The sequence below is a fragment of the Macrobrachium nipponense genome, chromosome 1, assembly GCF_015104395.2.
Source record: "Macrobrachium nipponense isolate FS-2020 chromosome 1, ASM1510439v2, whole genome shotgun sequence".
In the NCBI taxonomy this organism is placed as follows: Eukaryota; Metazoa; Arthropoda; class Malacostraca; order Decapoda; family Palaemonidae; genus Macrobrachium; species Macrobrachium nipponense.
The window spans coordinates 195,605,238-195,677,326 of record NC_087200.1 but is presented as its reverse complement, the minus strand read 5'-3'; the positions used below and the strand labels follow the sequence as shown (position 1 = coordinate 195,677,326).

At 39.8% G+C, this 72,089-nt stretch overlaps 1 protein-coding gene, 1 long non-coding RNA gene and 1 other non-coding gene across 5 annotated transcripts; 1 reads left to right on the top strand and 2 right to left on the bottom strand.

Annotated features, from left to right (window-relative positions):
* Positions 1-17,431: 17,431 nt before the first annotated feature.
* On the bottom strand, positions 17,432-17,503 carry Trnac-gca (transfer RNA cysteine (anticodon GCA)). Its single transcript has one exon. It is a non-coding gene; the product is annotated as a tRNA-Cys (tRNA).
* Positions 17,504-26,109: 8,606 nt separating this feature from the next.
* Positions 26,110-59,371, top strand: LOC135219986 (uncharacterized). 3 transcript variants are annotated; one of them, XR_010315542.1, is made up of 4 exons: positions 26,110-26,264; positions 28,268-28,579; positions 34,577-34,706; positions 58,431-59,371. It is a non-coding gene; the product is annotated as an uncharacterized LOC135219986 (long non-coding RNA). The 3 variants fall into 3 exon arrangements; XR_010315544.1 differs by lacking the exon at positions 58,431-59,371 and adding an exon at positions 51,492-51,878; XR_010315543.1 differs by lacking the exon at positions 34,577-34,706.
* On the bottom strand, positions 53,904-71,420 carry LOC135219985 (small nuclear ribonucleoprotein G-like). The gene is made up of 3 exons (XM_064257256.1): positions 71,266-71,420; positions 56,978-57,125; positions 53,904-54,073 (listed from the first exon to the last, which is right to left on the bottom strand). The coding sequence occupies exons 1-3, from the start codon at positions 71,295-71,297 to the stop codon at positions 54,020-54,022; spliced, it is 234 nt and encodes a 77-aa protein (XP_064113326.1). The 5' UTR covers positions 71,298-71,420; the 3' UTR covers positions 53,904-54,019.
* Between the last annotated feature and the right edge of the window lie 669 nt (positions 71,421-72,089).

Here is a 72,089-nt window from a genome sequence, read left to right as displayed (position 1 = left end):
TTTTCCCCTCTCTTTCTCTTCAACTCTGGTGTCCCACCCTGGTATTGCGACAATCAATGAGTGATACTTTCTTCTTCTTGACTTTGTCAATCAACGTCACGTCTGGTCTATTTGCACGTATCACCCTATCTGTTCTGATACCATAGTCCCAGAGGATCTTTGCCTGATCGTTTTCTATCACTCCCTCAGGTTGGTGCTCGTTCCACTTATTACTGCAAGGTAGCTGATGTTTCTTGCACTGGCTCCAGTGGAGGGCTTTGGCCACTGAATCATGTCTCTTTTTGTACTGGTTCTGTGGCAAGTGCGGTGGGCAATTTGCTTGCTATGTGTTTATGGTTTCATTTTTCGTATTGCACTTCCTACATATTGGAGAGATGTTATTTCCGTCAATCGTTCTTTGAACATATCTGGTTCTTAGGGCCTGATCTTGTGCCTGCTGTTATCATTCCTTCAGTTTCCTTCTTTAGCTCTTCCCTCTGTAGCCATTGCCACGTGTCATCGCTGGCAAGTTCTTTAGTCTGTCTCATGTATTTTCCGTGAATTGGTTTGTTGTGCCAGTCCTCTGTTCTGTCTGTCATTCTCCTGTCTCTGTATATTTCTGGGTCTTCGTCTACTTTTAGTAGTCCTTCTTCCATGCACTCTTTGAGTCCACTCGTCTTCACTGGTTTTCAGATATTGCCCCAGTGCTCTGTTCTCGATGCTGACGCAGTCCTCTAAGCATTGTAGTCCTCTCCCTCCTTCCTTTCGTGTTATGTATAGTCTGTCCGTATTTGCTCTTGGGTGTAGTGCTATGTGTATTGTCATATGTTTCCTGGTTTTTCTGATCTATGCTGCAGGAGTTCTGCCGCTTTGTCCATTCCACTATTCCTGCGCTGTATCTGATTACTCTGGCACTGCCCATGTGTTTATGGCTTCTATCATGTTTCCGGCGTTTGAGTTTTGACTTGAGTATCGCCTTGAGTCTCTGCATATATTCTTTTCCTGATCGTGTCCTTCATCTCTGCTTGGTTTTTTTTTTTATATCCCCTCCTTCCATTATTCCCAGGTATTTGTATCCTGTCTCATCTATGTGTTTGATGTTGCTCCCATCTGGTAGCTTTATCCCTTCAGTTCTCGTTACTTTGCCTTTTTGCATGTTGACTAAGGCGCATTTTTCTATTCCAAACTCCATCCTGATGTCCCCAGATACAATCCTTACAGTTTGGATTAGGGTATCTATTTCCTTGATGCTCTTACCATACAGCTTGATGTCGTCCATGAATATCAGATGGTTAATTCTGTTGCCTTTCTCTTTTCTTGAGTTGGTACCAGCATCCATCTTCTGTAGTACTTTTGTCATGGGAATCATGGCTACTACGAAGAGTAAAAGTGGGGACAGTGAGTCGCCCTGGAAGATCTCTCCTGATATTAACCTCTGCTAGTCTTATTCCAGAGCTTGTAAGTATTGTATTCAGTTGCACATTGTTATTTTTTTTCATTGAAAAGGAAAACTTTGATGGTGGGTTTTTTCCCCATCTGCCCCATATATTTTCAGGCATTCTATTAGCCATGTGTGTGGTATCATGTCGAAGGCTTTCATATAGTCTATCCATGCCATGCTTAGGTTGGTTTTCCTTCTCTTACTGTTCTTCATTACCATTTTGTCTATCAGGAGCTGGTCTTTTGTGCCCCTACACTTCCTTCTGCAGCCTTTCTGTTGGTGGGGGGGATGGTGTTTGTCTCCTCTAGGTAATTGTATAGCCTTTCACTGATGATACCTGTTAGTAACTTCCACATTATTGGTAGGCAGGTGATAGGCCTGTAGTTACTGGCTATATTTCCCTTACTCTTGTCTTTTTGTACTAAGGATGTTCTTCCTGTGGTCATCCATTTGGGTGCATGGTGATTTGAGATACAATGCTGGAGATGTTCTGCTATTCGTGGGTGTAGGGCCTTGAAGTTTTTGAGCCAGTATCCATGGACTTCATCGGGACCTGGGGCTTTCCAGTTTGGCATTTTCTTTAGTTGGTGTCTGACTGTGACTGTCGTGATCTCTGTGAATCTTTGTTTTATTTTCCCTGTTTCTTCTTCCTTTACTTCCTGGAGCCACGTTGCATGTTTGTTGTGTGATACCAGATTGCTCCATATGTTTTCCCAGAGTCTCTTACTTGGTTCGGCTTCAGGAATTTCTTGGTGGTTGTCCTCCCCTCTTAGTTGACTGTATAGTCTTTTCTGGTTGGTTCCGAATAGTTTGTTCTGTTGGTATCCCTTATTCCTGTTTATGTACTGTTGGATCTTATGTGCTTTGGCCTTAAGCCTCTGTTTTACATCTTCTATTGTGTTGTTTAGTCCCCTCTCTTGTACTTTGTATTTCTCGTTGAGTTCCTCCCTTGTTTTCTTGCTTCTTAGCCTTTTTTCTGCCATCTCTTTCAGTTTACTCCAGTCAGATCTCATCACCATGATTTGCTTTTCCAGGGGCCTTTTCCAAGGAGGTTGCTGTTTTGGTTTCTGTTGAGTTGGTTGTGCTGGTGGTGTTGGTGTTCGAATCCCCATCAGTTCTGCTACTAATCGTGCTCCTGCATATGCCAAGTTATTTGTTTCTGTGATACTGGTGGTGTGTATTATGCCCATTATTTCATTGACCTCACTTGTTTTCTCCCTTAATTTCTTGGTATTGTAGGCTTTCATGGAGGGGATCTTTGTTCTCTCTGTATCTAGCTCCATCCATTGTCTAATCTTTTCTACCCATTCCGTCCTCTCTGTTACTTCGTCGGTGTTTCTTCGTGTGTCGTTGTTTGATACTTCATCATCCCTGTCGTCTTCTGTGGCATCGTCTCTCAGTTCGTCTTCGTGTAATTCGTTGTCGTGTGACATTTCCCTTTCCAGTTCTTCTCTTTCTGTTGGGGAGAGCCAGTTCTTTTCCTTTATGTTCCTTACTTGGTCTGCCAGTCTCTGCTCTGTTTGGGGGGTGTTATGCCTCTCATTCCAGATGTTGACCAACCTTCTATATCCTCTCTTCGTCGGGTTGCTTCTAATGTAGCATTTCCATATTTCCTTATTTTCTTTTCTTGTCCATTTCTTCCTTTGCTTTGCTTCTGTAGCTCCAATCTCAGGCTGTTGGTTACTGTCGTTGTGGCGGTCAGTTGCTGGATGACGACCTCCAAGTACCTGACGGTCTTCCCCTTCAATTGGGTTGAATACGTCGTTGTCGTTTATTCCTTCTTTTCTTAACATCATTGCTGAGTTTTGCTATTTAACCCATAGCTGGACCCTACCCCATCAGGGATAGGTACTCATTTACAGCTGAGTAGACTGAGGAAATTATGGTAAAGATCCTTTCCCAAGGAATCAACGCCGAGGAGAGCGGTCACCCATCCAACGACTGACCAGCCCCAATATTGACGACCTAACCTATTATTATTATTATTATTATTATTATTATTATTATTATTATTATTATTATTATTATTATTATTATTATTCGTGTAAGCTGGAAGTAAACCCGCTTTTAAACAGGTTTTATTAAAAGTAATTGATGCCTCAGTTGCATTAATTTGATATAGGTTTGTATAGGAAAATAGAGAAGAACCTATATAAAATTAATGCAGCTGAGGCAGCATTGCTTTTAATAAAACAAAAATTATTATTATTATTATTATATTATTATTATTATTATTATTATATTATTATTATTTATTATTATTGATTATAAAATCTTTGTCCAATCACTTGAGAGATATTATTATTATTATTATTATTATTATTATTATTATTATTATTATTATTATTATTATTATTATTATTATTATTAGTCAGAAGATGAACCCTATTCATTTGTAACAGACCCAAGGGGCCACTTGACTTGAGATTCAAACTTCCAAAGAATATCGTGGTAATTTTAAAGGAGTAACAGAAAGGTATTGGGAAATAGGGGAGAAAATTAGTTATTAAAAAGGGAAAATATATATTAACAAATTAGTAAATAAATAGATGAAATGTGTGTAGATTTTGAAATACAATATTATTATTATTATTGTTATTCCAGAAGAAGTTCCTCTCAAACACACCTTATGATGATCTGCGGAGAATACTTCCGAAACGTCAAGGAATAAGTGAACTATGGACAGCTGAGATATATATATATATATATATATATATATATATATATACATATATATATATATATATATATATATATATAGTATATATATTATTTACCTGCTGCTACACAAACGGCTCATTCGAGATTTTTAAAAATGCAATAATAAAAAACTCATCAGCACCCAGACGGCCATTCTGTTTAATGAAGTATTATATTATATTATTATTATTATTATTATTATTATTATTATTATTATTATTACTGAAAATAATGGCTATTTCACCCGCGTTTGTTTTGTATAGAAGTTTCACTTTTCTTCTTATTACGGCCTTTTCTTCTGTACTCAATTTGAGTACAGAAGAAAAGTCAGTAATAAGAAGAATAGAGAAACTTCTATACGAAATAAACATGGCTGAAATAGCCATCATTTTCAATAGAACCTTTATTAATGAAGGTCTCCCAGCATATTATTATTTCATTGTTATATTATTATTATTATTCAGATGACCCCTATTCATATGTAACAAGCCCACCTAAGGGACTATTAGCTCGAAATTCAAGCTTCCAAAGAGTATGGTGTCCATTTGAAAGCAGGAGGAAATAGCATTTGCAGAACGAAGAGGTCACTTACTAAAAAAGAATAAATAGAAAAAAAAAGCCGATTAAACTACAAGACGAATAGCTTTAGGTTAGTAATGTCTTTCCTCATCTCTTGGCTGTCAAAGTCCCGGTTGCCACAACCTCCTCAGTAGGGCGGCTGTTCCACAGTTCAACGGTGTGAGGAATCAGAAAAAGGACCTCTCAAAAATAAGGGAGGAGTTACGTGTGAACACCATAAGCAGTAATATAAACACCGTCTCGTGTGCCTCATCTATTCATTTATCTTTTTAGAATATAATTTAAACATAGTTTCTTCTTGGGGGTAAATCGTCAATCAAGTGATAGTTTAAACTTGCAAAAGTTCCCAGGTTAAGAAAGAAGTCTCCGGTATCTGTAGGCTAGACTTTCTACATCCATATACCTCCGACTTCCAGCATCCTTATGAAGGACTCTCCTGTTGCCATCGTAGTTTCCTGCACGTATAGGGATGCTCTCAACTGGTGTCCCTGAGGAAGACAGGTTTCAGTGTATCCTAAATATATCCTGGGAATGATCATCCTACTCTTATCATTGACTTGGACGAGAAGGATCTCCGATCCTAACTACAGGGTATTACGCAGAATTCCCCACCTCTTTGGTCTTTGAGACATTCTCTCTCTCTCTCTCTCCTCTCTCTCTCTCTCTCTCTCTCTCTCTCTCTCTCGTCCTTCAATTCGAGTGGAAAGGGATTGAAGGATTTTCCTGTATTCCTAAGATCAGTTTAACCCAACCCACTAGGTCAAACAAACCCTTAATTAAACATGGCTTATGGCCGAACAGGAAAAAGGATGTCGTCAGCACGTGCGTCAACAGACTCTCTCTCTCTCTCTCTCTCTCTCTCTCTCTCTCTCTCTCTCTCTCTCTCTCTCTCTGTCTGCGTGTGTGTGGGTGTTGGGTTTTTTTTTGGGCTCTTGCCCCTGGAATTATTAAATTCCCTGAAACTCCACTTTAACCCCCTCCTTGATTCCCCTTTGAAGACCCGCCCTGAACGTCACGGTTCTTTTTTCCCTAATTTTTTAAATGCCTATAGGAAGGAAGGATGCCCTCTTTTACGTTGGTAAGACGCTCATCCCCATCTCCGAACGTTCATCCCGCCATCCTGGGAAAAGGAGCGGTCTTTAGATCCTGAAGAAATCTCCACCCAACATCAGGAATGCCTAGAATCCTGCACTGAGTGCCACCCCCGGCTGTCACCATTTGTGATAAATGGAGGCTTGTATACATGAAGTTCGACCTTCATTGCGTACAAAGCCCCGTAGGGGACGTCAGGCGTTGCTTAAGGTTCTTTGCTGCGACCCCTTCCATTCCTTTTACTGTGCCTCCGTTCTCCTGTTACACCTTCAACACCTTTTCACTTTCCATTTCAGCGTTGAGTGGCCACATATTATAAAAGGTCCCTCTGGCCGAAACCTTATGAGCCAATCCAGTGTTTACGAAGAAGGACACAGTCTCTCTCTCTCTCTCTCTCTCTCTCTCTCTCTCTCTCTCTCTCTCTCTCTCACCCCATTATCACCTGAGAGCTGGACCAACTGCCCTTATCAAGCCGTGGCACTGCAGAAGATGCCCTGTGCGATAGGGTATTTTGTGTTGGTGACGTGAAATTATGGTGGGTCCCTGAACATTTTGTTGTATCCAGTAGATTAGGACAACTACAAAAGAGGAGTTGCTACAGAATATACCATATTATATGTATGTATGTATATATGTATGTATGTATGTACATACGCATCGTACCTTTGAAAGTATTAATGTCACTGCACTGAATTGTACCTCTTGACAAAATCAAAACGAAGAATAAGAAGGTACAGAGTACTGAAGAGTATCGAAGCCCCCTCAAACCAACATTGAAATTGAAGGTCCACCTTCAATTCTAACTCAGGTGAGAACTGAGTATATTCTTCGTTTTGGTTCTCCCTTGTTTTAATAACTTTCCCACTTTCCTCTCCCACATTTTCCGATCCTCTTTTATAGGAATGAAGTCCCCCATCTCTCAGAGATCACTCTATCTATCCTGTCAGAGGTCACTCTATCCCCGAAGTAGCCCATCTGTCAAAGGTCGCTCTCTCCCCATCTCAAGGACCAGAAGAGAGGCTTCTGAAGGGATGCTGCAATCCCGGAGATGCAGGCGCCCTCTGGCGGGGCTAACCAGGAACTCGGCTGTGATGCTGATCTGTCTTTGTTGAGAAGAAAGGATGCTTCTCGTGATTCGGAGAATACCACGACCGGGAAACCCTTGTATAATAGTCGCTGTTGTGTTCGTGAGTGCGTGAATGAATGAGTGAGTGAGTGAGTCTGTAATCTCCAAGTCCTCGATACTGAAATATCAGAGGTCGTTGGTATTCGGGCGAGGTGTGAGTTTTCCTACTTTTTTTTTGTTCTCCAGCTAGAAATGAAAAAGGAAACAACATATCTGGCGCTCCCTTTGGGGAATTCTGTGTGATTTTTAAAATCTATTATAGTCCGTTGTACCTTTATCGTGAAAAATATCTCTTGTCGATTCTTAATCTGAACCTGGTTCGTTTTAAAATCCTACTCCATCTTCCGCTGACGAATTAATTCACTTCGGCAACAGTAGATTAAGTACCAGCAGTTCTTTGCTGAAGGTCAGCCTTAGACTTTAGAATGTCATTTTTTGGGAGGGGGGAGGGGCCGCGAAGGTTTTCTGATTCTGAAGATAGACATCTTTTAGGGGAATGTACGATAAGACTGTAGCTATAGGTAGGGGACTTTGCAGAAGGGTTGGAAGCGAGCAATCCTCATATAACCCCATTTTTTTTTCTTGGCGAAGATTTGCTTGTCATTGGTATTTGTTTCGCTAGATCGCAGTAGGATGAGGTTACTGGGTCACTGTCATTCATTATCACTGCCTTTCATTATTGTTAGAGGGGTACCTGATCACCATCTTTCATTCTCGTCTGAGAGTTACTCGGTCACAGTCTTTCGTTATCATCTGAGAGTTACCTGACTAATGTCATTCATTATTGTCAAAGGGTTACTTGGTCATTATCAGAGGGTTACCTGATAAATGTCTTGTCACTATTGTCTGGGAGTTCCTTGGTGGGTCTCTCTCTCTCTCTCTCTCTCTCTCTCTCTCTCTCTCTCTCTCTCTCTCTCTGGTTTGGTTCTTAAAATATCGATTTCAACTTCGCCGTCGTACTTTGTAAGTCCAAATCGTACACTCTTCATGTAACCCATTATTAAACTTGTAACTAATTTCAGTGAAAAAATTTTAGTTTTTATTGATGACTCGGCTTAGGTAAGCAGTGTAGCTGGATTCTGACTCATTCATTATTGAAAATATTAAAAAATATAAGTGAAATAACATTAATCCTGAATGCTAAAAGCTTTCAAGACTTTAATAATCTTGTCTAGATGAGTTTGTATGAACTAAAAAATATTGTAACTGTAAATTTGTTAGAATTCAGTTCCAAAGGTCCTTTATTCCTCTCACCATTGGACTGTGGAACGGTTTACTAACATTTGTATCTATTTACTAACTGACCAACCCGGTGCTGCCTAGGAAATCTCTGATTGCAACCGATAAACTCTCTCTCTCTCTCTCTCTCTCTCTCTCTCTCTCTCTCTCTCTCTCTCTCTCTCTCTCCTGATAAGATAGTTACTTCTCTTCCCCCTTCCTATTGGGGCTGAACTTGGGCCTAAAGGGCTTAAGGGGTGTCACTATTCATCTCAGCAACCTCGAAAACAATTGATTAGACACTAATATCTGGTGTTTCCTGAAATTTTTACATCTCCCCTTGTCCCACATCAACCTCTCCCCCCACCCCCTTTGGTACTCAATGAGTTTCAAAGTGTATGTGGAACACACACACACATACATACATTAATCCATTTATTTATTTATATATTATTATATATGTATAGTATAATAGTATATATATATATATATATATATATATATTAAGATTTATTATTTTGTTAACTTATTTTTCTTCCAATAACTGATCTCTTCCGGATTTCCTTTTACTTTCCGTTACTCGTTTCATATGAACACCATATTCTTAGGGAGCTTGGATTTCAAGTCAATAGCCTCTGTGGGCTTGTTCCATGTAAGAAGGTTCATTTTCTGAATTAAAATAATAATAATAATAATAATAATAATAGTTTAGGTGAACTTAGAAAGCATTTAATTACAAGAAAATATTATAATTGATATATAATTGGTTTATTGAACCCCGTCAGGTGCTACTCTGGCCGCCAAAAAAAGAAAAAAAAAACTACTTCTGAAAGAGATTTCGAGCAAGTTCACAATGACCTTCAGGAGAGACGAGTCTTCCTAAGTGTTAAGAGCTTATAGCAGGAAGAAGGAGAAGCTCATTAAGGATTGAAGTAATAGGAAGGACTGAAGGAATGAACGACTTAACTTCATAAACTCAACGGGGTTTATATGAAGGTAAGGAATTCCAATAGCGAGTTTACACAGTATTTGTGCAACTTTTAAAGCAAGATATTTCACTCACGTCTTCTAACATGGGTTTTACTATTCTTATCAGTAATAATGACTATAATTCACATATAGCTACATTCATATTTGAGATGTATATGTGATGAAGCAGAAGTATTACTATTGTCAGGATATACGTATATATTGGAAAGTAATCTTGTTTGTTTTTTTAACCTTACGTTTTTTTTTATTAATTTGTTTAAATTATTGCGATATGGGCTTTGTATTGTATTTGTGTTTATGCGTTTAATGTTCTCTTTCATTTGTCATTGGTCAGATTATTTCTTTCCAAATATATATATATATATATATATATATATATATATATGTGTGTGTGTGTGTGTGTGTGTGTGTGTGTGTGTAATATATATATTATATATATGTATGTATATATATATATTATATATATATTATATATATATATATATATATATTATGAAGATAAAAAAGTTCATAAAAGCGCTATATATATATATATATTATATATATATATATATATATATTATATATATATATATATGCACAACCATATATTTCCCATCTCAGTAAACATTGATGCGTAATTGTTGGAAATATGTGGTTGCAATGAGGTTTTTTTTTTTCATCTTCACACATACAGACATATATATACATATTTACATAATCTTTCTAATTAACGGTTTACAAAATAAAATCATTACATATTTACATAATCTTTCTAATTAACGGTTTACAAAATAAAATCATTTTCGCAATCTTAATTGCCCATATTCCACAATTATTTATGAACCCCCACTGATTTGTTATTGCTGCTTCCTGTGGATAACATATAATATGTACTATATCTTGTTTGACGCCGGCAGTTGTTCCATCAGCGTACGAATGGTATTTTCCCACTATTAGACAAATTTTGATCCGCGTGGGAAAGCAATTTGTGTGTATATATTTATATATTATATACATGAAGTAAACATATACACTGTATATAAGTACTGAGGACAATAAAAAGTACCACGACCCCGCCGTATATACGTATAGCAACCATTTGGTTCCCTGAAACCATAATATATTTCAAAAGCTTCCGCTATCCATGCTCAGTGAAATATATGGTTGCAACGTGTATAGATAGTGTTTTCCTGATTGGGTGGGTGGGGGTGTTAGTTTAATCTTCATAGTGTACTTTTGGATTATGTATATATATATATATTATATATATATATATATATATATATAATATATATATATATATATATATATATATATATATATATATATATATATATATACAGTTGCTATCACTTAACTTCCTGTGTCCACTCTTATCTACTTGCTCCATTTCTGTGAAACCCCAAACTCCAAACGCATGCAATCTGTGACGATAGGGGGCACGTGGCATTTCATTTCTCGTATGGGCATTTCACCCGGTAAATCACCAGTTTCGCCATGTCTGGTATATACCAGTCTGCATTATCTACTGGTTCTCAGAAACTACGAGTCCCCTTATTTGCTGTAGATAACGGCTATAGCAATTAAAAGAGAGAGAGAGAGAGAGAGAGAGAGAGAGAGAGAGAGAGAGAGAGAGAGAGAGAGAGAGAATTTTTGTTTGAGTCAAATTATTGTGCCCATTGGCGTCATCAGTCATTTGAGTACATAGTAACAATAATAATTTTTACATCTATATAGTAATTAAGGTTTAAACCAAAAGAATTCATATGTATTACAACATGAGATTTAGAATTTGAATTCATGAACATAATAATACATTTCTAGGCCCTATTCCAGATTACAGCAAAATAAAATGTAGGCAATAGGTTCCTAATTCAATACTACGGCCTTTTAGGTAATTTAGCCCAGTTCAATTGAAGTATGTGAGAGAGAGAGAGAGAGAGAGAGAGAGAGAGAGAGAGAGAGAGAGATGTCTGTAGCCGTCAAGTGGATATTGTCTGTTTTAGGTCGTTTTATCTGTTCGACAGAAGATTGTAGAAGTCGTATTGTACGTGTATTGAATTCCTAACTGCTTGCTGGCAATTTTTATGACTTTGGTGTAAGTATTATTATTATTATTATTATTATTATTATTATTATTATTATTATTATTATTATTATTATTATTATTCACAAAAATTTTCTGATTAGGAATCGTTCTAAAACTAACTCGATAAACCTTGTGAGAAAAATGTAATTAAACCTCGTGAGCAAAAGGCAATTAAGGTTTTACCTGTTAAAAGAACAGGCAATGTCTTACGCAGAGAATCATACGAAGATAAAAGACGATGTTTATCTAAACGCAACAGCTGTATTTGTATGTATATTTAGCAAGTTTTCTGTCATTTAAAGGAGAAACACTAGGTGTTCTTGAAAGTAACACAAAACTAACAAGTAAATATTGAATGTTTTATATATAAGATTTAATGAACAAGTATTAAAGATACCAAATGAGAGATGCAGTCTGAAGTGAATGCATTATGGGTGGATAGAGTTAGTAACTTAGTATTGCCTTTGAACCCTTAAGAGAGGCAGAGATGATTGACTCAAAGATGGAGAATATTAATCTTAGTTTGAGAGACTTTTGTATACAACTTTTGAAAAAATGGGAAGACACCAGAAGACGAAGTTGGAATCCTGTGCACCGCTGTGATATCATGACTGAGAGGCTGACCAAGATTGTCAAGGTATGTCTGGATGATGGAAAGGTTCTGCAAGAATGACTGAGAGGACTAATAAAGATTATATAATCTTAATGTCGTAAAGTATACCAGGGAAGGTGAATGGTAGGTTTTTTTTTATCAAGATAGATAACAGAGGGAATAGGTATGGAAAGAAAAGCACAGTTTGTTTTTACTCAGAAGAAGGTGTAAGAATCAAATATTGTGAAACAGTTATGTGAGAAATTTAGTCCCCTCTCATATATATATATATATATATATATATATATATATATATATATATATATATATATATATATATATATATATATATATATATATATATATATATTATATATATATATATATATATATATATATATATATATTTGTTCAGCAATACTAAATAAGGGCGGTTACACGATTAGTGTCTCTCTCTCTCTCTCTCTCTCTCTCTCTCTCTCTCTCTCTCTCTCTCTCGTAATGTAATTCAAGGGACGATCACTGAACGCAGAGAAATTCTTATTCATTGTTGTTTCCCTCTTTTAATGATATATAGATATATATATATTATATATATAATAATATATATATATATATATATATGTGTGTGTGTGTGTGTGTGTGTGTGTGTGTGTGTGTGTGTGTGTGTGTAGGGACAAAAACTGTGCGTGGCAAACACGAACTTTAAAAAAATGTGAAAACAGGCCGAGTAGAGAGGCAGTTTGGAGGATGGAAAGGAAATAGGGTATAAAGATAAGATTAAGAACAACCGAATTTTTTTAGATTGCAGGCCAAACGAGAAAAGGGACTCAGTATAGTTATATAGTTTCAGACAACTGAAATTAGACACAAGTGCAAGTTATGGAATAAGAAAATGAGTCACAGGTGGATTGTGGGAATGGTTGGTGTTCGCTGTTGACACAGTGCTGATTAGTCAAAGTGCAGAGAAGCTGCAGAGACTGGGAACAGAATCTGAAAGTGTCTAGAAAAGCAGGGTGGTGTGACCTTACGACTGAGGTACAATGGCTTCTCCAACGAAATCTCTTCCTACTTATATGGATATTATTTGGATGTAACTTTACCCTCTTCAAGACTTTTACGTTTGTTACTCTATGATGCCAAGGATCTTTTGCAAGCAATGACAACGAACAATAGCTTGTTGTTACTCTATGATACCAATGATCTTTTGCAAGCAATGACAACGAACAGTAGCTTGTTGTTACTCTATGATACCAAGGATCTTTTGTAAGCAATGACAACGAACAGTAGCTTGTTGTTGATCCTTGGTATACTCCATGATACCAAGGATCTTTTGCAAGCAATGACAACGACCATTGATAACTCAAGCATTTCAAACATTAGCCAATGTGTTTTTTGTGATCATTTCTTAGACAAGGAGCCTAGTATACCAGCTGCCTTGGCAATTGTAGTGCACGTCTCTTCATCCAAACTATGATTTCAGAAAAGTGCAGAAGCAGAATAGCAGAAAATGTCAGCAATTTCTGAGTCACCTTCCAGGGCAAAATCACTTTCTGAACTCTGATCTACACTGTACTGTACTTTAGAACAAAACATGTTCTACAATTAATCATTATTGCATAAGCATTGCATGCCTCCGATGATTTGTTAAGTGGCCTTTGTGAGGATGTGGTATCTTCACCAAATAAACAATAGAAAAAAACTTATGCATTAAAATCAGTTAATTTTGTCTTAGCCTATAATCATCTGATGATGAACAATCTGCCATTGATTGTAAGATGCAAATAGACTCCATCCTTGTTATCCTCGAGCACGGAATGTAACAAACAGGAAAACTATAAATATTAAACAAAAGTTGGTGCCATACCACATCCCTGCTCAGGCTACAAACGTAACGTGCAAGACGGCACCAGATTTAGTAGATATGCTGGTTTCGGATTTGATAGGTTCCAGATTTGCGTTCTGCAAGACTAGTGAGATGGAAGCCTTTGCTTCAACTCTGTCAAGAACGAAATATGGAGAACCATTTCTCATGTGAGGATAATATTCCTTCAAATGACAGATAATCCCACATACTCACACGTCTACAAAGACTTTGCTTAGAGCAGCACAAGTAGAATGATTAGAGTCCGCTCATTTGTGATCTCAAGATATTGATATTTACCTCTAAATAAAAAAATTCTAGAGGACATATAAAGGAATTCGTTGTGAATAGTCTGGGAACATTTTCAGGAAATTTAAAAAATAAATCGTCAGTTAAAAGACTGAAATTGTTTTGTAAGTAATGAAATACATTTTTTTTTTTCTGTCCAACTCAGTTGGTATCCATCTCCAATTGAATGCCATCAAAACAATGTTTATTGTTTAAAGTTGGGTTAGAATTTTGGAGGAACTGGAGAACAAGCTATTGAGTAAGAAAGTGGAACGGCAGATGTTATAAAAGACAATGCATTGATTTGCAACGTCGAGAATTTACAAGCAAGTAAAGGAGAATGAAAATATTGAAGAGATGCTCGTCATGATGGTGAATTATCGAGCTATTTGCAAATTCGTGTTTATATGAAGGTTCGTAACGTCTACAGTCGTTTTCAGCTCACGAATCTACTCGAATTCTACGCGAACTGACACACTTTCTCAAAAAACGAGTTCTAGGAAAACCTTCTATGTGATTGAAACCTCTAACCGTCGCTGATAAAACCCTTGAAACGAACCAACCGTTAAGTAACTTGACGTTTTTATCTTGAGGAGTCCCCCATCTCGAAGAGAAGAACATCCCGCCACTATTGAGGTGGCTTTGTCTGTCCGTCCGCACTTTTTCTATCCACTCAGATCTTAAAAAATACTGGAGCCAGAAGGTTGCAAATTGGTACGTTGATCATCCACCTTCCAGTCATCAAACATACCAAATTGCAGCCCTGTAGGCTCAGTAGTTTTTTAAAATTTGATTTAATGTTAAAGATAGCTACGATCTTGCGTCTGGCAACACTGTAAACGGCTCGTACAGCAGGTTCTTGGCAGCGTCCCTTCGGCCCCTAGCTGCAACCCCTTTCTTTCCTTTTACTGTATCTCATTTCATATTATTGTCCTCTCTCTCTCTCTCTCTCTCTCTCTCTCTCTCTCTCTCTCTCTCAGCAATTGTTGCACATTTCAAACCCTTTTACTCTCAGTTTCTTAAAGCGCCAAATGACCTCATAGGTTCCAGCACTTGGCCTTTGACCTAGATTTCATATTCCAGTACCTAACAGGTACCCACCTATACCTGATCAAGTTATTCATCATATAGAGTTGTGTGTTTATTGTTTATTGTTTCTACGTATTATTCTAAAGTCGTTTATTGTGTGTGTGTGTTTCTTTTAGGAATCTTTTTTTTTCTACGACTTTATCTTGAGAATAATGTATTCTTTATATGCGAAAACAGTAAGACAACTCTCTCTCTCTCTCTCTCTCTCATACATACAGTATATATTCTGTTTTTAAATATATTTATAATACATATATCTATATTATATGTATAAATCTCTCTCTCTCTCTCTCTCTCTCTCTCTCTCTCTCTCTCTCTCTCTCTCTCTCTCTCTCTCTCTCTTGAAATATTAGTTCCATTTTTTTTGTTAAGAAATATGTCTCTATAGAAGTACCAAATCTAGTAATGGAGTGTTACCATATGTTTGGCTGAGTTTTCTGGTGAATGTTAAGTCGGTTCAAGATAGAAAGGCATTGTGACATTTTATTTTCACACTTCCTCCTCCGAAAAGGACTCTGAGAAAAGGACTCAACCCCACCTTACTTCGAAGGGTCGAAGTTCTCAGTTCCAGAGGTCCTTTATTCCAGGCACCTCTGGACTGAGGAGGATGTGGCGCATCTGGAACTTCGAAAATTCAAAATTGTTCTCGTTGTATTCTAATTCTTTACGTACATTTTTATCTATATATATTTATTCAGTAGTGATATTATTTTCTTTTCTTTTCTTTTCTTATAACTGATCTATGTGGATTACTTGATACATTCTGTTATTTCTGATAAACATCGTAGTCTTTGGAAGCTTGAATTTCTTCAAGTCTGTGGTGGGGCTTGTTCCATACGGTTAGGGTTCATATTCTGAAGAATAATAATAATTAATAATAAAATCTTATAAACCTCCTTATTCTTAGGTGTAAATCTTTACATGTTGTTTTGCTGGTAAATATCACAAAACCCTGTTGTCACAATGCCCCCATTCATTCGTAGATAAACCAAATATAGCAATGAAATAAACACCTGTCCCCTTTAAGTCTCATGAAAAGATAAGCTGCAACTGAGACCATCGTTATCAGCTAGGAAGTGTTACGTACGAATTTCAGGAATTACAGGAATTAGTTCACAATCTTATCGGCGTTATCAGAGGCTGTCAAAAATTAGATAAATAACGTAGATTTATCCATATACGTTCAGAAACGAACTGCAGATAAGACGAGGGGGGTTTTTCCCCTCCTGTCAGTTTTTGAAGGGGAAAGTGGGGCGGGGGGGGGGGGGTTCAGGATTATCAATATCGTTGTCTAAGAGGGTAACATTTTTGAGTGACGTGGATAGATCTCTTATGTGGCGCCATTTTTCATTTCAAAAATGAAAATGGCGTGAAGGGTTACCTATACTCTAAGAGATATAATCTCTCTCTCTCTCTCTCTCTCTCTCTCTCTCTCTCTCTCTCTCTTCAACTGCATCATGAATCAAGTTGCACCCCACCTCGGAAACGGAGAACATTCGAGAAAGCGCTGAGTCATATCACCTTTATTCTTATATCAGGTCTTCTTATACTTCCATTGGAACCTGACGCAGTTTGAATGCCTGCAAAATCATGTTCATTTACTATACTGGCCTGACAAATGATCTTTGCTTTGTTTCGATGACACAGCACTTGCGTATTGTTGTAGATGACGTTGGTGCTACCTTGTTGTGAAATAAATCCGGTACGTAATAAATGTAATATTGTTTCTTATTTTACAGATGTAGCAGTTTTACAGAAGTGTTGTATTACAGTATTTTAAATTATATTTCTGTTCGAAATACGTAAGTAGGTTTGAGAAAATATTATGGCGAAAAATCACTTACTTACTTCGCTATTATCAATAATACTTTATTATTTTAATGCAGTTTACGTAGAATATTTTTAAGAACTAATGCCATTTACACAGAATATTTTGCCTAAACAATGTGATTTACAGACGATATTTATCTAGATAATTTTCTTCTGAAGCGTGTATGGGGAAAACCAGCTCTTTATCCTGGCAAAATTCCTTCCTATCTAAGTGTTTTATAACAGAAGGAAAAACCCTGTTATTAAAGGTCATTTGGTACATATGAAACCGATGTTATATTTCTTCATCTTATGAGGAGCGTCAGTTGATTTATTTTTATTTTTTCATCGCATAGTGTTGATTCCTTTAGACTTGGAGCTATGTAATGCTGAGAATCAGACTGAGAGCTATGTAATGCCTGAGAATCAGACTGAGAGCTATGTAATGCCTGAGAAGAGATTAAGCGTCGTCATGAACTCGGTCTAACGGTCAGAGAGACTATTAAGTCACGGTATCCGGTTGTTTATAACTAGTGGGAGTAATTAGTCATTATAACAAACTAACAATAATTCGCCGCTAGTAATTAATAAATAGGGGGCGCCCGGGATTGAACCGGGGACCTCTCGATCTGCAGTCGAATGCTCTACCACTGAGCTACACCCCCCGACGAGACATGCATAGACCCATTCCCATACTATCTGATCTCATCCCCATACCTAGGCGTATAGACTTCTAAGAAGTGACGTGTCATTCCCGACTCATCATCGTCATGATACTCTATGAATGGAGCTTCTTTTTTGAGCGTGTGTGTGCAAGAAGAGGCTACGATGTCGAAATCGCTGAATGATGAGGTGTACTAGGTCACGGGATTAATGGTAATGTTTCTTTGCGTAAAGAGATGACTCACACATGTGCCGCGTGCACGTTTGTCATCCGAATTCCCAGTGAATGATGATGTTATATACTCATATTTCTTAGGTCATCGTTACGGCCATTATATGTGTGATAAGCATCGAATCAACCATATCCTTACTAGTCGTCATCAGGCTTAAATGATGAAAGATGGGGCCACGTTAGGCCTATATGACGTTCAAAGCCCAATCTCCATGTGAACTTTGGGAATGTGGAAAAACTGACAGGATTCCGTAACGAAATCATCGCTTCCCTCCTAGTGCTACATTCCGCGCCATTTCCCTAGGGACTAATGAACTTTCGGTGCTGAGAGGCAACGAGATTGCAAGACAGCAAGTCCTGCGGGAAAACCTGCCGGGTGTAGTAGCTACATAGCATCTCCAGTCTTCCACCCGCCTGGGAATTTTGTGATTGACTTATACAGATTTTCCAAATTATTATTTCACACACAGACAATACAAACATACACACACACACACACACACACACACACACATATATATATATATATATATATATATATATATATATATATATATATATATATATATATATATATATTATATATAGATATAAAACATATTAGTTACTAACTGTATTACGTGTAATTTAATATTTATTTCCATGGAGGTTTTCAGATCTGACTGTACTAGCGAGAGAGAGAGAGTAGAGAGAGAGCGAGAGAGGAGAGAGAGAGAGAGAGAGAGAGAGAGAGAGCTGGTGAAGGACGTTGTCCTTACAAATTGGAACTTAGCAAGACGTAGTGAATTAAAAATAGTGAAGGACATCGTCCTTATTAAGCTCTTCACTCGAAAAGTAACGAAAAAAATATATGATGATGCCCTATCAACCGCACTAATCACATCGTGATGTGTTGTTAATAATAATTAATAACAATAATAATAATAATAATAATAATAATAATAATAATAATAATACCGAGGAAATTAATCATAGCTTAGAATAATTCACTTACCGTCATCCATAGAACAGTCTAAAGTCAAGGTACACGGTACAATATCTTGACACGATATGCACAGTTGCCGACTATGACGTCATCATTCTCCTGTTAAAAATTTGGGGGATAGTCATAGACATTGCATCTTTGCCCGCCTACATGTAGGATACTCCCGATTCCAAGAAATTCTAGATGACTGGCGAATATAACTTTCCCTGCCGTCAGGGAATCGGTTAACTTTTGGGCCAATAAAGTTGAAGGACTTCCGGCAACGAGCGGGAGCCGATGACGTCATCGATGACGAACCGCTGCGTCATCGTTCCGGTATGGCGTCATCGTTCCGGTATGCTGAGTGAGACGTCGCGAATAGTCGCATGCTAAAGCTTGCAGATTTCTTGTTATTCCACCGTTTTAACTTTTAACCCGAGGTTCATTTTCAAGTTCTAAGAAGCTTTCATAGATATTTTCATCTCGTGACTCATCGTAAGTTACGATTTTGTTTCTTATGGCAAAAAATGAACGCGATTTTGTTAGCGCCTATAGACAGCAATAGTGCTGCAACAATAATAAATAGGAAATTATTTGACAATGAGAAATTGAAAACCGGTCTTTGAGCACTGTTGCTAGCAAGCAACTTGACAAAACGAGGCAAGATACCTAAGTTACTCCTTATAAGGCGACTCGTGTTCGACGGGAATTCCTTCCTTCTGCTCAAAATAAAAAGCTATTTTCTGTATGTGAATCAGGGAATTATCCTTTTTGAAAGGCTGCAATCTTTGGCACTATTTTAGTTTTAATATTTTTTTTTAATTCAAGATTTGCTTTGGTTTGGAAATCAATGTTTTCCATAGATATCATTAGTAAGATCATAGGGTACGTAAGATGGTACTAGGGGAAAAAATACATTACTCTACTGACTGGTCTCAGAAGTTCGTAAATACAAATTCAAATTCAAATTCAAATGGAGTGTAGCAGCCTGCTGCTATATCCCCACCTAAAAATTCAAGTCCAGACAAAAGAAAAAATAAATAGATAAACGAAATTTTTTTTTAAAAAGTAATGAAAACCAAATATTTCACATAAGAAGAATTTTAACCCAGTTTATACAAAAGCAAATGCCAAACTATAATGCAAGTTTTATACCAATCAAATGTTGATAATATACTATAGCAATATTACAATAGTATAAAGTTATACAAAACAAATATAACAAAAGTAAACGTTATATTAAAAGAGAAATGTTAGAAAAAGGTAAAAAAAATTAAGTTATATAAAATCATACTGAAGGAGAGGCAAATGGTTCTCAATGATTTATTCCAAAATAAATTAGGACATTTCTTGACAATTTTGGAACAAACGTAATTTTTTCAGAAAACATACTTGATTTGTTACGTCATCTATTCTGGGGTTACGAAACTCTGATAATATATTACATTTCATAACATAATGTTGTAAAGTATGTTTCCGTAATCACCACATAATTTACTTTTAGAGTTTTCATCGTCAATGTATTCCCAAGAATATTTATATCCCAAAACGTAACCTATATCAATATTATTATTATTTTTTTTTTTAGCATCCCTTGCCAAACTATCAGCCATCTCATTCAAATGAATAATACTAACGCAGAGATGGTAGTACCCAGAAAAAAACTTGACAAAATACCCTTGATCTTCTATTGCATATACAAGTTCTTATCACTTACTAATTCCCTGTCAACTGGATATCTAGACTCTAGAGTTGAGCGTAAGAAGAGTCGTAAAGACAAAGCCTTTGGTGGCTATCGTAATGACTAATGACTACCAAGGTATACAGGTCTCAACAAGAACAGCCAGGTGCATTTAGCGCAACCATTTCCGGTCTCTCTCTCTCTCTCTCTCTCTCTCTCTCTCTCTCTCTCTCAGCGTCCATCCTGCGTGTATCCTCTATCTAGGAACAAAACACTCAACAGTTTCTAAATGAATCAATTTTTCCTCCTAGGAAGTGACTCCATGGAAAAACATTCAATGGTCTCTCCCTGATTCATTCTTTAAACTGGTACAGTTAAGTGGAAAGAACTTCCTGAGCTAATTACATCCGGATATATCAACCGCTCTTTGTGTTCAAGTTTCATATCGTTAGTCCTATCGTTTTTGTCTGAGATTAACCAAGCGAAGCAAGTCTAAAGAGAATCTACACCACTTCAACTTAGCATATGTGTCGTATACTTGTATTTTATAAAACAGAAGATGTATATTAGGCCTAGCGTTTTGGTTACACCTCCCAAGGGCGTGTTTAATTATAGGTAAGTGTAATGTAGAGGAATTGTAAGTTGAATTAAATGCTCTCAGTCCTCTCATGTCACATCTTTGGCAGAGCTGATTTTGAAACAGTTAAAGTAGAAGTTGAACGTTAAACGCCAAGGTAAAGTAACTTTACTCTTACATACATTCTAGCAAAAAAGAAAGTAGGTCTGAGCATTGTAATAAGAGTGGGGAACTAAAATTCAGACGTTTATGATAAAATGCAAAATTATCGCCAGACAACGTTAGTTTCCCACAGTCTACTCGTGGGGCTTACCATGTTTTGGAATTATTGACCTCCCTCCCTATCCTTCGATACTCCTTCTCTTTTTAATTTTTCTTTAAATCTGGGAGGGAATTTTACTCGTATATGCAAGTTGGTGGGGGGAAGTACCAACTCTTAAAGGGGGCGTAGCGGTAAAAAGTTCAAGAACTATACTCTTTTTTTTTCCATCTGTCCAACCGCCTGTGGTGTTTCTGTATGGTAACACTGCGTCCCGGGCTTTAGATAGTTACATTCAGCTTACATTCAACGATTATAATAATATCCTATTTCGAATATTAACGGTGTAATTCGCATACAGTAAATTATTAAAACACTTTTCAGTTGCAAATGTACACTCAGATATCCTTTTATTTACCTAAAACTTACACATAGCGTGACTATCTAAAGCCCCGGACGCAGTGTTGCCATACAAAAACACCACAGGCGGATGGACTGATGAAAAAAAAACCAGTTTTTTTTTTTTATATATATATAGTGGTGTAGTCTGCATGTCCACGGTCTAGGTAGGTACTACCTATAGACCGTGTACACGTCCAGTTAACGTCAAGTAAACATACGTTCCTTTTCCTGCTTGCTAGTTACCGTACTCGTGATTTTTCAAGTTATACTATACTTTCCTATTCAAACAATTAAAATCTTGAAAGTTTTTCAAGATTCATCTATTGTTTCGGTCACACCGCTGGTATGTGGAATAGTCTCCCTGGGGATGTACGTAGTTTTAGCGAAGATGCAAACTGCTATACCCTAAAACAACTGTCCTTGTATTTTAAGTTTACTTACATTTAAATGTATATATTTATTACTGTCTCAATGTATTTCTTGTTTCCTAATAAAATCTCTTCGTTCATCTTCAGAATAATAATAATAATAGGTAATAATAATTCCGTTACTTTAATCCTAGTATCTGTTTCTCAAGTTTGCTTATATTGTCTTTCTACTAACAACTGTAGTACTACAGGATTTAAGGGTATATGTAAGTGTTACATAATAAAAATATGGAATGTTATTCCATATATATAAAAAACTAAAACTATGAGGTCAACCAGATTGCTTGCAGGAATGTGATCAAACCAGAGACGATGAAGTATGCTAAGATGACGTATACAATAAAGTAGGCTAAGATGAGTGTGCCGTCACCGGTGGTCCTTCATTTGTTTTGAAAACATTAGTCCAAGCTTCCTGCTTGAGACAACTACCGCGACCTATAATTCAAACGGCCTACGTGATTTGTAACTATGTCATCTGTATGTATGTTCATATGTTCGAGCTACTGTCTGCTTCCTTTATGATTTGTAACCGAGATGGTGGTCAGAGTTGAATTAGCCATCATCATTGGCAGAAGCGATCAAGCCATCGTCATTAGAAGACCTGTACATCTTTACCTAAGCTTCATCATTTGAATTAGCCATCATCATTGGCAGACCTGTACAAATTTCCTCTGATCTTCATCATGTAATCTCAGAGAATATAAGTATTTTTTGTACTCAGTGTTTTCTACTAGAAACCTCACATCAGAAAGAAGATATTATCATGAGTTTAACACATCGTCTTCATAACCAAAGAAGATAACGACTTCGTAAGTTATCATCAAACCCCAAGACACTCCAATGAGTATGGAAGTGCAGTGCATAACCAATCGACTTAGCGTAAGATTATCGCAAGTCTAACGTTACCTCATAGGGCGCCTTATTATATAAGGCAACAGCCCTTTCATATACGATGTGTCTGATTACTTATAAGCTCCTATATACTGTGTATCTGTTAAGTGATTTTATCAGCCTGAGCCACGGCTGTTCGTCCTTTCATGCCTGTAGCGATATCTTCTTTAAAAAAATTTTAAATAAAATAAAAAGGACAAGATGAGGTGGTTCTTCCCCGAGATATGCCAGGTGTTCCACCAGCCTGGGTAGCATTACGTTTCAACACTCATGGCCTCAGAAGCTGCATAGTACTACCTACGTACGTATACCGTGGTCCCCCTGATGCCTCCAGGATATATATATATATATATATATATATATATATAATATATATATATATATATATATATATATATATATATATATATATATATATATGTTTCGCGGGGTGAGGCCGAATACTATCAATTGCTTGTGAGGAAACTCTTTATGTTTCAGAGAGTTTTCTCTCCTCTTTAAAAGATTTTTCTGTTAATTCAAACTGGAATCGGAACCTTACCGTGATTAAAGAAGTGTTTGGGAAAACGTATTTTAAATACAACAGTTTTAATGTGGCAAATAAGGAGGTATATATACGTGCACCATTTCCACATTACGACGGTAGACGGGTGAAAATACTATAATGTTCGTGTATGTATGGGTCTACTATCTCATTATTCAGCGTCAAGCACAAATCTTTGGATGCTTATTTATTGGTTTGTGCTTTGAATATTATATTTGTTACTGTAAGTGGGGTGTAAAAGTACGTACTACATGCTTTTGCGGTTCCTTTTCCATTCCCCTCATCCAGTATAGGGGATCCAGAGCAGTGGCGATTCTAGGTGGGCGGGGAGGAGCTGCGCTCCCAGATTTTGTCCATATGGCCCTGGTTTGCCCCCCCCCCCCCACTTTTTTAATAAGATATTATATATAAAATTAATCATTATTGAATATAACAATAGCCACTAACTAGTCACGCAACATGATTTGGTTATATTGCTGACACTCACAAATCTATTGATAGCTGTAACACTTCTTGTTACTTGTGCCTTTAGTGAAAGAAGTTTTTTCCAAAATGAAAATAGTCAAAACATTTCTTAGAAATTCAATGACTAGTGAGAGACTAAGTAACACTGCATTATGATCAATTGAAAGTAAACGGGCTGAGATTATTGACTTTATAGTTTTGTAGATGAGTTTGACAGCCGACATGACAATCGTAGAATGAAACTGCACTAAACATTTTGAGAATTGTCCCGACATGGTCCATATCTGTTTTGTGTTCAAATGTGTATTTTAAAAACTTACCATTCTTTAAGAATTGTAGATAGTTTTGAATGTCGAAACAACATTTTGAGAAGTTTCATGATAAGCCTCATATCTGTCTGTTCATTTCATTAATTACCTTTCCTTACTTTGTTCAAATGTGCATTATACAAATTTGCCATTCTTTAACAATTGCATATTGTTTTGGGTTGTATATAATTTTGAACGTCAAACCAGCATTTTCAGAATGGTCATGACATGATCCATATCTGTCTGTTCTTTTCATTAGTTAATACCTTTCTTTAAGTTGTACAAATGTGTATTACACAAACTTAACATGATTTAATAATTTGCATATTGGTTGGGATCGTATATAGTTTTGAATGTCAAACTGAACCTTTTCAGAATTGTCATGACATGCCAGAGTATATCTGTTCATTTCATATAGTTACTACCTTACCTTTCTTTATTTGGTTCAAATGTGTATTGTATTCATACATACTATCCATTCTTTAATGTTTGCGTATTGTTTGGAACTGTATATGGTTTTGAATGTTCAATTTTCATATCATGCAAGACAGGTAGAATATCAGATGGATGATTTACAGTTGTTTTGCTTAGGAATCAAACAAAATTCTATATGAACCTTTACCTTTAGTCAAAATCATTCCTCCACGAGTTTCAAAATGTTTCCAAAATTGTATAATGTTTTTACACCCACCTTTCCTATGATGCCCACTTTTTTGAGGGGGGTAGAATCGCCACTAATCCAGAGCACTAAAAACAATGAAAAGAAAGACGAAGCAGCTGTTTTTTTTATCTCTTATTAGAAGAATATCACATTCATTACATAATAGGTACGATGTTACAAAATATTACAAAATTAAATATACATACAATATTTACAGATTACAATGGCTTATAAAGGATTAGAAGTCAAAAGTAATGTACTTTTTCTAAATAGATTTGCAATTTTTTTTTATTACAATCGCTTCATTAGTATGATAAGCTGTAGCAATTATATATAAATGCGCAACAATACTGTAAATTTATATATACATGAATCATCACTTCACAGCCTAACATGGTTACTGAAAAGTGGCGTCCCCAACTTCTAGATTATTGACGTCAGGCCTATACTGGGCTGACTCGGTTTTACATAATTGTTGAAATACTGATTGGAACCAAATTCCCAATCTTTTGAGATGCTATGATCTGACCAGTCACCTCCCCCCCCCCCCCCCCTTCTCCCCACGTCCCACGGTGAACCCTACCGTAACTTGACACCACAGTTCTTAACTGGAAAATTCAACTGCCTCGATTTAGGGAAGAGTTGCGATAAATTCTTCTAAGTGCAGGTGCAGTTGGTAGCAGAATCTGCTTCGGGAACCATGTCAAGATGATCAATACACATAACAAAATTCCTGTGTTGTCATGTAAGATAGAGTTTGAGCATTATCCTATCTTTTTAAATGGCAAAAGCAATCATACTGTAGACGAGAAATCAGAAATAAATTTATTGAATATTAACAACAGGTGAGAGATGTCAAAAACTGAGTTGGTGTTAGGAGAGAGCAGCAATTAATAGTGAAGTGGTAGACATGGAATTTAGGAAAGCCAACCTTTGGAAAAGCCCAAAGAATATTGAGAATTCTGAAGAAAGAGAACGAAGAGATCTCGCCAGGTGTCTCAAGTCAACTAACACTCAATACAGAAAACCTGGTGCAGCAATGCTCATTATAATGTCGTCTTTGATGAAGCCTTGAATTTGTTTAAGGCAGAACTTATTTTTGCCTGTTGTTTATAGTTCTAGCATAATCTTCAAAGCAAGTGATCAAGAATTAAGTTAGAATTTTTTAAAATCTGGTTGCTTAATATTTGAAAGTTCAAAGACTTTACTTGGTATCACAACATGACGGATTTGCATGATGCAATAATTATGTCACAGTTGAAACGCGAACGTTGTTTACCCGAAACGTCATGACGTCATCCCCATTTTATGGAAAGCTGTTAGCTGTTCCTAAATGCTAAACAGCAATTGAGTAAGTTTCCTTTTCATGTAACTTGTGCCCTTTGTATTAATTACGTATTGTATGGGCTGTATCAATTTTTTCTCTCTTCTTTTTTCAATTTCACTTTAGAATGTTCGTCTCTGGAGGAATACTAGTCTTGGGTAACAATTGTTGACAGGTAGACATCTGATAGCTGGGATACTCAAGCGCAATTTAGACCCCATTATTAATGTTAGGCATAGTATAAATGAACTTTTAAGTATATGGGAGTGTGAATAATGCAATAATGCACTGTATCATAAAGCAACTGGACCGTAGCTAGGCTAGTAGGTACCCTATAGCTAGACTATAGCCTAGGGCTACAAGTGTATATAGGTATGGGAATGCAAAGGTTACCTCTCATAAAAGGTTACCTCTCATAGAAGGTTAGATGGTTGAGATACTAGTTTATAATTATATTAAGGAAATATCAATTGCTCTTCTTGTAAAACACAATGCAAAATAGAATCTGAGTGTGCCACGTACCCAATAGGCTAGCCTACTGTGGGCCACCTAGGTGAAGTGCTCGTATGGTGTTGGTGAGCCACATTGGTGGCCGTGAGTTCAATTCTTGGGCATTCCATTGAGGGGTGTGAGATGTACATTTCTGCAATAGAAGTTCACTCTCGACGTGGTTCAGAAGTCACGTAAAGCCGTTGGTCCCATTGCTGAATAAACCACTGATTCCATGTAACGTAAAGACACCATACAAATAAACCTAACCTTCATGACACTAGTATATTGGCTAGAATTCAATTATTATACCTGTATTTTATTATTCAGGGCACTTGGCAGGAGTGTGAATTTAAGACATTATCAATAGTGTTACCCAATAATGCAAACATTCGGTCAGTCTCAGGGTAAATGATCAAATGGCCACCTGGACAGTAGCGCGACCACCTTCCCAAGAAATAACTTCAACACTATCTGTAACCCAGGATAGACATCAGTCACAAGCCAGCGCCCGTGGAAGCAATCCCTAGAGACCTCTGCTTTCCTCTCGAAGTAAGTTTTGAAGTTATGTTTTGGGAAGGTGGTCGCTCTACTGTCCAGGTGGTCGCCAGGAGGCCATTCGATCATTTATCCTAAGTGTTGAAGTTATTTTATTATGATGAGGAAATGCTTAAGACCTTATAAGAAGCCTTGTAGGTCAAACTAAAGGCGAGGTTAGGTTAAAGATTTATCTGTAGTGTCTATTCTGCTTTATCAATTTTAATCCTGTACAGAAATTACATATGCCATTGGTTTATCTAGATCTATTCAGTAAACTGAGTCAAACTATTCCAAGCATAACTCTGATTAAAATTTAAGAAAAAAATTGTGTTGCATTTGTTTTTGCTTGCAGTTTAGTGTAATGTACAGAGATATAGGTATATCAAGTTATAAGTGCTGAAATATACTACTAGGTATTTATTATGTTTCAGTAAACTTCATTTTTAACAAACAAATATATTCATAATCAAGTATTTCATGCACCATCATATCTCAGTCAGTTTTGATATTTATATTTTTCTCTTTGAGGAGATTCTGATGCAAAATTGTTGGCGTTCCAGTTGTTTTTCTAGACGTTTGTAAAGATGTTGCTTGCACAGATTGTGGTTAGGTTAGACCAGAGCCTCCTATTTTCTGACCACTGGCTTTGGATACTTCACCCAAATGTAATACTATTAAAATGAATGGTAAAGGCTACTTTGGTCAGTGATAGTACACATAATTACCTACTTTATTATAATGGAAAATGTGTTGGTGAATAGTGCACTGGAAAGAAGAATAATAAGTCAGTTTTGCAAGTTGGATCTACCCAGGGTAGGTTTAAAAATACATTACTTGTCAGTTTTTACAGGGTGTCCATAAAGACCCAGTACCATTACTAGTATTTATTGCTCAGAAACCTTATAACATAGAGTAATGCAGTCTTTTGTGTAAGTTTTTATATTTAGTGCTATTTACACTAATTTGTATTGTAAGTTTTAATATTTACATTTATTTTGCAGGTTGAAATTGGATTGATTTGAAAGACAATGACAACACCAAAGGAGAAGGCCCAATGTGTGTGGTGGTATGCTGAAAGTAAATCACCAATTACCGTTCAGCGACAATTCCAGGAGGAATATGGAAAAGATCCTCCTTCCAAATCCTACATAATGAGATGGGTCAAAAACTTTCAGGAGACTGGTAGCGTTGAGGACTTAGACTTGCCTCGGAGTGGACGACCAGGTGTCAGTCAAGAAACTGTCGACAAGGTGCAAGATGCGTTTCAACGTAGTCCTCAAAAGTCTATCCGTTGTGCATCACGAGAATTGCAGGTACCCAAATCAACCATTCATAAGGTCCTCAATAAACGTAAACTTGAAGAAATGTAGAACAATCTGCAAAAAAAAAAAAAAGCATTATTCTGTGTTATGTATATGGTTTCTGATCAATAAATATTTGTAATGGTACTGGGACGTTATGGACACCCTGCACTATAATAAGTTATATTAAATCAGCAATAATTGAGGTCTGGCCTATGGCCTAACCTCATTACACTTAGCTTTTCCAGTTCATTAGCCTTATCATTTAATTTTACCATAACAGATAGCCTAGCTCATACATTTCTTTCATCATTGTAGCAGCCTAGCTCATACATTTCTTTCATCATTGTACGTACCTATTGTTTTGTTAATGTATAATAGATTTTCTCATCAGTACCAAATTCAGGAATCTGTAGAAAGGATTTAAATATAATTATATAAGATCACATATATCTTTATAAAAGTTCAATATGAAAACTTTGAGAAGTTGTAGGTGCTTGCATTGAGTGCACCAGTTAGCCATCATACAATTTACTTTTTTATGATGTTATAATTGGGTAGATATTAAGCAAATTAAGTTCTTTATTTTTTCATTCTGACCAGTTTTCCATCCTTGCTGGACTGCACATTCAGTTACAAGTGGTTTTGCAACTGAAGCCTTCCTGAAGATTAAATCTGGAAATGTTGCATTCATTGTATCTGGAAAACTTTGTCACAAAAATAAAAGAAAAATCCTTTGGTCAACCTGCATATATTATTGAGCCACAAATACAGAAATCTAATTGCAATTTGTTCCTATACAATATACAAACTGTCAGTCATTTACAATAGGAAATGCTTGAGGCGTAGCCTGGACACTGCCGCTGAAATCTTCAAACCAGGCGGTTCAGTTATTAACTACTGGTCCAGTCGTTTGTACTCCCTCCGACCGGATGTAAACATTCCAATTTGCTTTTGGCTGTCGATATGGATGGACGTGCTCTACACCACTGGCTATCCAACTGTTGTTTGCTGTCTTCTTCTATTCTTCTATCCCGGTGGGATTGTGCCTTTGACTTTGTGTATTTGGTTGTACTATAAGTGTTTGAAATGAATACCTAGCAAACCCTAGATTTACAACCTATGTTGCTTTCTGCCCCCAGCCGGCATTGCCCCGTGGTGGAAAGCAAGTAGTGCAGGAAAATCTGTGCTTCCTTGGACGTTAACCATCACTCCCTTTGTGCTTCCTGCCGATAAGTGCAGTGGTGAAGTGATGTGTGCGGAGTGTTCCCTTTGGTCCACATCCCAGTGAGGGAAGTTTGCCAGGAGGAGGAGATATGTTAAGAAGCCTAAAATGTTAGGAAGCCTTGATGGGTGGGAGTATACGCCCCCATCCAACCATAGCTAATCCTTCGTCTTCCTACCTCTCTCCCAGCAACTGTCCTTTACTCTCTGCCTTCGGGGGGAGGCTTCTCTTTCAACTTCCTCCTCCAACAAGTTGAAGGGGGAAGAGGAAGGGGTGGCTGTGCTGTGGACCTGGGTAACGCTCCTCTTAGGGTCTCTGCTCGCTTCGAAGGTTCTCCTTTGGCACAAGGAGGGACCCCCCCAACCCAACTTTTTCTTCTGCAGGTGAGGTCAACCTTCAGTGCGCTGCTAGTTCATCTGAACGGAGCACCCAGCAGCACTATGACCAACACTGTAGTCACCACCACCACAGCTACTGTGACCCACCCTGTCTACTATACTCCTCCGCCACACCAGTTGTGGTCTCATAAACCCACGAGCGTCTCCTCTTCAGTTTCGGTGGGCACCCAACAACATACACCACCAATCCACCTTCCCATGGCCCTAGTTCCAGGTTTTGTGCTCCACCCTTGTCTCCCTAAGTATGTAATGACAGAGACTGGTTCTTCGTCAGGAGCCGTGGTTGATGTCTATGTCCCTCGGGATAGGGCGTCTGGAGAAACTAATAGGAGGTCCCCTGTACAGGCCTCTTCGCTAGAGGCTTCGTCCTCAAAGAGGGCAGGGGTGCATCGTGAGAAGGAAGCATGTTCTCGCCAGGCAGGTAGTTTTGACACCGGCACAACTTCCATTAGCGCTGCAACCAGTCCTGCTACCAGCACGGTGAGAAGCACTGCATTCTCCTTGGGAAAGTGTCTTGTTCAGGTGATCACGCTCCCCTAGACCCATGCCCCTGTCACCACCGCAGTTTGGTGCAAGGGTGAGGCTGACCCCTCCCGGCAGCAGCGCTGTTAGAAGGGGTGAGAGCATCTGATCCTCCTCTCTAATTCCCTCTACCTACTCAGGTCCCAGGGGAAGATTAGGCTTTCAGGAGACTGTGCTAGTTTGGGGGAAGGGCTATTACCTACTTGGCCCATCAGACTGCAAACCTGTGGGCAAACCTGGTACTCAAGAGGTGCAACGCTGTCCTTTGTCAAGTAGCCAGGTCTCTTGGCTCAGAGTCAGTATTGGCCTTGCAAAATGGACCTTTGCTGGGTTCTACCTCTCTCTTGAATAGAGAACAGGTAGACGCTGCAGTGGACTAGAGTCGGGATGACGACGAGGATCAGCTTGTTCACCAGGCAGTGGCAAAGGCATCAGTACCTTTGTGCTCCACTGCGGCTTGACTTTCGAGGCTGGCTGGCACTTCTTCGGCCCCAAGGAAGTCCTCCTCTTCTAAGGAAGCTCAAGGAACAACCCAGCCTTATTCTTCCTCTTCGAAAGGTGTGACTTCACACCCCTTTCAGCAACCCTTGCCTTCGGGAAAGGGCGGTAAGGGTTAGAAGAAGTGAAACACTAGGGTTGGTGTTCCACTCCAGTTGCTCCCATTGGTGGGGGTTGCCTGTCGAGCCATTGGGCAACTTGGCAGGGATACAGAGCAGAGATATAGGTAGTGGATGTCCTTCTGGAGGGTTATCTACTCCCCTTCAAGTCTCTGGCACCCCTCACCAACCACCCGGTCCGTTCTTCCTTCCTACGAAGTGGGATCTGCGAAACACCAACCACTAGTAGAAGTGCAGATGCTGAGCAAGGGTGCTGTAGAAGTTGTTTCGGACTGGTCTCCGGGGGTCTACAGCCGTATCTCTTTTGTAGAGAAGACTTCGGGGAGATGGAGACCAGTCATAGACCTTTTTCCCCTCTGAACCAATTTGTTTGTCAGACTCCGTTCAAGATGTTGGCCTTAGTCAGGGAGAATGACTTCATGCTTATGATGGACCTAAAGGATGCGTACTTCTAGATACCCATCCATAGGTCGTTCTGCAAGTACCGCCGCTTTGTCCTCAAGGAAACGGTCTACCAGTTCAAGGCATTGTGCTTCAGACTATCAACTGCTCCCCAGGTGTTCATGGGAGTGTTCAACCTGGTCTCGGCTTGGACACATTCACATGGGATACGTCTTTTGAGGTATCGTGACGCTTGGCTGGTTCTGGCGAGCTCCCACTCATAGTTGCTACAGGACAGGTATCAACTCCTCAAGTTTTGTCAGGATCTAGGGATCGTTATGAATCTAGAGAATCCTATCTCGAACCCAAGCAGAGGACATTGTACCTGGGCATGCTGATAGAGAGAGTAGCAGCAAGAGTCTTCTCCTCAGACTCTTGTATCAGCAGGCTCAGGGAGGCAGCACAGCCATTCCTGTCAATGCAGGAGCAACCTGCTTGGCTTTGGCAAGTCTTTATTGATCACCTGTCATCGTTGGAGAAGCTGGCCCCTCATGGGGAGCTCTCCAATAGAGACTGGGGGAGTATTGGACCCAGTCCCAGGATCTTTAGTCATTCCTCGTTCCTCTTTTGCAGGAGGTGAGGGAAGACTTGGATTGACGGGAACTTCATTGTAGGAGTGGATCTTTCCACCCGCCCTCCAGACATGCTGCTGTTCTCAGAAGCATCAAACGATTGATGGGCCACACACCTGGAGGAGTTACTGACTGTAGGAGTTTGGAACCTTCGTGACAAGCACCTTCACACCAGCGTCATGGAACTCAAGGCAGCCTTCCTGGCTCTGCAAGAGTTTCGGAAACTTGGTAGAGCTGTCAGCCAGGTACATTCCAGGCAAGAGGAATGCAGTGGCAGACAAGCTCAGCTGCCAGAATCAGGTGATAGGAACCAAATGGTCCCTTCATCAGGACATGGTGGAAAGGCTATTTAGTCCATAGGGCTATCTAGTCATAGACTTGTTTGCTACCCAGTTCAACAGGAAGTTAGAAACCTTCTGCTCTGTTGTTCCAGACCAACGGCCAGCTGCAGAGGTTGCGTTCCAACACCCATGGGACAACCTAACGGTGTACGCCTTTCCCCTGTTTGGCTTGATTTAAACCGTGATCAGCAAGATGCAGATTACGCAGAACCTCCGTATGATCCTGGTGGGACCTGCCATTTGGTACCCCAACCTCCCATCTCTTGTAAGCAAGAGGCTTTTCTTGTCGAGCAGCAACAGAGATGACAGGATACCTCAGACAGTCCTTTGCAGCAGTACACTACGGAAAGTGGGCCGTTTTCTGTGGTTTGTGTCATAGACGAGGTGTATCTCTGGTCAGCGCCAACCTTCAGCAGGTTGTGGACTTCTCTGTCTACCTTCGCCAAGAGAAGCTCCTCTCCATTTCAGCTATAAAAGGCTACAGGGCTGCACTGACCTTAGTTTTGAAGCTGAAAGGTGTCAATATCCTGTCTTCCTTGGAGATATCGCTACTCGTGTGGATCTTTGAGAAATCTTGCCCACCCAGGAATGTCAGGCCTCCTGCATGCAATGTGACTCTTATACTGGGATGGGGATCAGTTATGCTCGACTTCGACCTGGATTTCGTAGCGAAGACTCAGAATCCATCGGTCCCTGACACTAGATTCGAGTCCTTCACTATCCCCTCCCTGAGTGACTTAGTTGGTGATGAGCCAGACAAGATGGTACTTTGTCCTGTTAGAGCCCTACAGTGCTATCTGAAAAGGACTCTCCATCTCCAGCCTGAGTGTCGACGACTTCATTAGTGCTGGTGGTTCCAAGAAAGAGGTGTCCAAGAACACTGTTTCTTTCTGGCTTCGTGAGATGATAGAGAAGCCATACTCTGTTGCTGGTGACGACACTGGTACGCTTTTCGAGAGCTCATGAGGTCAGGAGCATTGCCCTGTCCCTTGCCATAATAACCTGTCAGTTCAACAGGTTTTGAAAGTTGGTGTTTGGGCTCATCAGACCACCTGATTGCTGCTCAGCAAGTTCTGTAGCTTACCCAGCTCCTAACTGGACAGAGTCACATCTCGCCTCGTTGTATGGAATGAATGAGCGTAACTGTGGAGTGACTGGCTCTCCTTTCATCCCTTTCATCCTACTCTTTCCCTCTGGGTAGAGAGTGACGTGAACCGTTTTGTGCTGGACTGAATAAAGATGCAGGTAAGACACTCCTTAGAGTAACCTATCTATTTGCTGTAATTAGTTAATAGAAGCAAATATCCGCCCCTTCCCTTACAAGGCAGGGAAGGGTGCCTTGACATAAGACAAACCCATAACTTGTATTTGCTTTATAGTCTCTGACATATGGTTCTTTGCTTTCCCATACAGAGGACTCATATCTCTCCCGATCAGATACCAGTGGCTGGATCCTCTTCCTCGTTCTTACAACTAGGAAGAGAATCCCAGGTAGGCTGAACCCTAGTCAGTTCACTGGAGCTCACTCAGATTCTTCCCACCAATCAGTGAGTCTTCCTATTGTAAATGACCAACAGTTTGTATGTCATGTAGGAACAAATCACAATTTTGAAAGTAAATTGTATTTTTCCTAAATAGTATATGTACAAACCCAGGTCCTTTATACTTAATACCCACCTCATGCCACCCCTCAACCCGTTACCTGGGCCGAAAGCGAATTGGAATGTTTATGTCCGGTCAGAGGGAGTACCAACGACAGAACTGCTTTGTTTGAAGATTTCAGCGTCCGTTTCCAGGCTACTCCTCTAGCATTTCCTATTATAAAGGACCTAGGATTGTATAGTTAGGAAAAATACAGTTTACTTTTAAAAATTTTGATTTTTCTAACAACAGGTGGTATCCCTATTGGCGATGGCTCAGCATCTGTAACATATATCATGAAATGTACAAGCCGTAGACCAAGAAAATAAGAGAAGCCATTAATGATGCCATAGATTTTGAAGGAGCCAGGGCATCCAACCAGGTAGGATGTGGTATTCTTGTTAGGATGCATTCGTATATCTTTTCAGTTTAAGGTGCTCTTTGTCATGTAAGCTTGTAGGTCCAAACAGTTAAGATTGAGCATCTTAAGTAGGTTAGGTTTGGATTTTTCCCTGTAATACCCGTGCCAATTTTGTTTTATAATTTTTGTGGTTGTTATAGACTGGGGTATACACTTGAACTATGTTTGTTCCTACACTGTATACAAACCTTCCGTCCTTTGCCTAGGATAGATTGCAACTTAGCTGAAACTACCAGCTAATACATTCTTTTATAACGAGGTAGTTAGCTACTGGGCCGGTAGTTACCTGCCCAGCAGTTGGGAAGCACTGCTTTCCCACCAGCTCACTGACTTGTCACTTTGATTACAGCCAGGCAGCGAGTAAAGACCTCTCTCTTTCTCTCTAGCTGTCTTGTTGAAATTATTTATCACATTCTTTTTTTTTTTTTGTAGGATAAATGCAGGTATGACTGATGAAGTGGTTATGCGGTCCTGCCCTGGTGTCCCTGGTCGGAGGTGTGGGACTTTCATGTGCAGGATTGACAGAGACCCTCACTCACTTTGTCCTTCTTGCAGAGGGCATTCCTGTACACTGGAATCCTCCTGTGAGGAGTGTCGTACCGGGTCGCCTGCCCAGTGGGTTGAGTAATCGCTGGCGGCGAAGTAAAAAGAGAAAGAGGGATTCTTTGCCTTCAAGTTCTTCCTCGAAGACCAAGTGACCCAGACCTTCTGCTTCCTCATCGGGGACTCGTCCTTCGGGACCTTCAGCGTCTCCTCTGGAGTGAGGCGCATAAGAGCAATGAATTAACTCCTGACCAGCCTTTGAAAGGGCGAGACCTGCCCGTTTCCCCTGGTGAAACGAGAAGGCCTGGCCCTTCTAAGGATGTGCCTTGCTTTTCAGTTCATGTTGATGACACCCTTCATGTTTTGTGGCTTTTGTTGGGACTTCCTGGCCTGTCGTCAAAGGAGAGACTTTTGACGGCATTCTCCTCTGGGGCTGCTTCTCCCTCCTTAGTCTCTTCAGAGGGTTAGCCTCAACCTCCCATCCTGTCAAGGGAGACGCCCTTCCCTCTGCATTGCAGCTCCCAGAGCTCTCCCCTGTGGAGGCTCCTCTCGATGCTGGCCAGGTTCGTCCTTCTATCTGCCCGCCTTCAGGGATGCGGGCCCTGCAGCTTCGCCTTGTCCTCGGACTCCTCTTGACACACCTTCTTCGGAAACCAGTAGTGACTCTCAGAGAGGCAGTAGACTCCTCTCAGAGACGCGCTGATGCGCGCTCTCCTTTGGGACCTGCTGGACCTTCGCTTGTAAGCTCCTCGTCTTTGCGCGATGCTACAGGATACACAAAGGAGCCTTTGCTGGATATACACTCCTCCTCAGTGTGCGATGCTACAGCACACACACAGGAGGCTTTGCTAATTGCATGCTCCCCTGCAGTACGTGATGCTCCAAGCACGCGCACAGGAGCCTTCGTTGGAGAGATGTCGCAGAGATATTGTCTCTCCCTGTCGGGATCAACGCGCGCCCCCCTTCTACACCTGTGCGTGCTGTTACACATCAGGAACACCTTCCTGATGCGCGCCATTCATCTGCGCGCCTTGTAGCTCCTGTACAGTGCGCTCCAACAGTACACGTGAATACGCATGCTTCCTCTAGACAGCGCTCTCCTGTAACACGAGCTGCTCAATGCGCTGCTTCACCTCTGCCTCATCAGCAGCATAAGCGCTCACCAAGACGCGCCACTGTACCCGCACGCCAACCCATGTCACCAGAGCGTTCATCTAAACACTCCCACAGGTACTCTCGGTCTCCGGCATCATGCCCCAGATGCGCTCCTTCTTCAGAACGCTCCTCTTCATCTTCCACATACACTCCAAGATGCGCTTTCCTAGGCGTTCTCCTGAGCGCCAGTATGCACGCCATTCGCCTACATGTGCTTACGTGCATTCAGAACCTGTGTGCGCCCCCGCACCGGCACGCGCTCCTGCTCCTGCAGAAACGCACATACCTGTAGTACCATCTCCCACTGCCTCTTTCAGTGTTTCGGCACAAAAAGCGGAGACGTGTGAGTCTGGAGCTTCCATCGTCTGCTCCTCCTACATAGGTCCCATCGCAACCTCAGGATCCTTGTAACGGTGCAACCCAGCCTTCCCAAAGGCAGTCATATTGGGTTTTGCCATCGAGCAAAGGTCATTGCTCCCCAACTCTTCCTCGTGAACGGGGCCGCTTTCCATCGCCTTCCAATGACCTTCCAGTCCCCCTTCCTATTCCTCTTAGGAAGTTGGGAGTCCAGGCCTCTAACCTCTCGGGGTTCTCAGTCTCCTCGGGCTCGTTCCCTTGTGGAGAATTACTGCATCTCACCCATCGAATTCGAACCCGGCCAAGCTGCTCCTGACAGGGCTCCCACAGTGCTTGCGGAGAGGGCTCCATCTCCCCTCTCTCCTCCAGCTTTGCCAGACATAGACAGGCGTCCTCCAACTCCACCTACCCCCTTCTCGCAAGGGGCTGTCCGATGGGGGCATAAGGGCCTTGGGAAGGCAGCGAAGAATTGCCTTTGCGATTCCAAGCCTCCAAAGGTTCCTGTGGCTCGAGGCCCCCGGACCCTCTGCTGCCCCTCATGAGCAACCAGAGACTTGGCCTTCTTCAATCTTGGTCCCCTCTCTATCACGCCCGGGTGCATCAATGCAGGAGGAGGATGATCTTCCTGATGCAACCAAAGATTCAGCTGGTTATCTTCTGGAGCCAGCTGCTCCAGCTATTCTGGAAGATGAAGCAGCTGAAACCACCTTCCGCGAGATCGTTGGTCTCATCAGGAAGGTGAACGGCCTAGGAGAAGCTCCAACTACTTCTCCGAAAGGCCGTACGTCAGCAGTCGACCTTCTGTATTGCGCCCCTCATAATGTTCGGTCCCGGTTTGAGCTGCCCTTGTCATCCCTGACAAGGAGGCTTTGACCAAGGTCAACAAACAGGTTTCAGTGAGGAAGGACTCGCTGCGGGCATCTCGGTCCTCCAAGCTACTCCCCTCTACTTTTCAGAAGCAGAGGAAGTACTATGTGCCCCAGGAAGCTGAGCCTTCACCCTTGCCCATAAACCCTACCATCACGTCATTGACGCCTGGAGTTTCACTCCAGACCCTTCAGCATTGGACCTCGACACTCTCTTCCCAGGAAATGTCACAGCTTGAACAAACCGCGATGGCGGCGTTGACAAGCGAACTGACATGGCCCGTCAGCTCCGTGACCTTGTTTTGTCAGGTGGTAAGGCTATGGAGTTCTTAGTCCACCAGCTTGCCAACCTTGTTCTGAAGCGCAGGGACGCCGTCTCATCCAGGCTTGATCGAGCTGTGGACCCTCAGGATGTGACCAATCTGAGGAATGCCTCGCTTTAGGGATCCACCCTCTTTCCATGTTCGGATGTGAATGAGGCAGTCAGCAACCTCAGGAGAGCAAGCCAGGATTCTTTGCTGCATCGCGCAGCATTCTTCCGTTGGCCTCAGCCTCCTGCTGCTTCTGCTCGATGTCGTCCTGGCTCTCCAACTAGAAGGTCTTCTCACCCACCTGCCAGGGCTGATCCCTGTCCCACTGCCTCCACCACTCGGCGGCTGAGAAATCAGCAGCTCTTTTCGACCAGAGGTGGTCGAGGGCAAGGCAAACGTGGCAAGAGGAACAGAGTTCGCTGCAACCAGTGAGTAGGGCACTCTCCCCCAATCTGCCACCTGTGGGGGAATGCCTGCAAGCCAGATGGATGAGGTGGCAATACTACGAGGCAAAGGATTGGACGTTGACTCTCCTCCGCCATGGGTATGGCATCCCGTTCATCAGCTCTCCCACTCCTTTGATTCGACCCCTAAAGACGTCATCATCCTATTGTCGGGGATCGACAAAGGATCTCGCCCTTCAGGCTGAAGTCCAGGGCATGCTGGCGAAGGACGCTCTCGAGGAGGTCCTCGACGAGTCCCTTGGCTTCTTCAGTCGACTCTTTCTTGTAAAGAAGGCTTCTGGAGGCTGGAGACTGGTCATAGACCTCTCAGCCCTGAACAAGTATGTTCAGCAAAACCCGTTCAGGATGGAGACCCCCAGCACAGTCAGACAGGCCATTTGTCCTCTGGACTACATGGTGACAATCGACCTAAAAGACGCATACTTCCAGATCCCCCATCCATTGTCCAGGAAATATCTTCGTCTTGTAGCATACAGAGTGTTCCAATTCAAGGTCCTATGTTTTGGTCTCTTCACAGCTCTGCAAGTCTTCACTCGGGTGTTCACCCTAGTGTTGACATGGGCTCATCGCCAGGGCATTCGTCTATTGCGTTACCTAGACGATTGGCTAATACTGGCGCAGTGGAACTTCTTCGTCTCCACTGAGACAGGGTTCTGGCGTTTTATCATGATCTGGGGATCATGGTGAACCGAATGAAGTCCTCTCTGGAGCCTTCTCAATGACTGGTGTATTTTGGTATGAACCTCGACACCGTTGCAGGGAAAGCCTTTTTGACACCAGAAAGACTGGAACGCTTCCGAGGTGTCGCTCTACCCTTCCTTCAACAGTCCCAGCTGCCAGCACATCAGTGGCAACAGTTCCTAGGACATCTGGCCTCGCTGGAATGCCTTGTTCCAAACGGTTGGATGCACCTTCAATCTTTTCAGTGGGGTCTGAAGAATCGTTGATCGCAAAGTCGGGATTCTCCTCACGACCTAGTCCTAGTGGAGGAAAACGTGCTGCAATCTCAAGTGGTGGCTGGATGATGCAAACCTGTTGAGGGGCTCCCCTCTCCAGTCTCGCCCACCTGATCTGCTCCTGTTTACGGACGCATCCAAGGAACGATGGGGTGCCCATCTACTGCAACACCTGGCTTCAGGCCTATGGTCCAACTAGGAATGTTGAGATCATATCAGTGTGCTGGAACTTCGAGCTACCTTCCTGGCACTCCAGCACTTCAGCTCTCTTCTGACAGGCAGGTCACTCAGCACTGATAAGCGACAACACCACCGTAGTGGACGCTGCTCTCCACCCTGTCCTGTAACCAACTGGTCCTGGTGTCGAGTAGCGTTTCTCCTGCCATGTGAGACTACCGTACCATATCTCTTTGGGGCCGCTTCTTCTGTGCGAGAGCACTCTTCTAGACCTGCAATTGATCACCACAGCGGGTTGGTGATCGTTCCTGGCCCACTCACTTTGTTAATTCTGCTAGCAGGGTTAGTGGGAGTATCCAATCTTCCTCACCTGTCCCTTCAACTTCCTTGGGATACTTTAGGAGGGGGCAAGGTAACCAGGGGGAACCCTGGTGAGGGATCTTCCCAGGGTTCTGCCACAAGAGCTAACGTTCCCAGCACAGTCTCAGGACCTGAGAGGTCGTATGCTTGTGTGATGCAGGAAGGTCACATGGGGTCTAATGAGGTTCTTCCTTCTGAAGGGAGGGGGTCGGGGGAGGAACACATCCTAGAAGGACTTGATGGTCTCTATCCTCAGGACGCGGTCACTCCTGAGATCCAGAGGACATTTTGCTGAGGTCATCGCGCTGATTTGTCAGCACAATGACCTAGAGGAAGGGACCACGGTGACTTCTGACCGCCCCTTGCAGCTAGAGTCATTCTGGGGTCCTAAGAAAGAACCCAGGGCCTCTACAGGCTTACCGTGGTCTTTGTTGTCCGAAGGAGTGTTGGACCAAGTGAACAATCTTGTCTCAGGACAAGAGAATTCGCTTAGGGCCAGCAGGTCGGACAAGCTGCTTCCCCTTCCTTTACCTCGACAGAAGCGTTTCTATTTGCCCTCGGACAACCCTTCGCTGACCAAGAGGTAGAGCCGGAGTTAGTTCACCTGACTTCTGGCTTGCCACTGCAGTACTTTCAAGCGGAATACCTTTGGTTCACACAACAAGAGGCAGCGGGCTTGGAAGCTACCTCTATGGCAGCTTTTCAAGCAGTCTCCTGGCTGGATCTGTGGTTCCTCACAGTATCCAAGGTCGCTGCTTCCTCAGGACCAGTAGTTCTTGGAGAAGACATGGCTTTTGGGAGACTTTGCCAGTCTGGGGATAGAGCTAGTATTTCCTACCTGGCCCACCAGACGGCAAACCTGTGGGCCAACCTGGTGCTTAGGAGGAGGGACGCCACGCCATCTTGAATCGTATCACCAGGTCTGTGGGACCAGAGTTAGCATTGGTGTTGAGAAATGGACCGTTGCTGGGTTCCTCCTCTCTCTTTCTTGAGAGATGGTGGAAGCTGCGGTGGACAAGCGAAGAGTTGAGGACAATGATCGACTTGTTCATATGTGGAATCAGTTATGTAACTGCTTGGTAAGTTACTTGTGTAAAAATGACCTTTTTATGGTAAAAATAAGTTTTACACAAAATACTTACCAAGCAGTTACGTAATCAAAGCCCTCCCTCCTCCCCATAGATGAATGTGTTTTTTAAGAAAAACAAATTGGGAGTTTCTGCTGGATTGTACCTGGCTATCCTGAAAGTGGGCGGGTCCCAATCACTGACACTGAGGTAGGAAGCTTTCAGCTATGCAACTGCTTGGTAAGACGTATATTGTATAAAACTTAGTTATATCATAAAAATGTAATTTTCTTAGACTGGGCTGTGGGCACTTTGGCTAGAAGGATAGAGAATTGCTCTATTCTAGTGGAAGATCTGTCTGCGGATTGGCTTGGAGTGTTGTCTCGCACAAACAAAGCAGGTAGAGACAGTTCCAATGAAATTGCCTCTCTTTTCTCAATGGGATTGTCAAAAAAAGAGAGAGCTGTGGTGCTCTTTTACTTCCAAGGGTTTCACATGTACTCGGAAGTCTACACTCTTGTTCTCGCCTTTCAATAAGGCTTATCTTTTTCCACAAAGTAAACTGAAAGACGTCCTGATGGACCTTCAGAATAAGTCCACCACGGACTTATTGGCTCAGTCTTTCAGAAGACCAAGGAGCCTGTAGTTTCATCTTCCAAGTCATTCTCCATTGCAGTCACAGCCCTTTCGAGGGGGCAGATCCTGACCACAGTCCAGACCAAGAGCTAACTTGCGCCTTGGCATGAAACCTGTCAAGAAGTCCTTCATTAAACAGTCTTCCAAAAATTGGCTTGTCTGTCCTCCGTGTCCCTGCAGCCACAAGGCTTCTTCATTTTTGGTGGGGATGGAGCTACAGAGAGACAGATCCCTGGGTGATACAGGTATTGAGGGAAGGCTATTTGATCCCTCTCAAAGAGAAGCTGCCGTTATCTAGTTCACCGATCATTTTAACAGCGCACTCGGTAGGATCCAAGAGACATCTGGCCCGCTCACAGGAGGTAGAAGCTCTTATCCACAAGAGAGCAGTGGAAGAGGTGTTAAATCATGGCACAGAAGGGTTCTAAAACCGACTCTTCTTAGTCCCCAAGTCAGTGGAGGCTGGGGGCCCATCCTAGATGTCAGTGATCTGAACTTCTTTGTCATCAAGACGAAGTTTCATATGGAGACCAGTGCCTCAGTCTTGTCCTCTCTACATTAAGGGGTGTATCAAGTGAAGTGGTCAGTTTTTAGACGTCGGTGCAGAAGACAGTGTTTCGTCTTCTGGAACCACTATCACTCAAATAGCAGACTCCCTCCTGTATTTGAGATCTAGAATTCTCTCCACTTCCACCATTAAAGAGTACAGAGCGATGTTTTGCTTTCTATTCCGACGCAGATATTGATGTCTTAGGTAACCTAGATCTCTCGAATCTTATTTAATCTTTTAATGTTTCCAAGTCTAAGAAGGTCTCATTTGCTTGGAATTTAGACGTAGTGTTGTTATCGAGTGCTCGCTTTGAACCTCTTAGTTCTTCATCCCTAAGAGACTCGACTAGGAAAACAGTTTTTCTGGTGGCGCTCGCCACAGCAAAGAGAATTAGTGAGCTTCAGGGTATTGGTAAAAGGATGGGCCTCTCTAAGGGGGATGCAATATGTTCCCTTGCTTTAGATATTTTTTTTAGCAAAGAACGAGAACTCGTCTTTTACTATTAAGAATCTTACTGATGTTTTAGGTATGGAAGAATAGAAAAGATCCTTGTGTCCTGTGAGAGCCCTCAGGTATTACTTGCAACATACAGAGAAGATTAGAGAACAGTTTAATAACTTGTGGTGCTCGGTGAAGAAACCCATGAGGCCTATGTCGAAGAATGTATTGTTCTCCTTATTATGAGACTTGACTTGGAGTCACACTCCCAAATTGCGGAGGAAGATCTATGGGTGTTAAAAGGTCAGAGCACACGATGTCAGGACAGTTGTTACTTCTTTATCGTTTAGACGCTATCTTTCCCTTTCTCCTGTACTGCAAGCAACATATTGGAAATGTAAATCAGTTTTTTGCAATGCATTATCTTCGAGGTGTTGAAACAATTATAGTACGTAATTGTAGTACCTTAGTACCATTGTCTGTAGCTGGTGCAGTGATGGTTGCGGAAGTGTAGGAAGTGTTCCTTCCTAAAAAGTTTATTTCTCTTGCCTTGAATGTGGTGTTGAGTTCTAGGGGAGTCTGGGGGTACCTAGTACATACCTGGAGTGCCCACCAGTTTTAATGTTGGCTAGTGGTCATGTTTTATTATTAATGTAAATGTAATTGTGTATTTCTTGTATAAGTGATTAAATAATCTGGTTTACTGTTTGATGGCACTAGGCCCTGGGCAGGGGCTATTGTCTTTGTTCTGTTGACCTAAGGTCGTATCCTTCATCACAAAGCTGTAACACCTTGCCAGCATATGGAATACTCCTCTGCTGCAAGGTCCTATGTTAGTAGAGACAATTCTGGCCTATACAGCCATGTCCTACAAGTTGAGAGTAGTGCCAACTAGAGGCAGTATTTACCTGCGCAGCTCATTGTTTGTTCCTACACAATATACAAACCGTCAGTTCTTCACAATAGGAATTGCTGGAGGCGTAGCCTGGATACGGCCGCTGAATTCCTCAAACAAGGCAATTCGGTAGTTAACTACCGGTCCAATTGCTGGTAGTCCCTCTGACCAGACGTAAACATTCCAATTTGCTTTCGGCCGTCGTAGTGGAAAGACGTGTAGTACACCGCTCTCTACCCAACTTGTTTTGCTGATTCCTTCATCCTTTAAATGCGATGGGATTTTTCCTTTTGGTGTACGTAATTGTGAATACAGGGGGTCCTCGAGTTACGACGTTGATCCGTTCTTAAGATGCGTCGTAACACGATTTTCAGCGTAAGTCGGAACATTGAAAAATACCACATGATTCAATGTAAATACCTATCAATAACAACGAGAGAACAATTCCTTACCTTTATTAATTTGATTGGCTTGCACACTGGAGAGGAAGCTGCGGTGCTGGAGAGACTGGGGGAGGTTAGTGAAGAGAAAAAGAACCTCCAGAAGATGCTGGAGATGCTGAGGCAGGTGATTCTTGAGGTGAGGCAGAAACATACAACTGAGATGCTGAGGCAGGTGATTCTTGAGGTGAGGCAGAACATACTACTGGAGATGCTGGGGCAGGTGAGTCTTTAGGTGAGGCAGAACCTACAGAAGGTGCTGGAGATACTGGGGCAGGTGAGTCTGGGTTAGCAAAGCACCAATAACCTTTCCATTTCAATTATTAGACCACTACGCTGCTTAGTTATCACTGTCGCTTTCTTAGGAGCAGATCCTTTCACATGTTCAACGATGTGCTCTTTATCTTTGATAATGGTAGCAACGGTCGAACGGCTAAGGCCAAGCGAGCGCCAATGTGTTTGTTGCGTTTTCTCCCTTCTCAGATCGCTTTATAATGTCCACTTTAATTTCCATGGTGATGGTTTCCTTTCTTTTCTTCGATGCACTACCATCAGAAGAGTCCGCCTTGCGCTTGGGAGCCATAACAAAGAGCAAAAAGTTACAAAAACGATACAACACGAGGGAGAGAGAGGCAGTGTAAACAACCAAAATGGCGTATGGGCGAGGAATGAGCGTAGCGAAGTGACGCCGTCCTCTCCCCCACAAAGCGTATTCTTCCACAGTGCGCCCGGAACTAGTTCGCGTTTGTTTACGTCGCTTACGACGCTAAACCGCGTAAGACGGAACGACGCAAAATATTATTTTTTATATTTTTATGGGGGCGCGTTCGTAACCACGAAACATCGTAAGTTGAGACCGGCGTAACCCGAGGACTTACTGTATATTGGTTGTATAAGTGTGTTGTGATGAATACACAACAAACCCTAGATTTGCAGCCTATGCTGACTTCTGCCCCCAGCTGGCATTGCCCTGGGGTAGATGGCAAGAAATGCGGTAAGATCCGCGCCTCCATTGAGGTTGACCCTCACTCCCTTTTACTTCTTGCCGAGGGTGTAAGTGTAATAACGATAGTATATGTGCGGAGTGTTCTGTTTGGTCCACATACCAGTGGGGGAAGTACACAGTGAGGAGATGTGTAAGGAAGCCTAAGCCTGTGGTAAGGAGTAATACGCCCCCTATCACTCCTACGATAGCTAACCCCTCTTCCTCCTTCCTCTCTCCCAGTAACCACCCCATGCTCTCTGCTACCCCTTCAGGGGAGGCCTCTCTCTCTGCTTCTTCCCCCAACAAGTCAGAGGGAGAAGAGAGGGAGGTTTTGGCTGTGAATCTTGCTAACATGGTCTTCCCTTGGGCTCTTCTAACCGCCGTCAGTAGAACCATGGTATGGTCCCACAACCCCACAGGCATATGTCCTATTGTTACAATGGGTGCACAGCACCGTATGCCATCACTGCACCTTCCAGTGCCCCCAATGCCTCCTCTTCCTGGATTTGAGGTGGTACCGCTGGCAGTATCCAGATTTCCTGGTTCACCTCTGTCTCCATTGATAGTGACAGATGTGTCATTGCCTGCCATGCCTGCTCCTGCTCCTACTCCTACTCCTACTCCTTCACATGGGCCTGATCTTCCTCTTGTGACAGGACCTGCTCCTGCCCCTGCCCCGGACCTGCTCTCGCCTCTGTATTTTTATATCAATTTCATGATTAAAATGCATTTTGTGATAAAACTATTAAAAAAGTAAACAGGTCTATAAGCATTTTTAGTGGGTTTTTCTTGTGTTTGAACTAACAAAATAGGTAGTTTTCGCGGAATCTAGCCATTTGTGGCAGGTGCATCTGGTACGCATCCCCTGTGAACACGGGGGTCCATGGATTTCAGAATCGCAAAATATCTCGACACAAAATTTAAAATAAAAAACAAAAAGAATAATAAAGAATAAGTCAAATGGTAGGAAGAAGAAGAGACGCATCTGTCTTGGAGGCAGCCAAAAAGTAAAGCGAGTGCCTACCAACAGGATGGAGAAGATTCCTCCCCATTCCATCAGTAGCTATTTACTATATGTAAAGACCAAGGGTTTGTATACTTTTAAGAACACTATTTTCGTAATATTTCCATTTTGAAAAGCAGGCCCTTTTCCCATAAAAAGAATTGCCAAGTACTGTATCATGCTCTTCGGAATGTGCAACTGCAGACTTGCCATGTCATAAGTCTGCAGTCAGGAAGCTAATGCATAGGCTTGCCTGGGGCATAACTATCCAATTCCCTTTTCATTACCTACCATAGCTGTAGTCATGTTCCAGCCTCTAAACCTATTGATTTATATTTCCTCATTTGATGTGATTTGCCCCCAGTCCTAAAGTGAACCTCAGTGACCATATCACCACATTGTATAGAAACTAGTACTTATACAAGCCAAGCAAGCTACAAACTATTACTGCCTATAAGAGGCACTCTTAGTTTTTCAGGCCGTTGCTACTTGAGTAGTACTTTGTCCCAAGTCCCAGCCTCACAATCCAACTATGTAAATGATTAAATTGTATAGTTTGGATTGATGGATATATGATATTTAGGGCAAAAGCCCAGTTACTGGAGCTAAGAAGGCCATTCATCGCCGTATGAAGAGTAAATAAATTATATTACAGATAATGAATTAGTGAAAGAAATTATTAATAAATAAAATTAGGGCTATTTGACCAATTAATAAAATGTAGATATGAAGTTTAATCAAAACCATGATATATATTATTACGTATTAAAAATATTAATGTCATTAAAAATCTGGATGATGCATTATATTAAGAAAAAATGAATTGTATTAAAAATTTCCTTACAGTTTAAAACAAGAGATGACAGCTAAAATATCTGCTTCATCTCCCAAATTATTCGAGAGGGATTTACCTAGGAAATATCTTTCTCTTTGGTTGAAATATCTGGGGCAAACCATCAGATTGTGCTCCACTGTTATAGCTCGTCACAGTAAGCACACACTAGAGGGCTGCTTCCCTCTAAAATAAACTTATGGGTTAAATGAGTGTGCCCAATCCTTAATCAGATTAAAATAACCTCTGTTCATCTGTCAAGCTGGAAAGACAAAGGCCACAGCGGCATATTATTTCCAATATTTCCATTTTTTTTTTATTATTATTATTGCCAAGAAAGAGGAGAATTCCACCTTTCTTGCCATTGACCTAAAGCATAAGACTTAATAGGACCTTTTAGGTCTGTATGAGGCACTGTTCTGAAAGTTGTTTCTGATAAAATTCTGACAGCTTTTACTTCCCTGTCTGCCATCTCGGTTCCACGAATCCCCACGTGAGAAAGGACCCAACTGAAAGAGACTGATTTATGCAGACTATATACTAAAAAGCCACTCCTGAACTTTGTGAGTTAATGGGTGAAAGTTATTAAATTTTTTAATAGTTTCTGAAGTGCTTTTAGAATCTAATTACAGCATATGACAAAATTAGTGTCACTACTCTGAAAAACTAAATCTAGGACAGAGACTACGGTTGTTAATTCGACAGTAAATATTGAAGCAGTCAGGTAATTTAACTGTATATGATGCATCACCAAAGATAACAGCACAACCAACACCAATATCTGACTTTGATCCATCTGTCCAGATCTTTGTATAATTAACATGAATAATGTCTTGCTCTAAGAATTTTCCCCTAATCTCTTCTTGGGTGCAGTCCTTTTTGGTAAACAATTTCTTATATACTGATGCTTCTGGAATAAGCCATGGAGGATTTACGGGATGTTCTATTTCCAGGACTTTCTGGGATTTAAGGTGATTATCCCTAACATCCTCTTTCAGTCAAATTTAGAATGGTTTAGCTCCTGTTGTATCAGAAAAACTTTGAGTCCTTTGCCTTTAATATACTTGAAAGGAGGGATTTTTGGGAGCACTTTTGATTCTAGATCACAGCCCTAGCTCTTGCCTGCTAAAAGCCCCTGAGCATACTCTCAACCTTGGTTGTGTACATCTAATTCCTTTAGGATGGTTTTACAAGATGAGTAATAAATCTGACAGCCTTAGTCTAGCTTGGATCAACACAGCAAGTCATACAGCCTAAGAAGGGATTTCTTATCAGCCCCCAACTAAATCCAGAAACAACTTTTAAAATATTCAAAGATTGTTTAACATTAATCTTTAGGGCATTTACGTGGGTGATCCTTGTTAATTTATGGTCAATAGTCATCCCCAGAAATTTTACTTCATTTTCACAAAGAATGATAGAGCCTTTTAAATTAAGTATGGGAGCCTATTCCACACGCTGGCACTGGGTAGATCTCTGTAACTGTTTTGGAAGAGGAGAATTTGAAGCCATTCTCATCAGCCCACTTAGTAATAGCATTAATAGACCTTTTCAAAGGTTTACATACTGACAATGGATCATATCCTATGCAGTATATTGGAGTAGGGTTGTGAAAAAAACTTTTTGCCAGGAAAAAAAGTTTTTTTAGTTCTTCTGTTTTTTCTTTGCATCCAATTTCTCCATTTTTGAAGATCTTATTTAAAGTTATCATAGACTTATGATGTTATTTAAGACTCGCACCTTCCTTCTAGATCAAAGGAATCATTAAAATAACGATACATGATTTTTTTGCTATATATTTCAATAGTGATTTTTCCCTGTTTGATACTGAACAGTGTTGTACCATACATACTTTTAAGGAACTGTTACCAGTCATATAGTTTTCATACCTCTGAATCTGGTACATGAAGATGAAACCTATTCAATTACATATTATTATTCAGAAGATGAAACCTATTCAATTATTATTATTCAGAAGATGAAACCTATCCATATGGAACAAGCCTACAGGAGCCACTGACTTGAAATTCAAGCTTCCAAAGAACATGGTGTTGATTAGCAAGCACAGTAAGAGGAGGTAAAGGGACATGCAGAAAGAAGAGATGCCACTTATGAAAAAAAAAAAACAATTTACAAATTAGCAGAGATATAAATGTACTATTAAAATACAAGGAGATTATTGTTAGGGTAGTATGTATTGTATCGTACCTTTGTTTGCACTTCTGATTCCAATTGCACGACTTCCTTTCGGAGGTTGTTCCACAGTCCAACAGTGTGAAGAATAAAGGACCTCTGGAACTGGGAAGTTCGACAGCAAGGCACATTTACTGCATATTGGTACCGCTGTTCAGCGAATCTGGTTGCTCTAGGCAAATACGTAGAGGGGATCAGGGATCAAGAGACAATCCATCGATGCTCCAGGTCATAACTACGTACTACAGTTAGGAAACAGAAACCTATATCCCCATGAACCACTCTATCTAAAAAGATTAAATCTCTGGCAGAAGCAGACATCCATACTAGAGAATAATATTCTAGTAAAGGGAGTACAAATGACCCAAGACAGGTTTCATTAACTTTATCATTTATAAGCATATGAGGCCTTACGAACAATACCTAATTTCATGCGGCATTCACTGAAATTCATTAGATGTTTCTCAAGGTTAGATATGAGTCAAAGGTTGCACCGAGAATATTTAAAGCTTTAGACTTGCTCAGTAAAGTTCCATCCACCAGAAGGGGAGAATGGGGTGGGGAATCTGAATGAGATCTGCTAATCAGTAGTGTTTTCATTTTACTGGAGTTCAGCCTCATACCCCACTGACTACACCATTCCCTGATCCGGTCCATGTCCCGATTGAGACTGAGGGCAGCATACTGCATCATCAGCATACTGAACAATCTCGTTTTCCAGGCCAACAACCATGTCACTTGTATACATATATACTAAAAATAGCAGTGGACGAAGAACATTGCCCTGTGGAAATCCAGACACACCAGGTCTTCATTCACTTAAGACCACTGTCCACAATAACTCATGGCTGCCTACCTGTATGGAAATCTTGAAAGTTTAAAATAATCCTAAAACATATCCACCCACTCCAAGATCCTGAAGTTTAAATATAACTGCCTTGTGATTTACTAAGTTGAAAGTGGCTCTAAAATCTATGTGAATTACTCTGCACTCAAAATCTTTAACAAGGTTCCCTTGCAAAGGGCATGTCAAGTCTAAAATTTCATCGCATGTATTTATCTGCTTCCTTTATGCAGTGACTATCAACTAATAATCCTTTAGATTCAAATATTTATATAGTGGCTTAAAGATAAGTCTTTCAGCAACTTTTGAGAGCACAGGGAGAACAGAGATGGGCCAGGAGTTAATGTAGTCAGCAGATATGCCAATCTTTGGAAGAGGTACTGTATTGCTAAGCTTGTGCTTATCTGCAAAGATATTGTGTCAACATAAGTCTGTGGAATCTACTAAACTTGGGAGACATCATGCTAGAAAATTTTTTAAAAGACAAAAGGAAGACAACATCAGGGTCTTCTCCACCCCTGCTATCAAGATTATCTGCAATATTCTGAAATTCCTGGAGCAAAATGAAAATTTTGTAAGAAGAGGTTCAGGAAAAAAAAGTGGTGTAATTTTCGTTTGAACGATTTCGTCTCCGTGTGTTGAATTTGGTCTGTTTATCATGGTAGGCTCGTCTACATGTATCGTCAAACCATGGCTGGTCATTTGTCTTAAATTGGATGACCTTTCTAGGAACATAACTAATTAAAATAGCCATCAGCATTTCATTTAACTTCTTGGGGTCAAGGTATAATATAGCATGCAAAATATGAAGTGCCCCACAAGATTCAATAATGCAAACCAAATTGGCTCTCGGTTTCAACCAGATCATTTTGTCAGTATGTAGTGGAATTAGGAATAGTATATACCGATTGATAGATGATGTATGTCCATCTCAATGGCACATTGATCAGAAGTGCCTATATATTTACAGACCTTGGACTTCACAACAGCTGAAACATCTGTGAATATGAGGTCTAATCTATTACCAAAAATGTGTGGGTTCCTAAATTATCTGGACAAAATCGGAGGATACAGAACTCGAGAGCAGACCGGCCATGTTGATCTGCAGAATTTGAGTTTGGCCATTCGCCGTGCTTAGCATTACATCACCAATAATTTCAGTTATATATAAGATCGTTGATATTTGGTTTATGGTAAACAGCAAATACATAAATATTGCAGAACATATTGAAAATTTTAAAACAGCTTCATGGCAATAACACTCCAGATTTTTCTGCCCATAAATACTAGATCATCCGGGCTTTTTAGAGTATAGTAGAGCTACATGTGGGATGTTACGCCAATAAATAAAGTCAAGGGCATCATCAAACCACAGGATTAAAAACTCTACCTTTGGCTTGTTACTACTTACAAGTCTCAGTTACTACTTACAAGTCTCAGATATAAATCATAGTTAAGAGCACAACTCTGCAGATCAAGAAAATTTGACCTTAACCTTCTGTTGACCATGTTTGATGATGAATGTCTGGTATCATACTGTTTCATACGTACTTTTAAGGAACTGTTGCTAGTCATACAGTTTTCATACCTCTCTTCCTGTCCAAATGCATTTAAGTTGAAATACTTGATTTGTTTTGTTTGTTTTTATGGTGTTTTTACATTGCATGGAACCAGTGGTTATTCAACAATGGGACCAACAGCTTTACATGACTTCTGAACCATGTCAAGTGAACTTTTGTCACCAGAAATACACGTCTCTCACTCCTCGATGGAATGCCCGAGAATCGAACTCGTGACCACTGATGTGGGATGCCAACACCATACCAACCACGCCACAGAGGCGCTTTGAAATACTTGACCCCATGGTTTTCAAGATATGATTGAAAAATAACGGTAAAACTCGTTTGAGAACTGAAAATTTCAATGTTCAAATGGGAAATATTGAAATATATCAGAGGACTCGGTCAAGTGTGGTCGAGATATCATTAGTTTTCATTACTTTCCCTAGATTTAATTTTCACACTACTTGCAGGTTTTTCTTTCTATTGTTAAATTGCCTTGTTACCCAAGCTCTAGTCATAATATAAGCAGTCAGTAATTTGTTGTAGTTTAATATACTTCCTTGGGGAACTCCTTCCTCCTGCACAAAAGGTTGGAGAGGGAGTTTACCACTCTTACCTTAAAAAATCTGTACATTAAAAAGGAATATAAAAACCTGATCATTCTTCCACATATGCCCATCTTGTGGAATTGTCTCATGATGCCTATTCTCCAGGTACCTGGTCATATGCTTTCTCAGTCAAAAAATATGCCAATGGTCTGATATTTGTTTTGCAAATCCTTGCTGGATTTGGTAGGTTAGCCTCAGCAAGGATTAAGAATGGAGAGGTTTTTCCTGAAACCAAATTGAAATGGTGATATTAATCCTTTGGTTTTCAGGTACCAAACTAGTCTCATATTTATCTCTCTCCGTCAGCTTTTACACACAGCTGGTAAGAGCTATTGGTCTATAGGTGGTAGCTAGGGAAGCATCTTTATTAGGTTTTATAATAGAAACAATTATGGATATTTTCCATTCCTTTGGAATTCCAGTTTCCCATATTTTGTTTGTAATCTTGAGTAAATGATATTGTTATAATACAATAAAGTTTCATACATACTTACCTGGCAGATATATACGATTAATGGCCCACCCAGCCTCCCCGCAGGAGACAGGTGGAAGAGAGAAAATATGATAGAAAACGGGAATGGTTCCTAGTCCTGCCGCCCAGGGCAGGCAGGTAGATCACCTGACCTACCGGTAGCGAGTGGCGCGAAATTTGAATTTCTGTCGGGGACGACGGAGTCTTAGCTAAGTATATATCTGACAGGTAAGTTCATTGTATGAAAATATTTTTTGTCATCTGGGATATGTTTAAGCTGTGGATTTACTCGAGAGCACCTCCCAAAATTTGCTTAGGGAAAACTTGTAGTTGTACAGTTTTGCCCAATTCTTTGGAAGCATGTTGAATAATTGTTAGGGCTGGAAAAGTTAGAAAAGTGTTTCATTCAGTGGCAACTTCAGTAGGCATTGTGCTCAGTCGTTCATTTTTAATGTGTTGTGACGCAACAAATTTTCCAGTTTCCTCATTTTGCGCCACACCAGTCTGTGTAGTCTTGGAGTTTATTCCATTCATATAGTAAAGCTAACATGCTCTTTTGGCTTTCTTATAAAAGCGCCATTGCTTGGCTAAAGCGCATTTGTAGATTAATTTAGACTAAGGGGAGCCACTAGTTTTATGACGTCTAACACTTCCTAGTCACTTTTCCTCATTATACCACACCCTATTCCACTAGGGAACTGCAGGGCTACGAGGTTCACCTTCTGTTTTTGGAATCGGGCCACACAGCCCAGCACTTATGGCCAGGAGGTCATTCAGTGGTCTCGGCAAAGAACCCATTTTTTTCCCTTTGCTGGAGCCAGGTGGTCATTTAGTGCTGTCTGCAGTAAACCAGTTTATTTTTTTTTATGATGAAAAAAATATATAAAATTTAATATAGTGACATTCTACTTCTGCACCTGTCTAGCTTAGCAGTCTCTTTCAGTTATCGGAGAACACGTACTGTAATATTTGTTTTGTCAGATTAACCATTTCTCTGAACATAAAACCAACCAGCCCAGGGAAATTCTCACAAGTCAAATGTTTACACCACAAGACTTCATGGCATTTCAGCAGCTCCAGTTGGATTCAAAATCCAGCTGGTTTTCCTCTGCCCAGATTCATGAAATGAATTGAATAATTAAATTAGTCTTATAAAAGCAATGTTTGCTCTAACATTAAAATACTCATTCAATTTGTACGTCGCCCATTAGCAGGTGACCATTTAGACAAAAGATCCAAAGCAAAACATCATGCCTCACAACACCTACAGTAACTCTACTTCTCATATGAACACCTACAATATTGTACTCTAGTTTTTTAATTGCATTCTAAAAACCATTTAAAAAATGAATTGCACCCTGAAAACCCTAAAAAAAAAAAAAAGCGGCCATTCTAAGCAGATGAAAAACATTGTATTTTATTGTAGGAGTGTGAAATACAGAAGTTACAAAAATGGATTTATTGGCATTAAAGTTTCACAAAACAAAATATTACTAAGCCAGGAGAAAAAATAAAAAGTCCTCTTTGGTTCACAATCCAAGAGAGTAGCTCGTACCCCTCTCAAGATATACGATCCATTGCCTCCAGCATGATGATGGAACTTCCACGAATGACCTGAAATGGAAATGGAAAATAAGTCTAGGTATCATAGCTTAATCAGAAGCTGTAGCATGCGTCTAATTTAAAAAATAAAACTGCCTACTCCGTTTTACTAATCCTCACAAGCAGGACCTTGTACTCAAGTTCAATGAAATTACATTTAAGTTATTAATTTTGTTTGGGAGATGCCAGCACCAAATCAAATTTTTATGAAATATCCAGAATACATTTTTCCTGACTAAACCACGCATTATGCACACGTTTGCTTGAGCAAACCTGATAACCACACACTCCTTTTGTTTACAGAAATAAGTTTATATGGAAAGACCTATGTAGATTCCAAGAATTTTGACATTTTTTACCATTACATAATCGAAATTATTAAAATTTTGACATTAAAAATTCTGGACCCAGGTGAAAAAAAATGTGGCTCCCATCTGCACACGACATCTCTTACCCAAAATTTTACCCAAGAAAAAAAATTAAAAACCAATCACAAAATGTACTACATATTATACCTAAAAGTTACTATTTTGTGACAACAGTAAGAGGTACAACTGAATTTAGTACAATTATGTAAATGCATGTAATCATTTCAGAAATCATATCTTTGGTAAAATTGATGACAACTGATATTTGAAAATGAATAAAAATTCTTGACCCTTTAAAATTAAATCACAACGCTTGGAAAACCACCTTTCATTGCGAGAATATTATGATAATGCATGATGATAGCAAACCAATACTGCAGCAGTAAAGGAGCGGAGGGTGACAGAAACACCTGTCTTCATATGGTGTCATCATCCAAAGACATTTATCCAACCGTGTTGCAAAGGAAAAAGTCCACCCTATGGCTAACACACAACCCTTACCGGTAGGATATTGGTTTTTTTATGGTGTTCTGCAAACATCCTGAGCATTTTGCCTTTACAAAATTTTCAAGGTCCCCCTTCTCACCATTTCATTGCAAGATAAGACATTTAACAGACCAAACTATTATGCCGTTTGTGTCAATCTGCATTTTTGTTGTACTGTCATAATCTGTTCTTTTTGCAACTAATATTGCATTTCCAGGAATGAAAGAAAAAAAAATACAAACGAAGGTGGGAGGAGCAAACAAAATCAGCAGTTCCCACTTTAAAAGTTTACTAAATACATGATCTCTCAGATACACAGAGCATGTCCCTGCTCTATATCTTACAATACAGTCAGTCAGGTGTTTGCAATCAGTAATATCTTCCACAGGGTTTATATAAAAAAAAAAAAAAAAAAAAATTCTTATTCACCACTAGTAGTCCAATAACTTATGATAGTTATTTTAAAACACATTATTCTGCCTTCAGTTACTCCCTCTGGCTACACTGCCCACTACACTAGCTCACCGAGATTATGGATTAAAGCATCCGAGCTGACTCCCCACTATAATAAACTCCAATATTTCATTGCATATTATCCGTGAACGTGTGTTTTTGCTACAAAGTCCAGGTGTACGTATTTATACCCTGTTCCCTTATAATATTGTAAAATTCTTATAACTTCTTATTTTAACAGTTTACTGCCTAATTTGATAGTTCTAACAAAAATATATGGTAAATTTTCATTATAAACCAATTAGAAGTCATTTCAAACAGAAATACAACCCAAAACTCCAAGAATCATCTTTTAGCAACTTGCAATAAAGCTATTATAAAAAAAAAAGGTACTTAAAAAGTAAGATATAACTTTATAGATTAAATTATAAACTGCAGGACAATACAAACTTTAATGCAGACTTGAAAGCAATGTAAATTTTTAAAGAAACAGTAACAATAAATTTAGCCTATCTGTACAATTAATATGGAAAATATTCCAAGTAAAATAACAAATAAAAATTGCTGTATACACTCGTGATATCAATCTCATGTACTAACCTCTTTTCCTCCATTTCTTTTATCACATCTAGTTAAATTAAAAATGTAAGAGAAAAACACATCGCATTTCCACCATCATAAAATAGTGAACTACTACCATAGTTATGTTACAAATTATGTTAAATAGAATAGAGCATACATATTTTTACACTATTCTATTTGCTACGGAGAAAAGATCAGCAAGGAAATATACTACGCTGTACTACTTAATTCAAGTTGCAAATTGTAGCCGAAGCTGAGAAAATGTTCAAGCTGCATGGAAACCATATTATCATGCATTGGCAACATGGAATAAACTTTCATAAACTTCGATATACCATCAAACTCGACCATAAAGAAAGTTGGAGGAAGTGTTTTAACCAAAACTACCAGCATAAAAAAACACATTTTAGTCCCCCCCCCAAGCAGATAAGACAAATATGCAAGGTTCATATAGTGAAATCAATGGAAAATATCGAACTGAATCTACTAAAAAAAGAAGAAAAAAAATAAATAAATAAATTTAATTTACCACAAGACCTATGAAGTCATATATTTTGACTTACAAACACTGTATGATGAAATATTACCTTGTCTTAAATAATAGAATATCTAGAAATTCATTTACGCAAACTAGAAGCAAGAAAATCGCTCTTGAATCGAGTTAACTAAGGCAAAATAAACTTCGCTCGTAATCACCCTCAGCTGATTTCCAAACCAAAACATTGATCACTGTCTGAATTTTTTAATGCAATAATATGAGAATACATACAATATTACTGGATCCAGTGAAGTAAAACATAACTTTTTAAAAAGTCATGGAAAAGATGCAAATTTATGTTTTATAATACGATACTATTAGTGAAGATGCATAACCAGCGCTGGATACACTGGCAAAAGCTCTCAAATTGATATTTTCTTTTTGCTCTGATATATCAAGGAAGTACGATATACCACGGTCTGTTATCTCGGTGCGCTACTGTACTCAACACAATCAAGAATTACAGGGAAAAGATTAAAAAAAACTTACAGATACGCCAATTGTCACACGCTCTCCAGTCTTGCGGATTTCTGTTCCATCATCAATCACTAAATTCATGAAAGGGTCAAAACCTCGAAGTGTTCCTTCAACAACACGCCCTCCATTGAGCTTGGTCAAGACTCGCTTGTCCATGTACCTGTGATTAAGGTGCAATAAATTATTACAAAGCAGACCTAATACCAAAAACCAATTAGGGCTGAATAACCATTGCTTTATTAATCAAAAAATAAACACTACCAGGAGCAACTAAATTCAGCAAAACAGAGCAGATTAGGATATATACTTTAATAATTAAATTGAAATTGGCAAAACAGAGCAGATTAGGATACATACTTTAATAATCATATATTTTTGTATGTTTAGCTTGAAATTTATAAAAATTTGAAAACTTACAAAAAGAAATTATCATGTAAAGCAGATTAGCATATTTGTTCTTCTATTTGTGGCTGACTGGTCATCTGTTATCACACTAACCTTATACTATTATACAAAAGGTAACAATAAACCCAGTATCTCCTAAAATTGGGCTCTGCATCAAAGCATTCCAGTCTTCAATCCAAATTCCTTGGTAGGTTACACTCAAACCTATTTTCCTTTGTTGCTTATTTTAAAAATCTGTTTATACAGTGTAAGTCTAAGTTTAATACATACTAGTTATATTTTAACAGCATCATGTTCTGTGAAAGTCTGTGCAAGATCAAGGCCTTTTGGCTAGTCTCATACAAAGCTATGTTCAATGTTAATAGTAATATATAACATGTGGAAGGTCTCTTGAAATAACATTTGCAGTAAAACTGTTTCAAGTATTCACAAGTTATAGACAAGTTTCAGTAGTCGTGAGTTCGACTTGCCACTCTGCCAACATGGAATCAGAGGAATATACTTCTGGTGATTAGAAATTAATTTCTCTATACAATGCGGTTTAGATCCCACCATAAGCTGTAGGTCCCGTTGTTAGGTAACCAATGGGTTCCTAGCCACGTAAATCATAACTAATCCTTCGGGCCAGCCTTAGGAGAGAGCTGTCAATTAGCTCAGTGGTCTGGTTAAACTACGTTATACTTAACTTTAATTATAACATTAATTACTTTAGAGGTCATGCATATTCTTAATGACCACAATAACTTTAATTATAGCATTAATTACTTTAGAGGTCATGCATATTCCTAATGACCACAATAACATTTAATCATGACTTCTAGCATACTACTGTAAATGACTACTACCTCTTATTTAAAAAGTATTCAAATTCTTTGAGATGTGTACATCTTAAAAAAGTATAAAGATACATTAAACCAATAATGAAACCACATAAAACAAAATTTGTATTGTAAATATTTACCCATCAATTTATAAATGGGACTAATACTACAATGGCAGTAAGAAAAGTACTGTGGTTTTAAATCTTTACCATTACTTTATTAAATTTCTTTTCTTTCAGGTCAAAGGACTGCAGCTCCTTACACTATAATTGTAACATCAAAAATAAAACGTGAGGTCAACAAGAAGAATGACCAAGGAAAAGAAAAGCATCGCACACTGAAGAGGAAGAATTGTGGAATAGCAGGACCCAAGTGTATGCCAAAATAAAATGTTGTCCTAATCCCACTAAGAGAGCAGGTGACCAACAGCGGTGGAGGTGCTAAAGTCAAAGAATCTCAAATATTAGCTGAAGAAGGCTGCACATGAAAGCTTGGACATAGTAGTGTTTAGCTCATATGAACAGGTCTCACTCAAGGGCTGCTTGTGATGAGGACAGAGTACATCTTTGTAAGCAGGCTTGCTGCCACCACCAAAACATTCAGCAAAAGAAAATTGTTGAGTGGTGTAATGCTGACATGAAGTGGCAGTCAATTTCTAGAAGATTCGAGGACCCTAAAGAGGAAGGGAACTTAGAAGTGGTAGACATACAAAGGCAAAGTACCTCTTTTGGAAGGTCCTTCCCAATAATACCCAGTCCCTGATACATGAACCAAGTGGGCTGGGCCACAAACCAATTTTATACTAATGTTAAAGGTTCATGAATGCTTTTGTAGCATGACATAGGTTTGCAGAAGTAAGCACACACCTCTATCTCTACAATAAGACAAGGAATTAGATGATGCTATAAATACATTATTTTATTTGTTTTACTCAACCTTGATGTTAGAAATACATCATTGAATTTGTTTTAACGCAACCATGTTTCCATGCTACTATAGTTAAGTCATAATGTAAAGAAAGATAGTATTCTATAAATTTTTGTTTATCCATGATTCTAATAATCTTTGCTCACCCAGGCCAAAGTGCTTTTGTATGCAGTTATTTTGTATGGTGAATAACTAATGTTTTACAGGTAACACCAAACTATCATTACTATCAGTAAATAAATTTCCAAGAAAATATTCTCGATTCCTTTCCATACCATGCATGTTTATTAATTTCTGACAAGTTATAATACAAATGTGCCTTAACAGTCTTAAAGAGTGTTGTAAATAAGAAATCAAGGATACAAACATTTTCCCCTGCACATCTATGATTTAAGTGTGAAATCCCTTCACTTCTGTAGAAACTTCAATTTCAAGTTTGACATAAAAAAAGAGGGGGCATCAACTGACACATACCTTGTGTCCATCTATGCATGCATGATTGTCTACCTTTGCAATAGGTTTGATTGTGATCCACTTAAGCACTCCTCAGGAGTTGACTAGACAAGCTGAGTGTGACAGACTCATGACTGAAAACTGATGATTTGTGCATGACAAGTGCAACAAAGTGCAATAAATGCAACAGAACACTTTTATTTATGAGTGTCACCCACTTGGAGAAACAAAATCCCCCTCTTCCTTAGAAGAAACAGGAGACAGGTAAGGATCTATTTCTCCAGCTGGAGGAAGAGCCAAATTAGTCAAAGGGCCTAGAGGAACTGGCTCTTCAACATGAACAAAAACAGGCACCAAGGGGAGCTCAGGATTCAAGGAAGGTTCTGACACCAGTGAGAGCAGAGATGTCAATGGGCATTTAGGTGCTAATGAGCACTCAGAGGACAGTGGGAGCCTGTCAGAAGACAATGGCCCAAATACTGAAATCATGCGCCAATGGGCGCTCAAACACTCAAGGTAGTTCCAGTGCTTCTGTGCCAAAGGGAGCTCTTGCACCAATGGGTGCAGTGGCATCACTGAGCAACCGGGAAGCACAGCACACACTGATACGGAAGCATGTCTGTCGATACCGAACACTCAGAAAGAGTGATAGGGAGCTACTGAAGGAGACAAGATTCCCATTGACACTGGGTGTTTCATAATCAATCAATCTATCAACTGGGTACACAGGAGCCAAAGAATGAAGAGGAACTGGGCACTCAGGATGCAAATACTTGCTGGAACCACTTGTGGAAACAAAAGCTGAAACTGGTGCTAACTCGCACACTGAACTAGCATTTACCACGATCAGAACCTTCAGAGGAAAAAAGTCTCTGGGCTGTCTCAGAAACTGCAAGAAGTTTTTGCTTCTTTAGCCTTCTTAGCAGGCACCTGAGGGGAGCAAGATACCCTAGCTGCAGCCCTTTTCAGAGTAGACTTTCTTCACAGCTGCCACGCGAAAAGAGCCGTTTCTCGGGACTAGATTCATTTGAGCAGGATGAAAGGTGATGTGCACAATCCAAAACCCCTTTCCAATGGCTATCTTTCACAACCTGGGAGCCACCAACGGGTGTGATTCAGGGGCCGACTACCCATGGACAGACCCCATTGACCTCCCTTGGGCCTCAGGTATGACTTCTCCCAGGTGCGGGGAAGTATGTCGGGAAACTTCACCTACGAGAATCAGCGAGACAGACAGCCAGCTCCTCCACCAACACTGCACTTTTCTCCAGTCGAGAAGCACACACAGATTTCCCTAACTGAGCCATAGAGTTAGCTAACAACTTGAACCTTGCTTCAAGACTGGCAAAGGCATTAGGTTAGGAAACATGGGTGCTAAGTAAAGGATTAGGTGGGATAGATGAGACACTGGGTTTTGGAGATAAAGCAGAAACAGGTACATCAGATGAGGATTTATAAGACTCCTGATTAGCTAATGATCTTTCATATCTAGCAGTCACTTTATATAGCCTTTCTCAATCCAATTTATTCAAATGAGAAGACAAAACCTTCCATTGCTTCTCATCCCATTCTACACATTCAGAACATCTAAAATCAGCAGAGCAACTCTGAGCCCAACACTTGTACACACCGTATGCACGTCGTACTTGACGGATGTCAAACGTGTCCTGCAACCTTTGTTACAGTAACAAAAACAAGTCACTCCTGAGTCAGACATAGTTACGGTCAAAACAAAGAAAAGAAGACTAAAGCATCTTTCTAATGCCTGACTAAATAATGTTAGGGTAAGTGGTTATTTTCAATGGGACAATCATTTGACAGCTCTTTCGGTGCGCTGTTAACAACCTCGTTACCTGTGTGTGGTTTCCTTTGCATAGGAGTTTACCTCAGTGACTTTGACCGAGTTAGGTCCAGGGGCAACAGCAAGTTTGGTTTACAGTAGCAGAAGAGGACAGCAATATTCTGGCAGCAGAGCAGCAGGGTCATTTGATTAGTGACAGGTATTACCTACTTGTTGGCTTCGGCAGGAGGTGGAGGACCTCTTCGTTGTTAAGTGTGACATTTTCCCTGATAGCTGTATGAGGATGCTTCGATGATCTAACCATGGTCATCTGTGTGAGGATCTGTTCCTTCAGTAGCAAACAGCTGTCTTGAAGACTCGATTCAGGGATCAACAGTTTAGTGGAGGTGTTCCTGTTTTGCAGCCAGTGGCTGTCTTGATGACTTGTTTGAGTTCGTCTGCATCCTCATTGACAGTTGTGACAGTTTTTGTGGGGTGTTGCTTGTGTTTGCTGTGCTTAACATTTATTTTACTTGTGTATTATTAATATTAATTATGTTACTTTTACATTAATTGTAACTGTTATTTCACTGCTTTTTCATTATGTGTTTATGTATATTATGCTGCTTGATTTTACTGATTTTTCATTGTATTATGCTGCCTGATTTTGTATATGTATATTTATGTATTGCACTGCTTTTGCATTTATGCCGTGGTTCTTTTGTATTTACAATGTTGCTTTTATTATGTTAGTTATGCTCCTAATGAACTTGTTTACCAAGTTGTTGAAGAATTTTTCAATAATCACTTAATTGGGTTACTGCCTTCATTATTGTTTAATTCATTATATGTATGTTTATTGGATCTGACTCACTTGTAAATTTTGTATAATAAACCAATTTTAAGATTATTTTTCTAGTTTTGTTGAGCTCCTTCCTCCATTGTCTGTCTCCTCTGCTGCCTGTCATTCCAGTCTCATTCTATTTTTGGCAGTAAGATCCTGCAGGACCGGGTGCAGTCCATTACAGTAACCAAAAGCCCGAAGCTAACAACAAATGAATCACATGGTACTTCGGTTTCCTGAACAACCGGTATACAAACACACGATATCCAAAGAGCTGCCGCTTACAACCTCATCAGAAGTCGGCAGAAATAAAATTGAGCTCCTTTGCTACGTTGTTTACCAATGACACCTACATATGCCAAACCAAAAGAATTGCTACTGCAATTTTCAAATTGTTGCTGCCAGTACTTAGAAATGCTTAGCTATGTAACTTGGTACATAAAGTTACTTACATAAAAATATTTATAGATAAGAAAAGAAAGAAAAAACCACAACAAAAGTGGGGGGGAGAGGTTAGCCAGAGCCGTCAGACACTAAAACACAAGCACTAGATGTACTGGTATAAAAAAACCTTGACCAATGCCATCCTCCGAAAAAGTGCTTTAAACAAGTCCTGACACCGGAGATGGGCATCAATCACGAGTTGTTGGTGGTGAGAGCAGGAACTCGAGACCTCTACTCTCCTTTCAAAGTAAGTATTTTCTCCAAAGTTAGAAATTAAGGTCATATTTTAAGTTTAAACAGAGGTTAATGAAAGTCTGGCTCTACGCAGTGCACACACACCTCCATGACGCTTTCGAAATTTCTACTTGCAACTCAAATATTTAGAAGATTGACGCCATCTCAATGTTTGCGTAATCGCTTTTGTCAATAAACTTCCCATTCCATGTGCTAAATCCGCACACCACTTGTACCCTATAGACACTAGGGCACTTTCTTCATAAAAATCGTAAACCATGACTTCCAACCAAGACTTATCCAAGGAAACTACGATTTTTTGGTATTAGAAGAAGCTTGCACTAGATAATTATTCAAATAAATAGTTAAACAGCAGTATAAGGTCATGAATTGCATAAATTTTTACATATTCATGATTTTTAATTTGAAAATATTCTTTGTTGAAAAAGTAACTAGATTCCTGACTCAAATATCAACAGTTTTGCTGTGAACGGTACCTATGGCGTTCTTCGCGCTCTTCTATTGCTTATCAGTGTTGCCAATTGGTATGTGTTTGCCCTCCAAACTGGGTATAAGACTTGCACAAAACCGGGGAAATAAGTTAAATTAGCGTATCTATTTGTAGTATTTATACATATTAGAGCAATTTTATCATTATAGCCAGTTTGGAGGGTAAACACATACTAATTGGCAACACTGATAAACAATAGAAGAGCGCGAAGAATGCCGTAGGTACCGTTCAAAGCAAAACTGTTATTTGAATCTAGTTACTTTTTCAACAATTAATATTTTCAAATTAATAATCGTGAATATGTAAAAATTTAGGCAATTCATGACCTTAAACTGCTGTTTAACTATTTATTTAAATAATAATCTAGTGCATGCCTCTTCTTCTTCTACCAAAAAATCATAGCTTCCTTGGATAAGTCATGGGTGGAAGTCATTGTTTATGATTTTTGTGAAGAAAGTCCTCCAGCGTCTATGGGTACAATTGGTGTGTGGATTTAGCACATGGAATGGGAAGTTTCTTGACACAAGCAACTCTGCAAACATCGAGGTGGTGTCAATCTTCGAAATATTCATAGTTGTAAGTAAAAATTTTGAAAGCGTCATGGAGGTAGTGTGCATTGCTTAGAGCCAGACTTTTCATTAACCTTTGTTTAATCTTAACATATGACCTTAACTTCTAACTTTGGAGAAAATACTTACTTCAAAAGGAGAGCAGAGGTCTCGAGCTCCTGCTCTCACCACCAACAACTCGTGACTGATGCCAATCTCCGGTGTCAGGCCTTTTTTGTTTGTTTGTATGGTGCTTTTACCTTGCATGGAACCAGTGGTTATTCAGCAACGGGACCAACGGCTTTACGTGACTTCCGAACCACGTCAAGAGTGAAATTCTGTCACCAGAAATACAAATCTCTCACGCCTCAATGGAATGGTCGAGAATTGAACCTGCGACCACCGAGGTGGGACGCTAATACCATACCAACCACGTCGCTGAGGCGCTTGGTGTCAGGACGTGGTTAAGTACTTTTTCGGAGGGTGGCTTCACACGCGGTGGAGACTGGATCCGCTGGTTGTTTCCCCTATATAGGGTAGAATATCACGACAGGCCAACCCTCATCACGGTGGACGGGTCTTATTCACTCGATATTTAATTGGTGAAACATGAATACAATTGCAACTCTAAGCATACCATTTAAAAGACTGAAGTTTCGTCAACATATTGTGATATATGAAAGCCCCATACGACTAAAATAAGCATGTGAGACTCTTCGTAAAATATTGTTTTTCAAGGAGGCAGTTTTGAAATCCAATATGGCGGCTACGTTTTGCATGGACGGTTCTCATCAGTGACGGCCACCATCTTTTTCCCCAGCCTTCCCAGCACTACATTTGAACAATGTTAGCGTATGTATGTAACGTTTATTGATCTTACTCAAGATTGCAGTTGTAATCAGCACAATAAAACATTTTGTTGCCTATATTAGTGAAAGTATGAAACTTGTTATTCCCGGGTTATGGTTTGAACTGAATTCATTCTTACCTTGTAATCGGCGGTTTTTTTTTATCCTTACTGCCATCACAACTGAAACTCCACAGTGCTTATTTGATTGTTATTATACACATTTTGGTCTCAGTTCACTCCACATTGCACTTTAAACCCGTTGCTGTTCCTGGTTTCTAAGCGCGCGCGCCATAAACACAATTACGAACAGCAGACGACGACCGAGACGAAACTGCAAAGTTTTATCCCTAAACTGTTTACTTTACTCGTCATTTAGTTTAAATTTACTTTGTTATTTAAAAATTTTGATTTAATTCATGTATATTATCCTTTTTTTGCAACCAAATTACCCGAAAAATTACAGATATTTCTAAAGTAGATAAATCAAATGTTTCTAACGTTTTCGTACATCTGGCTGCCGAAAACCATAGAGGAATGAATACGGAAAAGTGCATAGAGGAACGACTACGTTTTTTTTTTTTGCTTTTTTGTTTTTGCTAGCACTTTTCATTGATTTCAGTCTTTATTAGTATTTTGAATTTCTTTAATAATCGTATGCCAGAAATAAATGTAACCTTAATGTTGCATGCTAAGAATGGCAAAATCATCGTTGCCACATTAGTGGAGCTTCACACATACGCCGTATCCATTATTATAAACTGTTTCCATGAATTCTAGTTGTCATAGTAATGCAATAATGATAAAATTGCTTTAATATTTTATGTATATATACTTCCAATACATAGCCTAATTTCACCAATTTCAACGTTTTGTGTGTAGTCTTATACCCAGTTTGGAGGGTCAACACATACCGAATGGCAACAGAGAGAGAGAGAGAGAGAGAGAGAGAGAGAGAGAGAGAGAAAGGAAGGCGGAGGAACGAAGAAGAAAAGGGGATGGCGGTGGAGGGGGGTGGTGGGGCGGGGGGGGGTGGGGGAAGAGAGTAGGTGGAGCTTTATACGCGTGTTTTCGTATCCATTTCTGCATAATGGAGTTTTTGTCTCTTGGTACAAGGACAAGTGTCGTTATTCTTTACGATTAGTGATTCACGATACCCTATAAATTACGGCACTGGGTGTAATGAACTATAGCAAGTTCTCGTTCTGTTACGAGTGTTCGTTACAGAAATAGGTAGGTTGTCCAAAAACTTGCTTGCACTGTCTCTGAAACCCATAGTAGACATGCTGCTCAGTTGTCAATCAAGTTTTTATAACCAAGTATTTTTTACAAGCTAGCTATTGAATAAATTTGTATTTTTCTCAGTCAAAACTATGCCCCTCAATGCTAACTTTCCTCTTTAACGACTTTCTGGTCATTGCAAATTCGCCCCATAATTTCTTATGGTGCAAAAACAGACAGAGGCCCATGGACCGAAAACGATTGCGTCACACTACGGCGATAATCCAGCTGTTAAACATCTTCATATATCCAAAAGTAAATAATAAAGATATATAAGCGCATTACGATTATAACAATTACATGTATAGCTGATAACAATCTGCATGAATAACTGGTAAACTGTTCTGCAATGACAGTTGAGTATAGCAATTATTTACAATAGGTACGAAAGTCAAGATGTCGTGACGTCATAATACAGAACTTAAAAGAACGTTCTAATTCAGAAAAATAATTACTTAAATTTGAGTCAGAGTCGAGTTACTTTTTCAATAACGAATATTTTCAAATTAATCATCATAAATATGTAAAATATTGATGTTTTACTACTTATTTAAAAATTAGCTAAGAGCACGCTTCTCGTCATCTTCTACCAAAACAGCTGTTTACTCCTGGCTTGTTTGTTGGTGAGAAATCGTGTTTCGATTGTTGTGATAAAAGTGCTCCAGCGTCTGTGTACAGTGTGTGCGGATTTATCACAGGAAATGGAAAGTTTTGTTGACACAAGCGACTCCGTAAACATCGAGATGGCGTCAATCTTCGAAACATTTTTAGTTGTAAGTAAAAATTTCTAAAGCGTTTTGGTGAGATTTCCACTGCCGTAGCCACCCTTTTCAGTACCCTCTGTTTAAATCTTAAAATTTGGCCTTAATTTCTAACTTTGGAGAAAATACTTACTTCGAAGGAAAGGAGTAGAGGTCTTTAGCTCCGTTTTTTCACCAACAAGAAGTCGCGACTGATGCCCATCTCCGGTGTCAGGACGCGTTATAATGTACTTTTTCGGAGGGTGGCTAGCGTTGATTGTAGGTGGCCTGCTTGGCCTGCTGTGATATTCTACCCTAAGCTAACATTGTTCAAATGATTGCTGGGAAGGCTGGGAAAGATGGTGGCTCTGCTGCGCTTACGAACGGCACCTCACGCGGGTGCCACCATACTGGATTTGAAAACTGCCTTGAAACATTTTACGAAGACCTCTCATGCTTATTCAAGTTTGTATGACGCTTTCATAGCCTAGGGGAAACATCAGTACAGGCCAACCCTCATCACGGTAGACGGGTCTTATTCACTCGATATTTAATTGGTGAAACATGAATAAGCAACTGCAAAACTCTAAGCATACCATTTAAAAGACTGAAGTTTTCGTCAACATATGATATAGAAAGCCCCATACGAACTAAAATAGCATGTGAGCTCTTCGTAAAAAAATATGTTTTCAAGGCAGTTTTGAAATCCAATATGGCGGCTACGTTTTTCATGGACGGTTCTCATCAGTGACGGACACCATCTTTCCCCAGCCTTCCCAGCACTCATTGAACAATGTTAGCGTATGTATGCTAACGTTTTGCCGCATTGGGATCTTACTCAAGATTGCAGTTGTAATCAGCACAATAAAACAACATTTTGTTCGCCTATATTAGTGAAAGTATGAAACTTGTTATTCCCGGGGTTATGGTTGGAACTGAATTCATTCTTACCTTGTAATCGGCGGTTTTTTATCCTTACTGCCATCACAACTGAAACTCCACAGTGCTTATTTGATTGTTATTATACACATTTTGGTCTCAGTTCACTCCACATTGCACTTTAAACCCGTTGCTGTTCCTGGTTTCTAAGCGCGCGCAGCCATAAACCAATTACAAAATAGCAGACGACGACAGACGACGACAGACGACGAAACTGCAAAGTTTTTTATTCCCTAAACTGTTTACTTTACTCGTTATTTAGTTTAAATTTACATTGTTATTTAAAAATTTTGATTTAATTCATGTATATTATCCCTTTTTTGCAACCAAATTACCCCGAAAAATTACAGATATTTCTAACGTAGATAAAATCAAATGTTTCTAACGTTTTCGTACATCTGGCTGCCGAAAAACCATAGAGGAACGAATACGGAAAATGTGCATAGAGGAACGCTACGTTTTTTTTTTTTTTTGCTTTTTTGTTTTTGCTAGCACTTTTCATTGATTTCAGTCTTTATTAGTATTTGAATTTCTTAAATAATCGTATGCCAGAAATAAATGTAACCTTTAATGTTTGCATGCTTTTAATGTTTGCATGCTAAGAATGGCAAAATCATCGTTGCCACATTAGTGAGGCTTCACAACATCAAGCCGTTCCATTATCCTGTTAAGCGTCCGCCCTGATGAGCTCGCTGCTAACGTACCGTCACGCTTTTTTTGTAATCAGCGATCATAGCACTGATGATAGTTTTTCAAAGTTAATATTGATTATTGATTTTTATGCTTGTTATTCATACTGTAATTAACTGTAGGAAATTCTCTCTTCTCTATCTCTCTCTCTCTCTCTCTCTCTCTCTCTCTCTCTCTCTGAGTCCAGTCACTCGGCAAAGAAAAGTCATCTTCACTCCCGCAATTGGAAGAAAAGTTTGTATCATCACTGGAGGATTCAGAACTAGAGCTCTCATCATCAAATAGGTTTATCATCACACTCCTCATCTAGTATTTGATTGATCTCACCTAAAGAAATATGCCTCCTCTTTGGGACATTCATTGTGAAAGACGCGAAATCCAATTTGTCTCGATAAACGCCCGAAGCGTATTGAAAGAAAACCAACAGGGACAGGCAGTTTTCTAGCATAAGCGACCACCAGGAAAGAGTTGCCAGGCTGGAAATAAGTTTCCCATGTGCTGAGAGTGTTACCAAATGATGTTCCTACACTTTCTATACGAGTAAACGTATTATTACGGGGCTGACGGCTTGACAAGCACAGTTAAAGTCTTGAACGTAATATCCCGTTGAAGGCGCTACCGAGTAGATCGCGGTAAACGTATTATTACGTGGGTGACGCTTAACAGGTTATAAACTGTTTCCATGAATTCTAGTTGTCATAGTAATGCAATAATGATAAAATTGCTTTAATATTTATGTATATATACTTCCAATACATAGCCTAATTTCACCAATTTCAACGTTTTGTGTGTAGTCTTATACCCAGTTTGGAGGGTCAACACATACCGAATGGCAACAGAGAGAGAGAGAGAGAGAGAGAGGAAAGGAAGGCGAAGGAACGAAGAAGAAAAGGGATGGGGGGGGGTTGGGTTGGGGAGAGGGTAGGTGGAGCTTTATACGCAGTGTTCGTATCCATTTCTGCATAATGGAGTTTTTGTCTCTTGGTACAAGGACAAGTGTCGTTATTCTTTACGATTATGATTCACGATACCCTTATAAATTACGGCACTGGGTGTAATGCACTATAGCAAAATCTCGTTCTGTTAAGAGTGTTCGTTACAGAAATAGGTATTGCCCAAAAACGTGCTTGCACTGTCTCTGAAACCCATAGTAGACATGCTGCGTAGTTGTCAATCAAGTTTTTTATAACCAAGTATTTTTTACAAGCTAGCTATTGAATAAATTTGTATTTTTCTCAGTCAAACTATGCCCCTCAATGCTAACTTTCCTCTTTTAACGACTTTCTGGTCATTGCAAATTCGGCCCCATAATTTCTTATGGTGCGAAAACAGACAAGAGGACCCATGGACCGAAAACGATTGCGTCACACTACGGCGATAATCCAGCAGTAAAACATCTTCATATATCCAAAAAGTAAATAATAAAGATATATATGCGCATTACGATTATAACAATTACATGTATAGCTGATAACAATCTGCATGAATAACTGGTAAACTGTTCTGCAATGACAGTTGAGTATAGCAATTATTTACAATAGGTACGAAAGTCAAGATGTCGTGACGTCATAATACAGAACTTGAAAGAACGTTCTAATCAGAAAATAAAATTATTCTTAAATTTGAGTCAGAGTCGAGTTACTTTTTCAATAACGAATATTTTCAAATTAATCATCATAAATATGTAAATATTGATGTTTTACTACTTATTTAAAAATTAGCCAAGAGCACGCTTCTCGTCATCTTCTACCCCAACAGCTGTTTACGCCTGGCTTGTTGTTGATGAGAATCGTGTTTCGAATTGTTTGTGATAAAAGTGCTCCAAGCGTCTGTGGGTACAAGTGGTGTGCGGATTTATCACAGGAAATGGTTAGTTTATTGACACAAGCTACTCCGTAAACATCGAGATGGCGTCAATCTTCTAAATACCTCGAGTTGTAAGTAAAATGGTTTGAACGCCGTTTTTGGTGAGATTTCCACTGCCGTGGGCGCCATTTTCAGTACCCTCTGTTTAAATCTGTTTAAATCTTAAAATTTGGCCTTAATTTCTAACTTTGGGGAAAATACTTACTTCGAAAGGAGAGTAGAGGTCTTTAGCTCCGTTTCTCACCAACAACAAGTCGCGACTGATGCCCATCTCGTGTCAGGACGCGTTATAATGTACTTTTTTCGGAGGGTGGCTTGCACTGATGGTAGCTGGCCTGCGTGGCCTGCTTTGATGTTTTACCCTATATCACATCATGTTGACGAAACTTGAATCTTTTGAATGGCATGCTTAAAGATGTTTGTTTGTATGGTGCTTTTACGTTGCATGGAACCCGTGGTTATGTGCTTAAAGATGTAATTGTATTCTTGTTCCACCAATCAAATATCGAGTGAATAAGGGTGATCCACACGATGATGATGGATCCACTGCGGTGTTTCCCCCTGTGGCCTAAAGTAGTCTCAAGGCGTTGCTTCCACTAAGGTTGGCTTGTGACTGACGTCTAGTTCAGGATACTGGATGGTTAAAGTTATTTTATCCTACGTCAAAACCGCAGCCACTGGTGGCTTCCATAGCAACGTGATTAGGCCACGTTTTAGGCTCAAGACAGCACAATAAGATTTGAGAGGTACGTGCCCGCATACCCTGGGGCATTTAAGGTTAAACAAAGAATAGAAACGTAGCTATTATAAGCTTTGAATAACATAGAGACTAACTAATAAACTCGTAGGTAAGTAACAAGCTGCGCAGTCTACGGCTAAAGTCAACACACATTGTACAACTCTCCTTATTCATCACTACCACGATAATCCTCGTGAATAAATGAACACAAAATACGTGACATCCACTTACTTTTTCAACTCAGGGGGGTGTGCCTTACTCATCTTGAATTAATTAGGAGCTACGACGAAATTTGGAACAGGCGGCGTGCTACGATGGCGGAATCGGCGTTCGGCTCCACAATGAATGTAAACGTTTTGGATTATGATCTTACTTTACCACCTATTTTATAGCTTTTATCAAAGTCATAAATTATAATTTGATGATTTAGATTACTTATAAATTATTATATTACCATGATTATCATCTTATCTTGAGTTTTCCCTATGAAATCTGATCAAAATGAAATTAAATTTAGGGTCTTACTATAAAGACAAGACGGTTTTAGTAATCTGTCTTTAAACCATTGGCCGCTAAGAACAAACAAAATACAGGTCGTACGAAAACTACGTGTTAACCCTTTATGGACCGCATATACTTTCCTTCGGTAAAAAAAATTATGCTTTGTTTTTTAGACTTTTATAGACCCGATAAAAGTCCCAGATAATTTTTCTTAATGTTTACAACAATTTATACAGTAATACAGTCATGTGACTAATTAGTCATGTTGGTCACTAGGGGAATGAAATGTACTATTAAATACAGTACCTAGATTTATTACTTTTTAGGAACATTGAAGCACAAGTTGCTATTCTTAGCTGGAATGAATAATAGCTTTATTGCATAAACATAAATATATCTTTTTATAATAATATGAAACTTTAAAAAAAATTATGAAAGAAAAGGAAATTCTTGATTTTTTTCCCTATTCACTCTCTACATTAGAAAGTGTGAGGGATAAAGAAAGGGGGAGAGTCGTACTGTTTTAGGTATGGAACTGCAGAAAGCAGTTGTGT

Bases quoted from the DNA above. Each gene is read 5' to 3' on its own strand.
- LOC135219985 (XM_064257256.1), bottom strand. From the start codon at position 71,297: ATGAGTAAGGCACACCCCCCTGAGTTGAAAAA. The intron at 57,126-71,265 runs GTAAGTGGATGT...CCTTAATCACAG, and splicing joins CACCCCCCTGAGTTGAAAAA to GTACATGGACAAGCGAGTCT. The intron at 54,074-56,977 runs GTAAGTTTTTTT...TTTCCATTTCAG, and splicing joins GTGTGACAATTGGCGTATCT to GTCATTCGTGGAAGTTCCAT.